This window comes from Sarcophilus harrisii, chromosome 2, assembly GCF_902635505.1.
Source record: "Sarcophilus harrisii chromosome 2, mSarHar1.11, whole genome shotgun sequence".
Taxonomy (NCBI): domain Eukaryota; kingdom Metazoa; phylum Chordata; class Mammalia; order Dasyuromorphia; family Dasyuridae; genus Sarcophilus; species Sarcophilus harrisii.
In genome coordinates this window covers 329356964-329417911 of record NC_045427.1, presented here as the reverse complement: position 1 = coordinate 329417911, position 60948 = coordinate 329356964, and the positions used below count along the sequence as shown (strand labels likewise).

Genomic DNA, 60948 nt, shown 5'->3' with positions numbered 1-60948 from the left:
TCTAAGATATAAATCACTTATAAAGATCCTGCATCCAAAATCTGCTGAATAGACTACAAAAATAAAACTAACAAAAAATTAGGACTCAAAAATTCTTTGCTCAATTAACACTAATAATAACTATTAATACTGATCAAAATTAGAAAAATAGTAATTTCCTATATCTTATACAATAAATAAATTTAGACAAAATATTTCAATACAGAAAATATAAATTTTATACATTCAAATACACTATTATATATAAAATATATCTCTAAAAACTTTCAGTGATTAGAGATATAACAAACTATATTACAATTTGCATTGTTAATTATATTTCAATGTAGAAATATGTAATGCCAATAGATTTCAAAAATAGTTTGAACAATTTCAATTCTGGAATAAAGATCAAGAATGTAAAAGACTCAACTAAAATGGAAGTCTGTGGTCACACATTAAACCTTTAGCACATTCTTTAATTAGGTCTAATTGGTATTACTCTAGCCTGCCATTTTCCCATAAGTAGCAATATCAGAGATTAAAGGGGAGATACTATATGTTCATCACCCAAGCATCCTGAGCATCTACTTCTTATTATTTTATAAGGAATTATGGATAGGAACTTCTTTTGAGCTGTTATTGAGTTATCACCTTTCATTTAACATAAAAATTTCACAGGAAGCATTTTTATGAAGCAATATGTTTATAGAACTGTAGGTTATTACAAAAATTATTTCTTAATGAACCCACATTACTCACCTAAATGCTACTTGTTATCATGTTGTTATACACAAAATTAACTAAACATCTTATACCATTCATTGTATCGGCTGTTTAAGGTAATAAGGATATCTCAGAAACATATGTAAAAAGGCAGGACAATTCAGTGTTTAATATCATTCATCCCAATATTTTTTCATGGCTAACATTAGCAATATTTATTAGGTTAAAAATAAAAACTTAAAGATTGTTTGTTACTTGAGAGAATTTATTCTCTCCAAAAATCAGTAACAAAAAGTAAAATATATAAGATTTCAGGGCACATGTGTTTCTTCACATTCCTGAATTCTTAGACAAATCGCTCATTTTCCTGAATATTTTGCATAATATTTTCAGTGAAGATTGAACAATGGAATAAATTCTTATTTTCTATTAGTTACTAGTTTTCTAGAAGAATAACCTTACTACAAACTTATTTGAAAGGTGGCCTGTTCTTAAAATTTTAAGTTAATCTGCCATTCTTATATCTAACATCCATCATTATTATATAATCCCTCCAAAAGTACTTTTTTTTTTTGCTGCCAAATACTGTTTTTTGAGGAGAATACCAGAATTAAAGCTATTAATAGCTTTTCCAAATGTTTTTTCTTTTCCAAAATGTTCAACATAGTTATATACTATATATAACAATAACAATTCAAAGATATTTGTCTGTTTCTTCAGTTTTAGCTCTTTGTTCTTGTCGATGATTAGCTGCAGTCCAAAATGTTATTTTTTTGAGAACTTGCTGAAGAAGCTTTGGAGGTAATAAAGTTATCTGACTTTCTAAGATGACAGCATTTTTACCAATGCAGTCGAGACATAACCTATAAAAAATTAGTCATAAGTCTTTAGACTCAGTTTTTAGGCAATCAACAAACATTTAAAACAACAAACATAGTGCCCACTACATGGTAGGCACTGTACTTGTCATTTGGGAAACAAATATAAAAGTGAGATAGTTATTTCTAGCAAAGAGCTTGCACAAATAAATAAATACAAAATATTTATGTAATAAATACAAAATGATTAATAGTCCATGGGGATGCTAGTATTTCTTCCTTCCCCTAAGTAGTTCAATACTTGGTGCAACTATAACAGTTTGCATTGATTTGCACATCTTGAGGAAAATACAAAAATTTTCCATGCTATTCACAGACTATTCAAAGAAGCATGTTGTTCTCCAGCAATAGAAAAATATACCAATTCACTCATTTAGGAAAACTTATGACATAGCTATGTACATATAAAATCAAGAAATAAAGATTCACTTACCTGAGAAGTGAATAAGGTTGAGTTTGAAATATTAATAAATCATTACAGTGACCCTAAACAAAACATAATATAAAATTATGTTAAAAGGCAAGTAGTGAGAGGCAGCCTGATATAAGAGAAAGAATACTTAACTTTGAAGTAACAAGTTAAGTACAAGGAAGTTCAAGAAAGTACAAGAAATTGAGTTTTTAAGCTGTTTCAGACATCCTGGGAAAAGTCATTAAACCTTTCAGAACCTTAGTTTTCCCAACCAACCACATGGACCAAACTTATTTTATGTGTTATCAACCAACAAGCATTTGTCAGTTGTTTTCTTATATCAAGCACTATGTTAGGAACTAAAGAAACAAATACAAAGCATGAAATGGGGAAGGGAATGGGAGAAACACATGATTTAGGTAGATCAGTATTTATAAAATAAATATAAAAAGAATAAATATGGGCTAGTTGAGGAGTAGAATAAATATGAGGTAGTGCACTGGTAACTACAAGATGACAAGATATTGGTAGACAACCTGTTTTCCAGATCTAGCTGGAAAAACAATCAAGCTTGTCATAACAATCCTTTGCTTTCTCACCCTCTGGATAATTTTAGCCACAGCAAAATCCCAGAATTATTTCATATAATTATTGTACTGTTTTGACCAGCACTGGATGTTCTCTGATCTCAAGTCAGACAAATACTTCCTGTATCCATGTTCTGATCATGAAGCCCTGCTTTGAATCAAACTTGTCTCATTTTTGCTGTTATCTCTCATTGTCGGGGTTACAGCTCAGCGTGTAGTCACTGGTATAAGTAGTGAGATTTGGCCCCAATAAAATGAGTTCCCCAACTAGGGATAGGGGCCTGGTACATATGTCTAGTTTGTTAGTTTGCCTCCTTGCTTGCAAGTCATTTCCTTCACTATGATTATGATTCTGCATCTCTAACCTCCTCTATTTAGCTCTGGCCATCTATAGGTTAGAGGCCAGTTTAGTTTAGTTGACAGAAAAGAATCTGGAAAAACTTCACATAGAAAGTAATGCCTGAGCAGTATCTGGAGGGAAGAGATGGGTTTGATTCTATGAGGCATTCTATGTACCTTTCAAAAATGGCTATCCCCTTACATCTAGCAACTAAAGAAGGGGCTATCTGGTCTTGAAGGCTTGACTTGAAAATGGGCCTTTGGCCAAGTAACTCTTTTCCATTTTTTTTTTTTTAATTTCCCTCCTGGAGCACTGGTTTTAAGTTTGAGAAATCAGGAGCATCTGGCTCTCAACTGGAGTTTTCTGGCAGAAGGAAAAAGTTTTTGCATTTCTATATGATCATCATCGCCAGATTTTTAAGTTGAACAACATGGAAGCAGAGCCAAAATGGAGTAAAGGCAGGGACCTGCCCGAGTTTTTCCCTAAACCCCTCCAAATATCTTTGAATAATGACTCTAACAAATTTTAGAGCATCAGAACCCACAAAAAGTGGAGTGGAACAATTTTCCAGCCAAGAACTATCCAGGAGGTCCCCAGAAAAGGTCTGTTGCACCAGGGTGAGTTAGCAGTGCAGCCCTGACCCCAGCTATTCAGGAACAGGCTTTGGGCCTCTGATTTAGTAGCAGCACTGAAGGTTTCCAGACCTCTTAGCCCACAGACATCAAAGATGACTGGGAAGATTGGCGAGAAGGGTTTGTCTCACTAGGGTGAGAGGGCCTTGGAAAACCAATGGGCCAGGAGCAGGCTTTAGGAGCTATTGAGTTAGCAGTGGTGGCTGAGGTTTCCAGAGATCTCAGCCTCTACAGTAAGGTAGTCAAACAGCTGGTCAGAAGAAAATCTCTTCACTAGCACTGAAACAGGCTTCTGTTGTTTTGCCCATACTCCTATCTGGGATGTAGTCCTGGCTCACAGTCCCAGGGCGAGAAGGAGCATTTAATAATACACTAGAACTTACAGCCAGAGTAGATCAGGGACCCTCCTCAAAGTTCCAGGGCAGAAAAAGGTTGTTTGTGGTCACTCATAGACTAGAGCAAAGATCAGGAATGTAGTATGCAAACTTCTTGGATCATATCACCTTAGAAGCATTGAAAACGTACAGGTCCTTAGAAGGATCTATGCACAAAATCCCTGAAGCTGTTCATTTGGTCCCAGTAAATCTCTCCATTTAATAAACTATTAAATTGTTCTCTAATCTCTGTCTTGCTCAGTTTCTCTGGCATTATAAAACTACACATCATCTTTCAAGAAATTATCAAGGAAAACTGATATTTTAGAATCAGAGGGTAAAATAGAAATGAAAAGAATCCATTGATCACTTCCTGAAAGAGCTCCCACAATGAAAAGTCTCAGGAATATTATAACCAAGTTCCAAAATTCCCAGGTTATGGTGAATATATTACAAGCACTCAGAAAGAAATAATTCAAAGATATTGGAGCCACAAGATTTAACAGCTTCTACATTAAAGAATCAGAGGCTTTGGAATATGATATTCTAGAAAGCAATGAAACTAGGAATACAACCAAGAATCGCCTATCCAGGAAACTGAGTATAAATCCTTCAGGGAAAAAGTTGGTATTCAGTAAAACAGGATTTTCAAGTATTTGTGATAAAAAATACTGAATGGAAAATTGATTTTCAAATACGGAACTCTGGAGAAGCATAAGGAGGTGATCAGAAAAGTGGTATCATTAAGGGACTTAATAAGATTTATCTGTTCACATTCCTAGATGGAAGTGATGCAAATTGTGTCCCCCTTGACTTTTGGGGGGGAAAACAGTGAACTCTGAAACTCCCCTGACAGAGACCCATCCTTCAAGGCAGTTAAGTGATTTCATTAAGATCAGCCCAGGATCACTCCCAGGAGCTTGAACTCCCCAATTATTGAGTGGTTTGAAACTCCCAAGATAAGTATTTTCTTTTCAATTGGAAATCTAGGCCTCGGGCAATGACAATATTAAAAAAATCTCATTCAATGGAAACCCTACCCCAGACTGCCAATAAAAAGACAATTTTGAATTCCAAATCTTTGCAGAAGTCTGAAGTAGGATTATGCTTTGCCAAGGGACCTCTTTTCTTGGAAAAGCTGCCTACCAGGACTCTTGTCTGCTGTGAAGACATTCTGGAAGAACCTCTTGCCACTGAGGAGTCTGTCTTCCTAACAAAGGTGGCTTGTCAGTGCCAATAAAAATTGCTTTTCTTGCCACATTCAGATTCTGGGTTTGTGAATTCTTTCACATTGGACCTGCACCTGAAGGAATCCCGAAACTCTAAAACTCCTCAAAGGACAAATTCTCCTTGAATCCTGCCTTTGTGGGGACCCCACCCGAGGACAAGCAGCTTCATTCTGTTGTCTGGGTGGGGCTGGTTGAGTTTGGAGATGGAGATACCAACCCTATTCAATTGAAGATTTTTTTTTTTTTTTTTTTTTTATTTAATAGCCTTTTATTTACAGGATATATACATGGGTAACTTTACAGCATTAACAATTGCCAAACCTCTTGTTCCAATTTTTCACCTCTGAAGATTTTCTATTCAATTATAACTCCACCCACCAACCTTATCTGGAGGGAGAGCAGGCCTTGGATTATAGCCAAAAATTTCCTTATAAAAAGGGCAATTTTAAACTCATTTCTTTGCAAAGGTCCTAACATGCCATGCCATGTCTGCCATGCTATACCAAGGAAACTTCTGCCCGCTGGAATAATATTCTCTTTCAGCGCCACCATCTCTTTATCCTCACCTTTTTCCTAATGAGACTTTATGCCTCTGTCAGGATTTCTCTAAACTTTACTTCCCAATCCTAAAATAAATCTATTTTATCAATCTAGGTTTTCAGGTTCATAAATTCCTTTACGAAGAATTTCTGTGCTGCCAGAAGTAGGTATCCCAAGGGGGTATAGGGGAGACTAACCTCTCCATTTGTTTCCCTGAACCCCGAACCTGCCACTAGACCTCATCATTTAACTCCCTGACCACCAGGAACACTAATCTAATCATTTGGTTCCCTGACAATCCTAAACCTAAACCTCATCAGGTCAGCCAGAGAGGATTTTCACAACCCAATTCTCTACCACGAGGATTCTATATCAGGAGGATGATATTTGTAACTCGTTACTTTCTCATTATTATGGCAGTTAGGAGTATATATAGACAGACACATATAGGCCACAGGTGTGAGTTGAATATGAAGGCATAATCTTTTTTTTTTTTTTAAATGATAAAATTAAGGGGTGACAGAAGAATGTATTTTGTAATATAGCTATAAATAGCTTGATTAATTCATCTTAAAACTTGTCATATCTTAACCATTTATCAATTGGGAAATGACTTTTTTTTTTATAAATTTGACTCAATTACCTATACTTTTGAGAAATGAGGCCTTTATCAAAGAAACTTGCTTCAAAATTCTTTTCACAATTACTACTGCTAATTTTATTTCCTGTTTATTCTATTCTCTCTCTCCTTTTACCTTGCCCCTCATCAAAAGAGTTTTGCTTCTGATCATTATTCCCTCCTTTCTATCATCCTCCTCTGTTCTCATATCCCCTTCTACTTGCCCAAGAAGGCAATACAGATTTTTATACCCAACTGAATGTATATGTTATTTCCTCTTTGAGCCAATTCTGATGAGAGTAAGGTTCAGTCACTCCCTCATTTCCCCTTCTTCCTCTCCACTGTAAAAGTTTTTTGTTTTTTTTTTGCATTTTTTATGGCAGATAATTTATTCCATTCCACTTCTCCTTTTCTAACATATGACATTCCTCTCACCCCTTAATCTTATTTTTTAAAATATTATCTCTGCATATTCAACTCACAACTGTGCCCTCTGGCTATATATACTCCTCCTAACTGCACTTTTGATTGGAGAAATGCAAATTAAAACAATTCTGAGGTATCACCTCATACATATTAGACTGATTAATAGGACAGAAAAGGAAAATGACAACTGTTGGAGGGAATATGAAAAAAATGAAAACTTAATGCACTGTTGGTGAAACTGTGAACTGATTCAATTATTCTGTGGAGCAATTTCTAAGTATGTCCAAAGGGCTCTAAAACCATGAAACCTTTTGACCTAGCAATACCACCACAAGGTCTGTATCCCAAAAGAGATTTTTTTTTTTAAGAACCTTCATATACAAAAATATTTGTGGCAGCTCTTTTCCCAAGAAGAAAAAAATTGGAAATTGAGAGGATAGCCATCAATTGGAAAATAGCTGAATAAGGTGTGGTATGTGATTGTGATAGAATACTACTATTCTGTGAGAAATGATAAGCAGGATGCTCTCAGAAAAATCTGAAAAATCCTCCATGAGCTCATGCAAAATGAAATGCACTGTGTACAAAATAATAATAACAATGTTGTGGGGTGATCATCTATGAATGACTTAGCTATTCTCAACAATACAATGACTCAAGATTACCCTGAAAGACTTATGATGAAAAATGCTATCCATCCCCAGAGAAAGAATTGATTGTGTCTGACTATCGACTGAAGCATACTTTTTTTTCACCCTTATTTTATTTTTCTTGGAGGGTTTTGTTTTTGTTTTTTTTTTGGAGGGAAGAGAGGATTTATATTTTCTTGAACAACAAAGAGCCAAGTACTCCACCAAAGGCCTCACTCCAAATTGACATCCATTCACTAATCAATTTTCTTTGGGTCCAAGCCATCAAACAATCTGAAATATTTCTCCAGCTTAACAACAAGGAAAGCTTGGGAAAATTTGTGTTTTATGATGATATAATAGAATTAATAGTCCTGCTTTTATTTTACATTATTTTATAGATAGGTTTATTTGAAATGCTTCCACAAAAGCTATTAGCTCTGAAAGACAGCAATTCATTAAAAGGAGCCATTATTTCATCTGAATTCTTACTAATTTTAGCAAGAGAATTATAATACTCCATTTTCAATGTCTCACTCTATAGCCTTTTAATTTTAATATTAAATAATCAAAAAAAAAATCTAAATGTACTTACTGTATCCATAAAAAGTAAATCATCTTTGCTCCCACCAAATACCATTACTTCATTTTCTTTTCCCAGACAGGCAGTATGCCATAACCTATGAGTGAAAATTATAAGGAATGAGTTACTAATAACAAATGGATATCACAATATCACAAAATAACAAAAGGCCATCTATTTCAATAAAGCAGAATGTTTACTTGAATTAATCTTTACTTTTGGCATGTCCTCAAAGGAGTTAACTAAAGTATTCCCTCCAGAGTTCATTTGCTCAAAGGATTTTAATTACAAGCCCCGGAAGTAGATAACTCACTAATGGCACCTTACTGTGATAGAAAGAACCCTGGACCTGAATTCAGGAAACCTGGTTCAAAACTCAGCTCTGTAACAGTAGGAAAGCTACACAGTCTCTATGAGTCTCCACTTCTACATTTGGTAAAAAGGGGAGAGAGAAAATATTTGGCTATTACCTCCTAAGAATGTTTATGAGGAAACTATATAATAAAAGTGTTTTTTAAATGGGTTACTATTATCATCTCAGCTCTGCCTCATCTTTTTGTCTCTTTTTTCATGACATGTATCTTAAAATTTTGAAAAGTGAACTCATTATCTTTGAGAAAAAAAAAGGCATACTTTTGAATTTCCCTTTCAATGGCACTATCTTTCTTCTGATTAATTTACAGACTTGATATCTTTTTGTCATTTCTAACAGTTTTCTTTTCCTGCCAGATACAATCAGTTTCTTTGCAGATTCTAATTTGCTCTCCTTCTATTCCATTCCAGCACTATAGTCTAAGACCTCTTTACAAATATGCACCACTACAACATCTTCCTAAGTCTTACCTTTATCCTCACAATATCCTTCTATTTTCTCATATTTCTAATAAAGAATAATAATCTTTAAATAAAGAATAAAATGATCCTCTTGAAATACTTTTGTGAAGCCATCTAGCTGCTCAAGAATCTTCAGCATTCCCTAGTATTCTGAGGAACTTTAGCTTTCAAAACGCAATGAATTATAACTTTTCCTCTAACCAAATTTATTTCTTGTTATTTCTCCACCATGAATCTTCCACTTTAGCTGAATTTATCTACTTGCTAATCCCAGCATAACTTATTCATTTTTCTTTCTGAAATGTCCAATAGTTTTCCTTTCACTTGTCCCATACTGCCTTAAAAATTTGCTCAAAAATTACCCTCAGAAAGCAGTCAGTACTTTACCTCAACGTGATTTCTTTGTTTACTCAGCTATTTGGTACTTAGCATTTTCGTACACTATCAATTTATATTTTTGATTTGAGGATCTATAAACATGTTCCTCTCTTGGCCCCATCAACCTTCCAGTCTCCCAGGTTTATTATCCCAGCATTTTCTTCAATTTGTCAATCTCCTTCACCCTACCTAGTCAAACAGTTGTCATATTTTGCTGATTCTACAGCTACAACATATTTTGAATCTCACCTTTCAACTCACAGCTAATATTTTAGTTTAAGTTTCTTACCTCTCACCCTCCAGCTCCCAAAGTGCTTTTAAGTTGAGACCTAACCCTATCACTCCCCAAATCAATCAATTCTAATAGCTTCCTATTGTTTGTAGGATAAAATATAAACTGCTTTTTTTTTTAAACCTTTTAAAGACCTTCAAAACCTGTTCTCAAACTGTCCTTTCATAAACAATAGATATTAGATTATACTCTGCAATACAGACAAACTGGACTTCTCTGTAATGCATACACATAACACTCCATCACCTATCTCCACGCCCTTGTTTTGGCCATATCCCATTGTGCAGAATATAGTTGCTTTCTACCTCCTAAGAGTCCTAAAGAAACCTTTAAGACACAGCTGAAGCACTCTTATACACGAAACTTTTCCTGATTTCTGCCTCTAAACCCCTAAATCCTAGTGTTCTCCTAAACTACTTTGTATTTAACATATACATACATACATAGATAATGTATATATGTATGTACTTCTCTCCCCTAGTCTTTCTCCTATTAGAATATACACTCCTTGTGATTGTTTTTTTCTTTATATTTGTATTCCTAGTGCCTAATACATAACAGAAGCCTAATATATGCTTGTTAGCTGGTTGGTTTATTTACTTTTGGAAGAAGAAAACAAATTTTTCTTGTATTTCACTATCGTATATATTTTTAAGTGCTTAATAAATGTTGCAGATAACAAAAGCAACCTCAAAAAAGACTAGTCTTATTTATTTTATTCAGTGTTTTAAATTAGATAATTCTTTCTACAAATCTATGTATAAAAGAGCAGAACATCTTATACCCTGAATGGGGGGTGGGTTTGAAGACTAATATATATCTCTAATTTCAAGGAATATACTTATGAATTAAAATGTGTTTTTTTTTTTTTTTTTTTTTACTTATTTCACATCACTCACCAAGAACCAATTTCATAGTTTTACAGCAACATTATATTTCAGCAAGTTCCAACTCTCAGGGGAAAAAAATGCATGCAAGATTTAAAAATGTATTCTCCAATTTTAAGGAATAATTAAAACTTGGATAAAGCCATTGAAAATGCATCTTGACAGCAGAGACCCTTTGAGAAGACTCTTATACTTTACTTAGAAATTAATCAAAATACTATTGCAACTCTCCTCAAAATAATCATATTATTTCTTATTTTTGTTACCATGTAATTTGAAAAGATTAATTTTTTTTAGCTTAGCTTTCATAATTATACAATACATACAATTTGTACCTCAGGCTAAATGATTTTTTCAAATACTAAAGCACAAGTTCAATGGCAAGTAAAATCACGGATCAGAATTAGGTCATAAGAGTTTACTTTGGGGAATATTCTGCCCAATTCTCCAATTCACAAATCAGTTCAGGTAAATCTTAAGTGAAAACTCATTATAAATTTTTTTTAAAAAATGATATATTTTGTTTTTACATTGTAATAATTTTCTCATCCTTCTATCCTCAACCATTACCACCACCTTAGCTATCCCAAAGCTTCTTAAGTACAAGGGAGAAAGATAAAATGGGGGAAGGGAGGGGGGAAAGCCCACTTATGAGTAGGGTATAATTCATATATCATCGAAAAGAAAACATATACCTTGGGCATAATCTTTGGGGCAGAACAATAATTCCTAAGGACCAACTCCAATATTTTATTGAGAATCTCTTAGAGACAAAAAGGAAAACCTCATAATTAGTAGTTGTATCAGCTACTATTCAGCTATTGTCTACTCAAACCAAGCATAAACTCTGGTTTAAGAGAATTATGGAGAGAAGGTAAAGCCACAAGGGGAGAATTGGGCAGATTATATTTTTAATTACTTGAAAAAAATTAGCACAAACTGAATTTAGACAAACTAAATTCTCTTTTTCATTAAAAAAATTTTTTTTCAGTAAATATTCACTGTTCTCCTTACACTAAACTGTATCCCACCTTTTCTCTTCCTCACCTCATACCTGAAGATAGATCTGCCTCTGTCTTATCTGCCTTAGGAAAATTCTGGCCTGGACTTGATCTTCGAAGAACACTGGAAAGCCTTTCCTGCCTTGATTTTGGTGACATTCTAGCTTGCAACCTGATGTTTTTTTCTACAGACTCTGATAGTTTATGTCCTCTCACAGCTGCTCTAACTTATCACCTAAACATTCTAATAAAGCATATTATTTACATGACATGTCAGCTGAATTAAAAGAAATCTTTTTACATAGCTCTTCTACCTAGGATTATATTGAAAATAGTTTTGTTGCTCTAGTTAATAATCTCTTAATAAGTTCTTAACAAATAGTAAAATATGATATCCCAGGAACAATTAACTTTAAAAAAATACATTTATACTACCAATACTACCAATCTTATACTTAGCACCATAAATTAAGGAATAAAAAATGACTGAATTTTCTAGACAAGTTAAAAGATACATTCTGAACAGTTATTACAAATTAAAAACAATGCAGGAATCACATTTCTATAGGCAATGAAAATATGAAAATCTCATTGTGCTTCTGCACTTGATGTATAATTAATGTTAAAGATTTTCAGGTCCTTTTGTTAAAGAGATTAGTAAACAATATAATAAATTAAAAATGCTAAAAATTATTATAATATTTATGTTACTTCAATAACCTACAGTAAAAAAAAAAAAGTTTCTGAAAGATATGACATGAAAAAAATCTAAACCAAAGTCCATTACTACTAACACAATAACAATTCTCAGGGCAGCTAGATGGCATAGTAGATAGAGCACCATCCTGGAATCAGGAGAACTTGAGTTCAAATCTGGCTTCAGACAATGAACACTTTCTACCTGGATGACCCTGGGCAAGTCACTTAACTCCAATTGCAAGAAGAAAAAAAAAAACAATTCTCATACCACACTTAATAGATTTAAGTTAACATAATTTACTATTAATTATACTAGAAAATCATAAAACAGAATATAGTCTCAAAATGCTTTTTTATAGTCTAACATTATTTCCAAGATTTTATAATTTCTAATATATACTTCAAATTTTCTATTCAAGCAATTTAGTAGGATTAAATGGGTTACACAATTAATCAGGAATTATATATATAATAATATGCTTTTCCAAATCTAAATTGACTTAAATACAAATTTCTCAATTGATTAGACTTCAAAACATTTCAAAAAGCAAATTTGTACTGCCACCACCCAAACCAATAAAAATTGCTTTAAGAATTGCACATGTTTAATCTATATTGGATTATTTGCTGTCTAGGGAAGGGGGAAGATGGGGAGGGAGGGAGAAAAATATAGAACATAAGATTTTACAGTGGTGAATGTTAAAAACTATCTTTGCATGTATTTTGAAAAATAAACTATTATGAAAATGCTTTAAACATTAAAATCAGCAATAATTTTCAACATCTTACTGTCTTTATCAAATATGATTATCCACTTAATCTCAAAGAATAATATACTTAAGTATGCAATAAATTAAATGTGGGTCAAATAGTCCTAATAATGGATTATAACTATCAAATGAATTCTCCATATAACATCAAATTAATTAAACATTCTGATATTTTTCTTTTATATTAACAAATATTCTGATTTTGTGCTATGCTTTAAAACTTTTCAAACATATTCCACTATGTGTTAACTTTTTAGACTTACCTGGGCCTTGTCTTAGGTAAATGTGTAAGCTGTCTCCAACCATTTGTTACAACATTGTGAATCCATCCATCACCTGTAATATCATGCATGACAATTAGAAATAAAGCTTAAGTTACTTACACAGTTTTTATTTTTCTCTCTATTTGCCTATCATCTTGTCAGAATATGCATATATGAATAAATATGATCTTAAGTGTAGATGAGAGAACTGAACAGGATTAAAACAGCAATGAGTCTTTACAATTTACAAAATATTAAAAATTCATTCTCCTTAATTCATAGGTCAGTGACTAGGAATGGAAACGCTGGTTTAGAACAATGGGTGATGTTTCACATAATTCTTGCTCCCAAAAAAGAGGGAGAGGGGTAAGAACAAAAAAAAAAGAAAACGCAAATTATCCTTGCTGAAATGTTGATTGAATTATTTATTATTCTCTAATTTTCCACAAGCTTTGACATATTAGTAAATAAAAAAAATAAAATGAAACAAAAAGGACATATTAGTTAATCACTATTCTATTTCCAAGAACAAGAAAGTACACATCACTAAAAAATAACATACCCTAATTTTGTATTAGCTTTCATTTTTTGAATTTAGTATTTCAGGATCTTTTTTTTTTTTCATTAGGATTCTTTTCTTTCATTAGGATATCAGTACTATATCATCATATATTCCCTTTCAAATTTCTCAAATTATGAACCTGACTGTGATTCTTTGTTACTTAAATTGCTTCTGAATGAATGAAGTACTTTTATTTGATAGGGAAGCTCTACGTTAGGCTATGAAATTTCTAGGTCTTTCAGGAAGCGATCAATGACATTCTACCTTCCCTTTGCCACCTGGCTCAAAAGATCCCCATAGTTTTATTATTTTTTAATATGTAGTGTCTAAGTCTTATCATGATTTTTAGGGAGCTCAATGATTTAGTATGTCTTAACTTTTCCAAGTTATTTTTGATATCAAATATTTTATATTTTCCAATTTCCCATTAGACTGTGAGCACCTTGAGAACATTTGCTGTTGGTTGTTTTTATTTACTTTTTTGATACCCTCAGAATTTAGCACATTTTCCAGCCCATAGGAGGTATTTAATAAATGCTTGCTGATTTAATGATTGACTGAAATAAGTTAATTTTCTTTGGTTTAATCAGTCTAGTTTTAGTTCCTGAATTAGAGCTTTGTACCTGGGCCAGTCTTTGCCTTTTGCTGTACTTATGGTAGTATGGTTGGCTCTGCTTGATCTTGACCCCAGGTACTGAAGGCTGTCTCTGAGTTGATGTCTACTTCCTAAGGCTAGGAATATCTCTGGATTTTTGAGGATATGAATAGTGCATCTTTAGAGACCTCAATGTCATCTCAGGATAGGTCCTAAAGGTCCTTAGAATCTTTGGGTGTTGGTGCTATTCCAGTCTAAAAGACTGCCACACTGAATGATCAGGCAGTCAGTAGGCATTTATTAAGAACCTTGTGACAGGGACTGTGTAAAGGCTCTGGTTAATTTTTTTTTTAATTTTTTATTAAAGCTTTTTATTTACAAAGCATATGCATGGGTAATTTTTCCAACATTGACCCTTGCATAGCCTTTTGTTGCAAATTTTCCCCTCCTTTCCCCCACCCCTTCCCCTAGCTGGCAGGTAGTCTAATATATGTTAAATATGTTGAAATACATGTTATATCTAACATATATATATACATATTTATAGTTATCTTGTTGTGCAGGAAAAATCAGATCAAGAAGAAAGAAAAAGAAAACCTGAGAAAGAAAACAAAATGCAAGCAAATAACAGAGAAAGTGAGAATGCTATGTTGTGTTCCACAATCTGTTCCCATGGTTCTCTCTCTGCATGTAGGTGGCTCTCTTTATCACTGAAGCAAGTGGAACTGGTTTGAATCATCTCAATGTTGAAGAGAAGGCTCTGGTTATTTTAAAAAAAAAAAAAGTCTCTGTCCTCAACAAATTTCTAATCTAATGGGGAACAACATATAAACAACTATATACAAAAAGCTATATACCTAATAAAAAGAAAATAATCAACAGAGGAAAAGCATTAGAATTAAGAGGAATTGGGAAAGCCTTCTTTGAGAAGGTAGGATTTTAATTGGGACCTGAAGGAAGTAAGGAAACCCAGGGAGGAAAAGATGAGGAGGAAGAACATTTGGGACTGCCAACGAAAATGTCTAGAGCCAAGAGATGGAATGTCTTTTTCAAGAACAGCAAGGAATCATGCCACAAGATCAAGGAGCATCTGTGGATAGTGAGAGAAGGAAGAAAGGGAGGAAGCATTGTATAAGGAATAAGACGACTGGAAAAGTAAGAAGAGAACAATAGAAAGTTCAGAGTTAAGGTAACACAGAAAAACTGCTTTAAAACTAATACTGAATGGAGATTCATAGTTTCATATACAATCATTTGTTCTTTCTATAAGGAAACATTCATGGTTCTTGGCAGTTGTCAAAATATAATAACAAAAAAATTTAAATTTAAAAAAAGACACAAGAAAAAAAGGCAATTCATAAGGGGACATGAACAGGATAATTTTATTATTGTGATGTTAAACTTATCTTATTTTTAAAAACTTTTAACAGAAGTTCATAGTTTCAAATACAATTATTTTTTCTTATACACTAAAGTGATCATGTTTATTAAATTACTAAGCTCCTAATAAAAACGAAAATGTTACAGATTTTTGAAGCATAAATAGAAAACTGGCTCATTAAAATCTTCTCCATTGAGTCTTCTGGAAAACATATTAAGTTTCTAATCCCCCATTCTGATTCCTATTACAATCAATCAGGAGTCACAATTTCCATTTTTGGAAGCAGAGAATAAAACACCTGAAGCCAAAATTTTTTTTCTGCATATAACAACTTGTCTATTACTACAAAATGCATTCTGTATCTAAAGCTTAATGGCCATCACATTATGTGGAGGAACAATAATTGGAAAGGTTAAAAAAAAAAAAATCAGGAAGCGATTATAAAGATAGCTAAAAAAAAAAAAAAAAAAAAAAAAAAAAAAAAAAAAAAAAAAAAAAAAAACTAATGACGGCCTAAAGTTAAAGGGGAAGTAATAAAATAGGAATTGGGGACCAAAGAGCATTTTTACTTACTTAAAGGAATATTCTCTGCACTTAATCCACCAAACAGAAAAAGCTGATCATCAGCAATTGGTGTCAAAGTATGCCAAGACCGATGTTTTGGTTTCTCTCCATTAGTATGAATCCTATATTGAAAGTTAAAAAATTAAGGATAGTGCTTTAATCATATTAACCAAAAAGAAAGTGTGTGAATACCTTATAATTTTTTAAAGTCACTATTTCTTTGAACATATGAAAATTTGCAAAATAATCTAGAATTCCTCTTACAAGTCAAATAAAACATTTCAAACTCATGTTGAGCTGTCTAGTTATATACCATTTTTGTCTTATTTTAGTATAATTATATTTTTCTAATTCTAATATTCTCTAATATTCATTGTTCTAAAATAATCTCACTATGACACAGTAACAATGCTGTCATTGTTACTACAATGCTGTCAACAGAAATGTGGGTTAGATCTTTCAGCAGTATTTCAACTCATTAGTAACTGGACATTTAAAAAATGCTTATAGTCTAAAAATTACATGACTTTTAAATACTATGTTCCCTTTTCCGTGATTCTCCTATTGTCACTGAAGAATCAAAAGTAACTGAGGGCCAATTTCTATTTCTTTGTTTCTTTTTCTTTTGGCCACAGTTAAACAATTTGTCATCTAGTAGCTACAAACCAACAGGGGATAGGTCTTCACTAGGTTCACCTTTGGAAGGCAGATTCAGCGAGCAACTTAATTAAGGGAAGAGAAAGCAATGTAGATAAATTCTAATCTAGGGATGATGAGAGGATAGAAAGCAAGCAATTAATCAACTACTTTAAGTGTAATTAGAATACAGATGCAATAATTCTTAAAATTTCTTATTAAAGTCCCATTTTAGTATTGCATTTTGACATGAGAGTGAACTTCTGTTCTTGACAGTGAAGCATTTTAGCAGAAATTATGGCAGATTCTTTCAAGTCAGGCAGTTTTCAAGGAGGGACCCAACAAGACAAATTATTGCCTTAGGACCCACCAAATTAAGTTCAGAGAAACTTATCCATAGAGTTGGCCAACAAGAATTTTTTTGGCCAGAATGACTTATCTACTAAATCATAGAAAGATCACTTGCTGTCTGAGTCAGTAAAAGGTGTTTCATATTGAAGAAATAACAGATCTAAAGTCAAGAAGTAATTGAAACAATTCAAATCTAATAAAAAAAATGATGCAGGTCCAAATAAGCATAAAATGACTAGAATAATAATCAATATAAGCACATTATAAACCTACCATGTTGCACATATGTATAAATATTAAAGAAAATACTGGTAATAAACTTTTAATATGAAAGCGATGCTCAAATCCACCCATTCATATTAAAGGATGGAGACAGAGAATACAAAAGAATGCATAATCCAAAGATCATACCGATACAGCTATCAATACAAACACAAATCTCACTCAAGTACACCAGCATATTTCTTTTTGTAATTTTCCCTGACAATCATTTTGGCCTATAATTTAGTTAGGGAGCTGGACATTAAGAGATAACCAAGAAGTGATAAAGGTACAAACACATTGGTAGAGGAATTTCTTCACTAGAAAGTTCCCTGTATCATTAAAATCACAAGCTGAATACACAGACACACAGACACACACACAAATGTATATGTAAAGATATATATATATATATATATGTATGTATGTATGTATACACACACACACACACACACATACATACTGATGGAACTAAAGCCAAATTAAATATAAAAATGATTTGGGGAGCATTCTTATATTCTTATATGCTTCATGTTTAATGAACAAGAGCAGTTAAATGTATCTCAACATTTTAAAAAATATTATTGGCTATACATAAAACCTAGCCTTTCCAAATACTATCTTTCCCTAATCTTTCCCAATTGACAGTTGGAGCCACAGACCTTTCCCCAAGCAGGGATCATCTCAATTTTGACCCAAAGTGAAACCTTAATAATAGTTTTGCTGTTCTATTCAATTTTGTTATCGATTTAAACAGAACAATAAATTCCAGTCATTCCCCTTTATTTACCAGTGGAATTCTATTGTTTTTCTCAGTGATAGAAATAAAAAATTTATTTTTATCACAATTATTTATTTATTATTATTTATCACAATTATTACAACTGTCATATTGCTATTTCAAACTTACCTTCCAGACCAAGTCCAAGTATCTAAGTTCAGACAGTGCAAATCATTCATCCTGGTTTGCTAAAATAAAATAAAGTTAAATTGGGTAGTGAACTAGACAATTAATTTTCTAAATATTACTAACACACATCCTCATATTATAAGGAAAGCACCTTACAAATTTTAGTGTGATATGTATTAGTATAGATATATATGTGTGAATAAAGATCTGTGATTTCTTTTTAGATTCTGTGAAAGAATCAAATGATTAGATATGGGATGTCATTAAATTCCACAACAATTGAATACATAAAATTGGAAATAGAGCTAACAGTAATATTTTTTAATTATTAAAGCTTTTTATTTTCAAAACATATACATGGATGATCTTTGCATAATCTTGTGTTCCAAATTTTCCCCTCCTTCCCCCAATCCCCTCCCCTAGATGGCAACTAATCCAATATGTTACACATAACATTAGGAATATTATATTGGGGCAGCTAGGTGGCTCAGTGGTTAGAGCACCAGCTCTGAAGTCAGGAGGACCCGAGTCTCTGGCCTCAGACAATTAACACTTAATCTGTGTGACCCTAGGCAAGTTACTTAACCCAATTGCCTCAGCAACAACAACAACAAAAAAAACTAACCAATACTCGTCCTCCAAAAATATAGCCCTTATTTCCAAGTACTGCGCATGTGTGAGCTGCTCGAGGCTGTGGTGGGATTCCATTCTATAAAGAATATAAATAGAACATCATAGTTGAAATCAACCATGAAAAAACACAAAACTTTGAAATGAATGTTACAAAATATGTAATTATATGACTACTTTACACATCATAAAAAATATTTATAAAAATCCTTCATGTAAATGGGTAATTAAAAATACATTTTAAAAAGCACATATTATATATAAAGGCCATTATTTAAGAATTACTATCTCTGTAGTCTATGTTTTCTCCTTATATATTAAATATTTATTTGTCTTCATCAATTATTTTGGCTTATGAATAGCAAAATCATAACTAATTTCATTAAAAAATATGAGGACTTTCAGAGCAAATAAGCAATGATAAAGAGCTACTCTAAGGAAAGGAAGCCTGAAAATAACTCTGCTTAATCAGATGATTTTTCTTTGATTAAAAGTACAATGTTACTACAAAAAGCTAATATCTTCATCCTTGTGAACCATTTATACATTGGTATGAATGAGTTTAACAGCTTTTATCCTAAGGACAGGTCTTGCCAAAAAATTTTCCTGCTTTACAATTTTGCCCAGCGCTAGAAAAGCAAACATACATTGTTCCAATTATACAGTGTACTGTATATTATTATACAGTTCCAATTATACAGTATACTGTTCCAGTTATACGTGACCTGACTATTTTAGCAACAACTATCTTTTTGGTTCTGAGATGGAAACCACTCCAGCAAGGGATACTTATTTTCCTACATTCATAATCACAAACATTCAATCCTACACAAATTTTAGGATTTTTTTTTTTTAATTCTGTTCAAGTAGCTGCAAGTTAAGAAATTCAGATGCTGCTTGCTATGAAACTGGTATGGCAATAATCAAAAGAAAAGTTGTAACAGAATAATGCCTCTATTTTTTAAGAGCTTTTTATTTACAAGATATATGCATGGGTAATTTTTCAGCATTGACAATTGCAAAACCTTTTGTTCCAACTTTTCCCCTCCTTCCCTCCATCCCCTCTACCAGACGGGAGGATGACCAATACATGTTAAATATGTTAAAGTATAAGTTAAATACAATATATGTATACATATCCATACAGATATTTTGCTGTACAAAAGGAATCAGACTTTGAAATAGTGTACAATTAGCCTGTGAAGGAAATCAAAAATGCAGGCAGACAAAAATAGAGGGATTGGGAATTCTATGTAGTGGTTCATAGTCATCTCCCAGAGTTCTTTCGCTGGGTGTAGCTGGTTCAATTCATTACTGCTCTATTGGAACTGATTTGGTTCATCTCATTGTTGAAGAGGGCCATGTCCATCAGAATTGATCATCATATAGTATTGTTGTTGAAGTATGTAATGATCTGGTCCTGCTCATTTCACTGAGCATTAGTTCATCTAAGTCTCTTCAGGCCTTTCTTTCTTTCTGGTCATTTCTTATAGAACAATAATATTCCATAACATTCATCTATCACAATTTATTCAACCATTCTCCAATTGATGGGCATCCAATTTCCAGTTTCTAGCCACCACAAAGAGACCTGCCACAAACATTCTTGCACATATAGGTCCCTTTACCTTCTTTAAAATCTCCTTCGGGTATAAGCCCAGTAGTAACACTGCTGGATCAAAGGATATGCAGAGTTTGATAACTTTTTAAGCATAGTTCCAAATCGTTCTCCCGAATGGCTGGATATAGTCACAATTCCACCAATAATGTATCAGTATCCCAGTTTTCCCACATCCCCTCCAACATTCCACATTCTTTCCCTGTCATTCTAGCCAATCTGACAGGTGTGTAGTGGTATCTCAGTTATCTTAATTTGCATTTCTCTGATTAACAATGACTTGGAGCATCTTTTCATATGTCTAGAAATAGTTTCAATTTCTTTATCTGATAATTGTCTGTTCATATCCTTTGACCATTTATCAATTGGAGAATGGCTTGATTTCTTATGAATTTGAGTCATTTCTTTGGAAATGAGGCCTTAATCAGAACCTTTCACTGAAAAAATGTTTTCCCAGTTTATTGCTTCCCTTCTAATCTTGTCTGCATTAGTTTTGTGTGTACAAAAACTTTTCAATATGATATAATCAAGATTTTCTATTTTGTGATCAATAATGATCTCTAGTTCTTCTTTGGTCATAAATTACTTCCTCTTCCACAGGTCTGAGAAGTAAACTATCCTATGTTCTTCTAATTTATTTATAATCTCATTCTATATGCCTAGGTCATGAATCCATTTTGACCTTATCTTGTGTACAGTGTTAAGTGTGGGTCAATGCCTAGTTTCTGCCATACTAATTTCCAATTTTCCCCGCAGTATTTGTCAAACAGTGAATTCTTATCCCAAAAGCTGGGGTCTTTGGGTTTGTCAAACATTAGATTATTAAAGATATTGACTGTTTTGTCCTTTGAACCTAACCTATTCCACTGATCAACTAGTCTGTTTTTTAGCGAATACCAAATGATTTTGGTAACCACTGCTTTATAATATATTTTAGATCTGGTACAGCTAGGCCACCTTCATTTGATTTTTTTTTTTCATTAGTTCCCTTGAAATTCTTGACCTTTTATTTTTCCACATAAACTTTGTTATTATTTTTTCTAAGTCATTAAAATAGTTTTTTGGGAGTCTGATTGGTATAGCACTAAATAAATAGATTAGTTTAGGTAGTATTGTCATCTTTATTATATTTGCTCAACAAAAAGCACTTAATATTTTAACAATTGGTTAGATCTGATTTTATTTGTGTGGAAAGTGTTTTGTAGTTTTGCTCATATACTTCCTGATTTTCCCTTGGAAGATAGATTCCTAAATATTTTATACTATCGGTAGTTACTTTAAATGAAATTTCTCTTTATAATTCTAACTATTGGATTTTGTTAGTGATATATAAAAATGCTGATGACTTATGTGGGTTTATTTTGTATCCTCCAACTTTGCTAAAGGTGTGAATTATTTCTAATAGATTTTTAGTAGAATCTTTGGGGTTCTCTAAGTATACCATCATATCATCAGCAAAGAGTGATAATTTGGTTTCCTCATTACCTACTCTAATTTCTTTAATCTCTTTCTCGACTCTTATTGTTAAAGCTAGCTTTTCTAATAAAATATTGAACAGTAATGGTGATAGTGAGCAATCTTATTTCACTCCTGATCTTATTGGAAATGGTTCCAGTTTATCCCCATTACATATGATGCTTACTGATGGTATTAAATAGATGTTACTGACTATTTTAAGGAAAAGTCCATTTATTTCTATACTCTCACTTGTTCTTAATAGGAATAGATGTCGGATTTTATCAAATGCCTTTTCTGCATTTATTGAGATGATCATATGGTTTTTGTTAATTTGGTTATTGATATGGTCAATTATACTAATAGTTTTCCTAATATTAAACCAGCCCTGCATTCCTGGTATACATCCTACTTAATCATAGTGTATTATGCTGGGGACGATTTTCTATAATCTTTTTGCTAATATCTTATTTAAGATTTTAGCATCAATATTTATTAGGGAGATTGGTATATAATTTTCTTTCTCTTCTTTTCAACCTACCTGGTTTAGGTATCAGTACCATGTCTGTGTCATAAAAGTAATTTGGTAGGACTCCTTCATTCTCTATTTTTTAAAATAGATTATACAGCATTAGGGCTAATTGTTCTTTAAATGTTTGGTAGAATTCACATGTAAATCCATCTAGTGCAGGGATTTTTTTCTTAGGGAGTTGATTAATAGCTTGTTCTATTTTTTTTTTTTTTCTGAAATGGAATTATTTAAGGAATTTACTTCCTCCTCTGTTAATCTAGGAAGCCTATATTTTTGGAGGTAGGCATCCATTTCACTTAGGTTATCAAATTTATTGGCATTTTCCTCTTTCCTTTTTCTAATCAGAATTACCAAAGATTTATCTATTTTATTGTTTTTTTTTTTTTCATAAAACCAACTCTTGGTTTTATTTAGGTTTTATTTATTAATTCAATAGTTTTTTTTTTTACTTTCAATATTATTAATTTCTCCTTTTAATTTTAGAATTTCAAGTTTAGTATTTGATTGGGGGTTTTTAATTTGGTCTTTTTCTAGCTTTTTAAGTTGCAAGCCCAATTCATTGATCTTCTCTTTCTCTATTTTATTCAAGTAAGCCTCTAAAGATATAAAATTTCCCCTTATCACCTCTTTGGCTACATCCCACAAATTTTGGTATGATGTCTCATCGTTGTCATTATCTTAAGTGAAATTATTAATTGTGTCTATAATAATTTGCCATTTCACCCAATCATTCTTTAAGATGATTTTTGTATGGGTTTCATGAACTGCTGAGAATAAAGTATACTCCTTTCTGTCATCATTCAGTTTTCTCCAAAGATCTATCATACCTAATTTTTCTAATATTCTATTTACCTCTTTAATTTCTTTCTTATTTGTTTTGTGGTTTGAGTTATCTAATTTTGAGAGTGCAAGGTTGAGATCTCCCACTAATACAGTTTTGTTGTCCATTTCTTCTTGCAACTCTCTAAACTTCTCCTTTCCTTCAGGAAAATATAGTTTCCTTCCTTATCTCTTTTAATTAGATCAATTTTTGCTTTTGCTTGATAAGGATGGCTACCCCTGCTTTTTTGACTGCACCTGAAGCATAATAGATTCAGCTCCAGCCTTTTACCTTAACTCTGTATGTATCTCCCTACTTTAAATGTGTTTCCTGTAAACAGCATATTGTAGGGTTCTGACTTTTGATCCAGTCTACTATCCATCTCCACTTTATGGGAGATTTCATCCCATTCACATTTACAGTTAAAATGACTAATTCTGTATTTCCTGCCATCTTATTATCCCCAGATTATGCTTTTCTTTTTCTTGCCTCCTCGACCCCCTTTCCCAGTATTAAACTTGTGGGCACCCCTTGCGTCACGCAGCTCTCCTTCTTTAGGATCCCTCCCCCACCCCCTTTGAATCCTTTCCCCTTTCTTGTACTGTTCCCTTATTACACTTTTCCTTTTCCCTTTTCCTTGCTCACTTTTTAATGAGGTGAGAGAAGTTTCTGTGTAAACCAAATATGTCAATTATTTTCTCTTTGAGGCAACTCTGATAAGAGTAAGATTCACACAATGTTCCTCTCCCTCTCTAGATTCCCTCAGATATGATAGGTTTACTTTGTCTCTTAATGGGATGTAGTTTCCCTCTTTTTATCTCCCCTTTCCCTTTTTCTGACACTATCCCCTTTCCATTTCTACTTTCCTTTTTTTATGTTATATCAGTAAAATCAAATATCCACAACAGAAATACAGTTCTCAAGTTCTTTTTACCTTTTTCTGCTTCTCTTGAGTGCTATGGTTGGAGATCAAATTTTTTTTATAGTTCTGGTATTTTCCTTAGAAACAAATGGAATTCATCTGTTTCATTAATGTCCATCTTCTTCCATGGAAGAAAATGCTCAGCTTAGCTGGATAGTTTATTTTGCCTTTCAGAATATCAGATCCCAGGCCCTTCAATCTTTTAATGTGGAAGCAGCTAGATTTTGAGTGATCCTTATTGTGGTACCTCAGTATTTGAATTGGTTTTTTTTTTCTGGCTGCTTGTAATATTTTTTCCTTAGTCTGATAGTTCTGAAATTTAGCCACAATATTCATTGGAATTTTTATTTTAGGGTCTTTTTCAGAAGGTGTTCGATGACTTCTTTCAATACCTATTTTCTCTTCTGATTCTATTACACCTGGGCAGTTCTCTTTGATGATTTCCTGTAAAATAGTATCTAGGCTCTTTTTTTGTCATAATTTTCCCGAACTCCAATAATCCTCAGATTATCTCTCCTAGATCTATTTTCCAGGTCTGTTGTTTTTCCAAGTAGATATTTTACATTTTTTTTTGTTTTTCATTTTTTTGGTTTTGCTTGACTGATTCTTGGTGTCTCAATGAATCATTCATTTCTATTTGTTCAGTTCTGATTTTTAATTAATTATTTTCTTAATTAGCTTTGTTTACTTCTTTTTGTATATGTCCAATTGAATTTTTAAATGAGTTGTTTTGCTCTACAGAATTTTTTTTTCTATTTTGATAATTTTTTTTTTTTTTAAACTGAGTTATTTTCTTTTTCCATTGCACAAATCCTACTTTCTTGGGTGTTCTCTATCTTTTCCAATTCACAAATCCTACTTTCCTGGCAGTTCTTTACCTTTTCCAATTCACAAATTCTGTTTCCCTGCACTCACTGGGAGTTCTTTACCTCTTCCAATTCACATTTCAGGAAGTTGTTACTCTCTTGCATAGTTTCTCTTTCCTTTCCCCATTTTTCTTCTAGCTCTCTTTTAAGATTTTTTTATAGTTTCTTCTAGGAAAGCCTTGTGTTATGGGGATCAGGTTACATCCCCCTTTGCAATTTTGTCTGGAGACTGTCTACTATTAGTCTCCTTGGGATTGAAAACCTGTTCTCTATCTGTATAGAAGCAATCAATGGTCCTTTTGATTTTTTTTTTTTTTTTTTTTACTAATTTTATAAAGCTTTTAGGGTCTGCTTTCAGGGCAAGGAGGTTACCAGCTTCCTCTGCAGACAGGGATAGGTATATATACAGTAGCTATCCTGCCAATGGGCTGCAAAGAACAGCTGGGAGTGCTCTGGGAAAAGCTCCACACTGGAAGTGACTCTGGCCTGCATGGGCTAGCTGCAGAAGTACCCTGCTAAGAGCCTTGCTGTATGGATTAGTGACTGCCCTGGAGCTAGAGACTGAGCAGCAAAAGTGTCACTACTCCTGCCAAAAGCCCACTGTGGGTATTAGCAGTTGCCCTTCCCCACTTGGCCCAGAAGTATCTCTGCCCAGGGGAACACAGTCTTGCCATGGAAGTTCTATTGCCCCAGGCCAATCCCCCCACTGGGCAGATTAGAGGCTGCCCCGGGCTGTGCCCCGCTGCTTTGCGGATTTGCGACTGTCCCAAGTAAGCCCGTGCTGTAGAATGCAGCTGCACAGCTGTGCTTGACCTGTGCTGGTTCCCTCACTTCCGGTTTTGGGTGGGTATAGCCTGTAAGGTTCTGGAGTTTTTTAGAGTACCCTCCCTACCTTTGGCTTTAATTTCTCTGCTGGTCTACTGCTTTGTAGCCAAAGCAGAACAGCCCAATCTATGGGGGAGTCCTCTCTATAAATCTTCCAACCATGGATACCATCCCCACCCATGGTCTGCTCTGGATGCTAGCTTCTCATTCTATCCCTGTTTCCTCTGGTCTACTCCCCCTGCTCAGGACAAACCTCCTCTGGCGATCTTCCATATTATCTTCAGCTGGTGCGTTGTTGCACTTCCAATCTTCATTAATTTTACCAGTCAAGTGCTATTTTTGAGGCTGAATTTAATAATTAGTAGTGAGGGTATGAGAGAGCTCAGAAAGTCACATGTGCCTTCTCCACCATCTTGGCTCCGCCCCTCTCTTCCCCCAAATAATGCCTCTATTAATAAAAAAAAGATGAGTTCTAATGCCATTGAAAAGTTATATTCTTTGTTCTAGAGATAAGAATAATGCAGGTGGCATAAAGGTCTACAGCTTCAGATGGGCAATAGTACAAAAGCACCATTAAACATTATTTAAAATCATAATAAATATACACCTGAAAATGATGAGACAAAGCATAGAAAGGAATTGCATTAAAGTTCATTGAGAAATTGTAACCTGTGTTTTAGATAGAGAAGGAAAGAATATGTGTCAAGAAATCTCCTGATCTACAGGTGCCAAGACCTAAAAGCCAGCAACAATAAACACAGATTCCTTTATCTTAAACAATTAGCAAAAAAAGCGGACTTAGTCTTCATACTGCTTCCCAGCTGTCCTTACTTCTCCAAATTTCTCCTTACCTACTCACTAATGCCTAAAACTGGAATTTAATTCATAATAAAAAAAAATAAGTCTTTCAATAAACACTATTTGAAGCAACATCCTGAAGGGAATTCATACTAAATAGAAAGTCTTTAATAATATTAAGACTGATGATAAATTTTCTCATATTGATAATAGAGAGTTGAGAGGTATAAAGAGTACTGCAAGTCTCACCCAAAATAAACCAACAATGTGGGAAAAGGCAAAATTTAAAAGCTGTTCTACCATCAATTGGGTAGGACAAATGGAAGGTGTGCTCAAAAGTATTTTGGTCATTTCTTTTACTACGAATATTTACAGATTGATTTTACATGATTTGTTGTTTTTTTTTAGTGAACTTTATTATATAAAAGAACATTGTTTCTAGAATACTATTAAATTTAAGTAAGCAAAGGGCAGGCAAAGATAATGGGACCTTGTTTAAAACATTTTTTCATTAAAAAAAAAAAATTAAACTCTGGGTGCTTTTCCACATTACTGACAAAGGTATTCAGGCAAACTAAATTTTCCATTAGAAAATGAGATCTGATGAATTGTTAGTACTAAATAGAAAAATAAATAATGAATATAAATAAAGCTAATGAATATAAAATTCAAAGTTCATTTTACTCACTTTTATTTCTGGTTGAAACCAAGTCTGTGTGTTTGTATCAAAAACATGGACATCATTATGCCAACCCCAAAATATCTGTCCTTCCTAAAACAAATAAAAAAGGAAATAATATTTTAATTCTTATAATAATTATATAATATTATGTGATAAGTATTATATTATAATAATTACATAATAATAATCTATGAATATGTGAAAGAAAAATATAATCAAATCATTATTATCATGGACACAAAGCCAATGACTATATAAAATTTAAAATTTAGAAAGGGTACTATATAATCTTCTTATTTAACTGTAAACTTCTTATTTCAGTTGCAAAAAGCTATGATGGCAACTGTATGGATCAAGTCTCCCCTAAGAAAGGGATATAGAAAATCTAAAATTTATCTGATACATTTGGCTGGAATAACAGGAAGAGACCTCAGAGGTCATCTACTATGAACTGTTTCTAATCAAGAATACCCTCTCCAATATGCTCAAATAATCATTCACCCCTTTCTTTAAAATCTACAGTTGTATAAAGCCCACTGCTTCCCAAAATCAACCATTCTATTTTTGGATATTTCTACACTTCAGGAAGTTTTGGAGTTTTTTGGTTTTTTTTTTAAACATCAAGACTAAATTTGCTTCTTTTCAACTTCTATCCATTATTCCTAGTAGACCAGCAGAACAAGTGTTCTTTCCACATGACAATCTCCCAAATATTTGTAGAATTAGTGAATTTATTTTTATATTATGGCTTTTTATTTACAAAACATATACATGGGTAATTTTTTCAACATTGACCCTTCAAAACCTTCTGTTCCAAATTTTCTCCTTCTTCCTCCCACCCCTCCCCCAGATGGCCGATGGTCCAATACATGTTAAATATGTCAAAATAGATGTAAAATCCAATATATGTATACATATTTATACAGTTATCTTGCTGCACAAGAAAAATCAGATCTAGAAAAAAAAAATCTGAAAAGGCAAACAAAAATGCAAGCAAATAATAACAGAAGGAGTGAAAATGCTATGTTGTGGTCCACACTCATTTCCCATACACTCTCTGGGTGTAGATGGCTCTCTTCATTAGTGAATAATTTGGGACTGATTTGAATCATCTCATTGTTGAAGAGGACCACATCCATCAGAATTGATCATCATACAATCTTGCTGTTGCTGTGTATAATGATCTCCTGGTTCTGCTCATTTCACTTAGCATCAATTCATGTAACTCTCCAGGCCTCTCTGAAATCATCCTGTTGGTCATTTCCTACAGAACAATGATATTCCATAACATTCATATACCATAATTTATTCAACCATTCTCCAACTGATGGGCATCCATTCAGTTTCCAGTTTTTAGCCACTACAAAAAGGGCTGCCACAAACATTTTTGGCACATATGGGTCCCTTTCCCTTCTTTAAGATCTCTTTGGGATATAAGCCCAGTAGAAACACTGCTGGATCAAAGGGTATGCACAGTTTGATAACTTTTTGAACATAGTTTCAAATTGCTCTCCAGAATGGTTGGATCTGTTCACAGTTCCACCAACAATGTATCAGTGTCCCAGTTTTCCCACATCCCCTCCAACATTCGTCATTATCTTTTCCTGTCATCTTAGCCAATCTGAGAGATGTGTAGTGGTATCTCAGAGCTGTCTTAATTTGGAGCATCTTTTCACATGACTAGAAATACTTTAAATTTCTTCGTCTGAAAATTGTCTGTTCATATCCTTTGACCATTTATCAATTGGAAAATGGCTAGATTTCTTATAATTTTGAGTCAATTCTGTATATATTTTGGAAACGAGGCCTTTATCAGAACCTTGGAATGGAAAAAATGTTTTCCCAGTTTACTGCTTCCCTTGTCTGCATTAGTTTTGTACAAAACCTTAATATAATCAAATTTATCTATTTTGTGATCTTCTTTGGTCATAAATTCCTTCTCCACAAGTCAGAGAGGTAAACTATCCTATGATCTTCTAACTTATTTATAATACATTCTTTATGTCTAGATCATGAACCCATTTTGACCTCATCTTGGTATGGTGTTAAGTGTGAGTCAATCCCTTGTTTCTGACATGCTAGTTTCCAATTTTCCCAGCAGTTTTTGTCAAATAGTAAATTCTTATCCCAATGGCTGGAGTCTTTAAATTTGTCAAACACTAAGATTGCTATATAAGATGACTATAGTCAATAGTTATTGACTTATTTTGACCTGTGAACCTAACCTATTCCAGTGATCAACTAGTCTATTAGCCTGTACCAAATGGTTTTGATGACCGCTACTTTATAATATAATTTTAGATCTGGTACAGCTAGAGCACCTTCATTTGATTTTTTTTTCCATTAGCTCCCTTGTAATTCTTGACTTTTTGTTCTTCCAGATGAACTTTGTTATTTTTTCTAGATGAATAGGGATTATTGAATTTAGAGCTAGAAGTGACTTTAGAGGTCATATAGTCCCAACTTCCTTATTTTGCAGAGGAGGAAACTCAGGCCCAGAGAAAGTAAGTGATTTGTCCAAGGCCACATAAGTAGTAAGTGTAACAGCTGGGATTTGAACCCAGTGCTCTGACTTCCAAATCCAGAACTCTTTCCACTACACCACACTGCCAGCTATCATGTGCCCTCCCTCCAGAATAAACATCCCCAGTTCCTTCAACTGATCCTCATAGGGCATGATCTTGAGGCCCTTCACCATCCTGGTCGCCCTCCTCTGGACGCTCTCCAGCTTATCAATGTCCTTCCTAAAACGTCTTTCCACAGCCTGGGTGCCTCAGACACACTAATATACTGTTGGTGGAGCTGTGAATTGGTCCAACCATTCTGAAAAACAATTTGGAATTATGCAAAAAAAGTCACTAAACTGTTCATACTCTGTGACCATATACTAAACATTCATAACTCCATTCTTTTTGGAAGCAAAAAAAAATGGAAACAAAGTGGGAATCCATCAACTGGGAAATGACTGAACAAACTGTTGTTGTATAAAAATGCAATGAAATATTATTGTTCTATAAGAAATGGTGAATACAGAGAATTTGGAGAAATAGTAAGATTTGTATGAACTGATATAGAATAAAGAAAACATAACCAGAACATACGCAATGACTACAATAATGTAAATGAAAACATTAAAAGGAAGTTAAGTCTAATTAACTGTAATTATCAACTTTGGTACCAAAGAAGAGATGAGGGGATCATGGGATTGGGGGAAAGGGAGAGGGGAGATAAGGAGTATGGTATCTTGCGTATATACTGTAGGCATAGTTTCTTTGTGGATCAGTTTTGTTTAAATGTTTCTTTCCGTTACAAAGGAGGAATTGGGGCAGGGGGCAGTATATCAGAAAATAACAACAAAAAAAAAGCATCAATAAAACTTAATTAAATGAGGTGCCCAGAATGCCCACAATACTCCAGATATAGTCTGATCATCACTGCACAGACAATATCACCCTAGTCCTACATACTATACCTCTTTTAATGCAACTTAATAATACATTTGTATTTTTAGCCATGCCATCCTACTGACTAAACACAAATTCTCTGTGTTGCAAAGCCCTTCCTTAAATTAATGTAGAGAAGTCTATTCCATTCTCTGAAAATTACAAACAAACCAAGCAAAAGTGAGTTATCTAAGGAAATGCTCTGAATTGAGAAACTTTTGGAAATATTCACTAAAAATTCTTCTAGATAAGGAAAAAAACTTAGTGATTCTACTGAAGAAGAAAAAATAGATTTAGAGTCAAACAATGAAGAATTAAAATCCTTTCAATTAAAAATTAAAATAATTTTAAAATCAATGAACCCCCAAAAATTGTCTTATAAATAATGTGATGTATTTGAGAATGATTCCTTTGCACCAGGAGGAGGGGACAATTAGTCTTCTATCTCTAAGCCCCTAACATACTAAGGAGGTGTCATTCTGGCTCATGAGTAAATCTAATGGCTAAAGAGACCTCAATCTATTTAATGCTTATTTATGGGTAGATTCTTTTAGTTAGAACACTGCTACCATCTCTCTACTTAGCAGCAATGACTTTGAATAACTTTTGAAAGAAGAAAAACTAAAGTATTTTGCTGGCAGGTGTAAATCAGCTATAGATCTAATTCTAGCTCTTAGCCAAAACTCCTATTGTCTACAATGTATATTGTTATTTCCCATGAATACAAAGAAGGCCCACTGTTTCTGATACATTAAGTCTCCACTTAAAACAAGCAAAAAATGGAGTAAACTCAGATTGGCTAAGATGACAGGAAAAGATAATGACAAATGTTGGAGAGGATGTGGCAAAACTGGGACAGTGATACATTTTTGGTGGAACTGTGAACAGATCCAACTATTCTGGAGAGCAATTTAGAACTATGCTCAAAAGGTTATCAAACGGCACATTCCCTTTGATTCAGCAGTATTTCTACTGGGCTTATATCCCAAAGAGATCTTAAAGGAGGAAAAGGGATCCACATGTGCCAAAAATGTTTGTGGCAACCCTTTTTGTAGTGGCTAAAAACTGGAAAATCAATGGATGTCCATCAATTGGAGAAAGGCTGAATAAATTATGGTATATGAATGTTATGGAATATTATTGTTCTGTAGGAAATGCCCAACAGGATGATTTCAGAGAAGCTTGGAGAGACTTACATGAATTGATGCTAAGTAAAATGAGCAGAACCAGGAAATCATTATATACGGCAACAACAAGACTATATGATGATCAATTCTGATGGATGTGACTCTCTTCAACAATGAAATGATTCAAACCATTTCCAATTGTTCAGTAATGAAGAGAGCCATCTACACAGAGAGGACTATGGGAAATGAGTGTGGACTACAACATAGCATTTTCACTCTTTCTGTTATTGTTTGCTTGCATTTTTTTCCTTCTCAGGTTTTTTTCTTTCTATCTAGATCTGATTTTTATTGTGTAGCAAGATAACTGTATAAATATGTATACATATACTGGATTTAACATATATTAATATATTTAACATGTATTGGACCACCTGCTATCTAGGGGAGAGGGTGGGGGGAAGAAGGGGAAAATTTGGAACAGAAGGTTTTGCAAGGGTCAATGTTGAAAAATTACTCATGCATATGTTTTGTAAATAAAAAACTATAATAATAAAAATTTTTTTTTTAATTTTTTTAAATGGAGTAAAGTTTCTTACCCAAGATGCATCATGAACATCAAAACAGTCTTGGAGTTCACTGTGTTTCCTACATCCATAACCACCAAAATATATTAACCTAAAAAGAGAAATATAACAATAGGATGATAGGTAGGAGTGAGATGGATGAAAATTAACCAATCTCCTCAAAAACAGAGGTTTTTAGTAACAAATGAAGATTATGGGAAATTAGTCTATTAAATATTAGCCTTTCTTTCTTCCTGAACTCTAGTCTTATGTCACACAAATGTCTGATAATAATTAGATATCCCCCAAAATTTTAAATTCAACAGATATAAAACTGAGATATCATCTTACCCTTCAAGTCATATCTCTCTTTCTGATTTCTTTTCTGTTCAGGATACTATTATCTTTCCAGTCACCCAGATTCACAATTTCAGATTTATCCTCAACTTTTTACTCTCCCTTACTTCACATGACACACAGTCATCAAGTCCTATCACTTCTACCTCCATATCTCTGACATCTCACACACTAGATCTAGTTTAGGACCTCATCATCTCTTACCAGAATTATTGCACTAGGAACAGATATGAACTTCTTTATTTGAAATATAAAGCCCCTTAGCACTTCACACTTCTCAGATTGGCCAAAATGACAGGAAAAGATGATAAATATTGGAGGGTATGTGGGAAAACTGGGACACTAATACATCAAAATTCAATTTAAATGTCACCTCCTACATGAGGCACATACTGAACAGTACCCCAACAGCAAATGCTTCACACCCAAAATATTTACTGTTTTGTATAGTCTTATCTGTGAACATATTCTCTCTCCTAAAATGACGTGAGCTCCCTGAGGTCAGGGATTGTTTATTTTTATGTTTATGTCTTTCATACTTAGCAAAGTCAAAGCTTATTACCAGACTGCATGAAATCTTATATGACTAAAATATACTATACAAAGTTAAGGCAGATTAAGCTTTGGAAATATGTAATTGGAACATCTTTGTGACATCTAAGAGGAAATCTTAGTTTTGTGTTTTTTTTAATAAACCTTCAGTGTCTAGAAAATCTCCATGCCCTCCTCTCCTACCATTTGGAACCAAAAGAAGGTTATTTTTATATTATATGATAAAACTTAAAGCTATGTGTCACTGGGGTCCCCACAAAAAAAATGTAGGCCTTTTCCCTTCTGTAATTGTCAAACATAACAGGATCAATATCTAGGAAAGTCACAACTATGTAGACTAGTTTTTCCTTAAAAAGGCAATCCTCAAGACTTAATTGGCCTGAGGTACTGAAGTTCAACTTATTAATGTATCTTCTTGTTCTCCCCAGGCATAAAATGCCCCATGGAAAATTAGTTCATTCTCCTCTTATAATGTACTGCCCGCTGAAATGCAAGTCAAAGACCTGATTAAGCTTATCTCCATTCGGAGATCTGACTTAAGAACTGAAGATATATTTGTGCTACATTATTCTTTCCATACAAGTTAATTAAATTTCCTTTAAAAAAATATTATAGATATACCAATTAAACTCCCAAGAAATTATTTTACAGATTTGGAAAAAGTAATAACAAAGTTTATCTGAAAGAACAAAAGGTCAAGAATTTCAAAGGAATTAATGAAAAAATGCCAATGAAGGTGGCCTAACTATGCCAGACTTAAAACTTTATTTATAAAGCAGCGGTCATCAAAACCATTTGGTCCTGGCTAAGAAACAAGGGTAGTCTATCAGTGGAATATGTTGGATTTACAGGACAAAATAGTCAATGACTATAGCAATCTAGTGTTTGACAAACCCAAAGACCCCAGCTTTTGGGATAAGAACTCACTATTTGACAAAAACTGCTGGGAAAATTAGAAACTAGTATGGCAGAAACCAGGCATTGACCCACACCTAACACCCTTTACCAAGACAAGGTCAAAATGATGGGTTTATGATTTTAGATATAAAAAGTGGTATTATAAAGCAAATTAGAAAAACATAGTATATAGTTTGCCTCTCAGATCTGTGGAGAAGAAAGGAATTTGTGACCAAAGAAGAACTAGAGATCATTATTGATCACAAAATTGATAATTTTGATTATATTAAGTTAAAAAGATTTTGTACAAACAAAACTTATGCAGACAAGATTAGAAGGGAAGCAATAAATTGGGAAAGGTCCTGATAAAAACCTCATTTCTAAAATATATAGAGAACTGACTCAAAATTATAAGAAATCACAGCCATTCTCCAACTGATGAATGGTCAAAGGATATGAACAGACAATTTTCACATGAAGAAATTGAAACTATTTGTAGTCATATAAAAAGGTGCTCCAAATCACTATTGAGCAGAGAAATATAAATTAAGACAGCTCTGAGACACTACTACACACCTCTTAGATTGGCTAAGATGACAGAAAAAAATAATGACGAATGTTGGAGGGGATGTGGGAAAACTGGGACACTGATACATTGTTGGTGGAACTGTGAACAGATCCAACCATTCTGGAGAGCAATTTGGAACTATGTTCAAAAAGTTACCAAACTGTGCATACCCCTGGATCCAGCAGTGTTTTTACTGGGCTTATATCCCAAAGAGATCTTAAAGGAGGGAAAGGGACCCACATCTGCCAAAAATGTTTGTGGCAGCCCCTTTTTAGTGGCTAGAAACTGGAAACTGAATGGATGCCCATCAATTGGAGAATGGTTGAATAGATTATGGTATATGAATGTTATGGAATATTATTGTTCTAGAAGAAATGCCCAACAGGATGATTTCAGAGAGGTCTGTAGAGACTTACTTGAATTGATGCTAAATGAAATGAGCAGAACCAGGAGATCATTATACACAGTAACAAGACTATATGATGATCAATACTTTTGGACATGGCTCTCTTCAACAATGAGATGATTCAAACTAGTTCCAATTGTTCAGCGATAAAGAGAGCCATCTAGACCCAGAGAGAGGACTATGTACCACAACATAGCATTTTCACTCTTTCTTTTATTGTTTGCTTGCATTTTGTTTTCTTTCTCAGGTTTTTTTTTCCTTCTTGATCCGATTTTTCTTGTACAGCAAGATAATAATCCATATATTGGATTTAACATATATTGTAACATATTTAACATGAATTGAACTATCTGCTATCTAAGGGAGGGGATGGAGGGAAGGAGGGAAAAATTTGGAACAGCTTTAGCAAGGGTCAATGTTGAAAAATTACCTATGCATATGGTTAGGAAATAAAAAGCTTTAGTTAAAAAAAAAAGATGGATTAAAAAAATAAAATCAAGAACAGCCCTAAAAAAAGCTGAATTACTAGCATAAGAAAAATTAAAGTTGTCTCTAGGGATTTAGAGATTTTTAGGGTTATTTAGAGATAGATATGCTCTAGGTCTTTAAGAATCATATTGTGACAGCAGAGGTGCTCTCAAAAACTCAGTCCCTATGGAGGAGTTTTTAAAAATTGCTTGGATTAGGACAGTAACCTATGATAAATGTAAAATATTATTTGTTGAATTTTTATGACTTCGTATTTTGAAGTGATTATAATCTCTAGGTCTGGTAGCCCTAATAAATCTAGATCCTTCCTAAAGGCTGTATAATTTTGGAATTAAAAACAATTCTGAATCAAATGCCCGAGTTCTTTATTAAGACTTTTTCTATATTTGCTTTAAATTTTTTTTTCAATCCTTAGAACTACTTGGCAAATATTACATACTCAAATATTTCTTAATTAATCAGAAATCTCTGATGCAGGGCACTGAATACTTGAAAGGACAATACTTGAACTTCTCCACGATCTTAGAGAACTTGTGAATCAACAACTCAGTATTCCATTTTTTTTTTTTTTTATAGTAACTTTTTATTGACAGAATCCATGCCTGGGTAATTTTTTTTTTACAACATTATCCCTTGCGCTCACTTCTGTTCCGATTTTTCCCTCCCACCCTCCACCCCCTTCCCTAGATGGCAAGCAGTGCTATATATGTTGAATATGTCCTAGTATATCCTAGATACAATGTATGTGTGCAGATCCAAACAGTTTTCTTGTTGCACAGGGAGAATTGGATTCAGAAGGTAGAAGTAACCCGGGAAGAAAAACAAAAATGCAAACAATTTACATTCATTTCCCAGTGTTTTTGTTTTTTTTTCCTTTGGGTGTAGCTGCTTCTGTCCATCATTGATCAATTGAAACTGAATTAGGTCTCTTTGTCAAAGAAATCCGCTTTAATCAAATTACATCTTCATACAGTATCGTTGTTGACATATATAATGATCTCTTGGTTCTGCTCATTTCACTTAGCATCAGTTCATGTAATTCTCTCCAAGCTTCTCTGTATTCATCTTGCTGGTCATTTCTTACAGAACATTAATATTCCATAACATTCATATACCACAATTTACCCAACCATTCTCCAATTGATGGGCAGCCACTCAGTTTCCAGCTTCTAGCCACTACAAACAGGGTTGCCACAAACATTTTGACACATACAGGTCCCTTTCCCTTCTTTAGTATCTCCTTGGGGTATAAGCCCAGTAGAAACACTGCTGGGTCAAAGGGTATGCACAGTTTGATAACTTTTTGGGCATAATTACAGATTGCTCTCCAGAATGGTTGGATTCGTTCACAGCTCCACCAACAATGTATCAGTGTCCCAGTTTTCCCACATCCCCTCCAACACTCATCATTATTTTTTCCTGTCATCTTAGCCAATCTGACCAACTCAGTATTCCTTAAAAAAAGAGACTGTCATCTTTGCCAAGAAAGATTTGTTCTAATATGGAAATATGTTTAAAATAATTGCACTTATTTAACTTATATCAGAATGTTTACTGTCTTGGGGAAGGGGAGGTAAAAGAATAAGGGAGAAAAATTTGGAACACAAAATTTTACAAAAATGAATATTAAAAAACTATTTTTACATATACTTGGGAAAAAATCAAATACTATTTTCAAAAATGAGAGAGATTCATTCTCCTCTTTCCTTTTTCCTGAACATGTGGCATGTAATGCTTTCTTCTCTAGGACTTCTCATAAGGGATAAGAAAGAGCTATTATTGACTACACCTATTAGATATAGTGACTTCAAATGTGTACTGCTTGGGCAAGACCAGGCTGTGGCTTCTGTCTGCCTTTTCTCAATTTAGGATTGGACTTTTTAGAAATGTTTAGTTTAGGAACTCCAGTGTCTCTCAATCACTTGGCAGCACCATGAGTGAGAGGTTCCCTTACAGTGACTACATTTCTTAGTGAATATATTGGCAAGAGGAGAAATGCAATCTCTGGTCTTGCAATACTAGAAAACAAAGACTTTTGATAGAGCTATTCATAAGTTGCAGAGATGCTATGTAGCCAGTGGAGAAATAACTTGTAGCTCACAGACAGGTAGACAGATAGATAACAGATAGATATGTGCCAGGTATTGTGCTAAGCTAAGCAATTCAAAAAGGGCAATCCCTACCCTTAAGATTATATTCTAATAGGGAAAGATTACACATAAAAATGAGCTGACGGGGTAAGGGAGTATAGATGGTGGTGAAGTCCAGAGAATCAACAGCAAAACAGTACAAGAATGAAATATGGCCATCCACAAAATGAAGGTCCTAGAATGAACTCACCATTGGGAAAAGTAAGATAGCATGGTGGAAGAATATTACAGGATGAGAAGGCCCCAAGTGCTAATGGAAATTCCAGGGTAAGAAGGCAGCTGAATAACAGTAACTAAATCTTGGAGAGTCAAAAATATAGATGCGAGGAAAATAAGGCTCATATTTGGAGAGTAACAGCAAGGCGATGCCAGAATACAGGGGACAGCAAAACCATGGAGATTCTTATATTAAAGGGAAGGATAACAGCAGCTCTTTCCCAAGTGAAGGGAAACAGTAGCAGTACACAGACAACCAACATTAGTGGTTACAAAACTGCTTCCAGCAAAGTGGGCTGTAATTGAGTCCTGGTGAAATGAAGCAAGATATGGGCCCTGATAGAAGAGAAAGTCATGAGGATACTGGCAGAAGTACATTTTGACCATTTAAATGACTATAATCAGAAATCAATAAGATAGTTTCATGCTATTGCCAATATAGAGCTTATAGTCAATGGACAACTACTTCCTAAGCTTTCCTCGGGAGACCAATTAATGAAAGATGTCTTGCTTATACAAACAAGATGTAAAAAATGTCATTGAATACTAGTTTTTACAAAAGTAGAGACAGACCTGTAGGATAATACCATTACAGATTTATATCTGAAAGGGATCTAATTAATCTAAGCAGTCACTCTGCCTCACACAAGAGCTTCTTATGGGCAGATACTTTGTATTTCTGCTACAAGATGCATAGTGAAAGGAAGTCAAGGTTAATGGGCTGACTGAGTAGTGATATAGAGCAAATTTTAGTAATCATTTAGGCCCTAGGACAGTTTGGATGCTTTCTTAGGTACCTCCTACAGATGACTCTGACCCCTGATGAAGACTGATGACTATGTCAACATCAAGGTCATTCTGATGTTTCTGGTGCAGTATTAGTTCACTATTACTCCTTTATATCAAAAAGTCTATCACAAAGTGTGACTTCACTCCGCCCACAAGGACTGCATTCCTTTATGGAAAGTTTACATTGATTGTGGTCTTTTTTGTTATTTTTTCTATTTTGACTCTTCCTCCAGTGTTGCCTACAACAGGCTTTTCAAATCCCTAAAATCAAGGTTGTTCAGAAATGCCCCTAAGGCCATTTGGTAGTGAAAGACTCCTGGGAAACCCTTAGGACCTTGTCATCAAATGTGAGAAATGGTGGGAGCATTAATTACTAAGGATTGAAAGTTCCTCTTATGTAGGCTAGGCAAGTCTTTCCCTAAAAACAATTCTCAGCACATCTTTGTATGGCGATAATAGGACCTGAAGCAAAGGTGCATCTCTGCTGAACAGCCTTTCCATACTATTAAGTAATGTTTCTTTCATAAAATGCTGTGTCTCATTTCATTCCAGTCCTGAGTTATAGGCTTTGCCTATAGTTCTAGAATACCAACATTTAGCTGAGCACTCTGGTACTCCTAGATAAAACACTGAAATAATTTGCAAAGACTCTTTCATCTATCTTATAGAAAGCTTAAAGAGAGAAAAAACACCCAAACCAACTGTACCTAATGCTTATTTTTGAAGGTTCTATTAAATAGCAAAAAATATGTTTAGTCTGAGTATTTTAACTGTGGTTTTTGTTTGCAGAGACAATAAAAGTTGGTAGCAGTATATAGAGAGAGTAAAATTAGATTTGGATTAGCTTTCTTATCTTTCACAAGTATAGACAGGACAAATGAAGATAAGATTCTTAGAATGGAATTTGGAGACAATTTAAAGCAGGAGTTCTTAATATGGGGCCCATGAACTTAAAATATTTTTATAACTATTTCAGTATAATTTATTTCCTTTGTAATACTAGATATTTCACTTTATGAATTTAAAAACATTATTCGGAGGTTTTAAAATAGGCTTCACCTGACTGCCAAACGAATCTATGACATAAAAAACGTTTCTTTAATTTAAAATAAGTAGGCATGATAAAAAAAAAAAAAATTTAGAAACCTTATATGCAGAACATTCCAGAATTTCTGAGTCCCCAAGAATACCATCCAAATATCACTATCTTAATAATGTTTTTCTTCTAAAACAAAATCTATAATTAGTTCTGGTCTGTGATAAACATATTATAAGCATGTATTTGTTAATGATTACTTTCAAACAATTAGATTTAAATAAAATATACTGTTTGAAATATCACTACACCAAATAATTTATAATGAAGTAGCTGCTACTATCACATTTATTTTCATGATTGTAAATTTTATTGTCTTCAATTATGTCCCATAAGTTTTAATATCAATTTTGATCCCAATCACAAGCCCAAAGATTCTTAGTTTGGGGGCTTTCTCTGCCATATGCTGAAATCCTTATTATAGAAATTCAATTAATAGTAAGTAGAGTTACACAAAACTTTTAAGCATTACCTGTCTTTATATACCCAGCAAGAAAGTTTGTCTCGCGGTGTAGGTGGCTGTCCTTTAAAGTCAATGATTTTTTCCCATTGGAATGTTCCATCTCTTGTTCGTAAATTAACAAAATAGAGCTTTTAAAAAAGGAAAACACTATTGTTATAATTCAATATACATCATATAGGATCTGCAATTAAAATAGCAAATGGTAATACAATTACATTTATACCCTTTTCAATAAAATAGAAAACTTTAAAAATAATAATAAAACTAATTAAAAAGAAACAAAATAGTCATCATAAATTAATGGCATCATAATAAACCATCATAAATAAATCATCAATAAATTAATGAATAAAAATAAGTAAAAATAAAAATCATGGCATAGAATCTTTTCCCCATGTTCTAATTATATGGGAGTAAAATCATAGTAAAAGAGTATTTTAAATGCTTATCTTTATGGACTTATAGTCACATAGTTAAGCATTTATTTTATCTTTAAGTTTAAAGTATCTGCAATTTTATGAGATGAAGTTTCTACATTTTATATTCTATGTATACTTCCTGAATTAAGCAATGTATTACTCGATTGCTATATCCTTTGTCATCATATCCTCCAAAAACATAGAGTTTTCCATTAATGCAGGCACCACAACTTCCTGACATGGATGTAGGGAGTTCTCCTTCCATAAGATGCATTGTCCTGTAACAAAACAACATAGAATTCCTTGACTTTACAGAAAGACACTCCATCAATCATTTTATTAAAATAAGTTAACAATTCTATTTTGTAAAATATTATAAATCTCCATAGAAAGATCATTAGACATATGCCAAATATACAATGTTTTCATATGTACAACCAGAACTGAGAATTAAGGGAATTAAAGACTACAGAGGCACTGAGGATAAGACAGACTTGGGAGAAGGAAAAAGTTCAATATTTATAAAAATTGAGACCTGAGAAAAAGAAAGAGAAGTTAAACATTTGCAATAACAGTACAGATACAATCTTGTAACTTTTAATCAAATTCTACAACAGCTGCAAGATTTGGCATACTGCATGATTTAAAACACATATAGCTTACCACAAACCATTGTCAATTTCATAGATCCAAATTTCATCATTAGGCAAATACACTTCATTGTCTTCAATAGACTAAAAACATAAGATATATAAAAGACACATTTGTCAATTAAATACGACACATATTACTAATGTTACTGGGCATGAAAACTGATGGGCAAAATACAAAATAGAATCAGATATAAAAATCATTTTAAACAGAAAATATTCAAGAAATAAAAGGGAAAAGGTAAGTGTTCTTTAAGGAATAGTGGATAGTAAACTGCTAATTTGGAATATCTAGACGTCTAATCAAATGGTCTCATGTAAGAAAAGCTTTTGTAAATCTGAGAAGAGATCTCAAAAGTGAAATTTGAGCCAGAGATGCTATTTAGAACTAGGAATCAAAGTCAGTATGAAGGGTAATGGTTAAAAAGAAAGTATGTACATTCTGACTTAAGGGAATTACTATGAAAAGAAAGACATGTAAAGAATATTACAGCCCAAGAGGATCATGCTTGATGAACTAATTCATTCAAACATTTATTATGGATGATATATAAAACAAACAATAATCTGAAAAAGTTTAAAATTTTTTCTAGAGGGCAACCAAGAACGCTCTAAATAAAAAGATAATATGAAACATGAAAAAAATCAGCAGTAAGAAGAATTCTAATGTTATTTAAGTTGCACATGTAAGAAAAGTTATAAGAAGTATCTTAAAATCTTCAAAAGTACTACTAAAAATTACCTTCAACAATGACCAAAAAAAAAAAAGTTTTTGCTGACAATCATAAAAATAGATGAACCTCAGAACATTTTTGTGCAGATTTCAAATACAGCTTCAGATTTTGTCTCTCATGAAATTATCAAGAGGATGAAAAGTTTTAAAAGAGTCTTAAAAATCCTTTTTTAACTAAAAAAATTGTGCTCATTTAAACTTGTCTAAAATCTAGCTACTAATTCTTTCCTGTTACATTTCACTAGGGGAATATCGCCCAACAAAAGTCCAACAGCAGTCACTAGAATGTTAATTTAAGACTTAATTTGCCCTAGGCTTTCTTTTTTATTATGGTAACTTTTAATGAAAGCATTCCACACATTCATCACTATTAACAACTAGGTTTTCCCTAAATAAGTCCAAATATGACATTTAAGAGATCTCTGGAAATTTTTTGATCATTCCACGTATTGTCGTTTCATCTTTAATCATTTTCCTCATTTAAGGACTTTCACTTATCTACCTCTGACTTTAGCTCCACTGATATATCAAAAACTTTATTTTTCAAATTATGAAAATCTATATTTTGACCCATTATCTTGATTAACTTTTCCATTAAGCCAAAATTTAATTTTCGGTGGTTGCAAGAAAACTTTTCAAGAAAATGTTGGCTTATTACATTTCTATTCTCTTTCCCCTCCCCAATGGAATCAGTTCTTTCCAAGATTTTTTTAATGTAGTGCCTACCCACACTGCCCCATTTATAAATAAAGCAGCAATATTTTATATGTCTAAGTTGCAATTCTAATAAAACAACTATCATTTTAACACCTCATAGATATCTCAAGACAACTTTTCATAATTGGTGTTTTTTGAGAAAAGTTTTCTATTTTAAACATATTTTGGTCCTTGAGATTCCATTAAGTCAAAAAGCTTAAAAGTTCAGCTTCACTTTGGAATAAGTTAATATCAATGACAGGAACATGTGCCTACATCATTATAGGCACTTCAGTACTAATTGGCTGACCATGAATAAAACCACTTAGGTATGTTTAAATTATTAGATGAAGTTCTGAGAATGGAAAGGATACTTTAAATGGGCAATCAACATCATGATGGTCACTAATATAATACTGAGCCTCATTATTACAGTAAGAACCCTCAGGTTCACCTTCACCCAAATCTTAAATTTCTAGAAATTTGTTATCGTTTTTCACTAAATAAAATAGATCTTAATCCTGATGGCAGATCTGAATAATCTACAGTATGTTCATGTGTTAAGGAAAAAGAGCAATATGTTGAGAATGGGGGTTTTTCCTTCTTTCCAACTCAATGGAACCAGAAATAGCATGTACCAAGAACCATGCATCCTGCCAGTTAATATTCTAACAAGAGTAATAAAGCTCAAGTGAGACTAAAGTCTTACCCTGACAACTATTTTACAACAAAGATAAGAGTTCATATGCTCTCAGGAATAAAGTTTCACCTCTAAGATTTGTTAGCTCACTGGATATAAGACCAACATCTACAAAACACTTGAGAAAAGAAGATAAGAAAAAATAATGATGTTTACCAAAGAATGCCTGGCATATAACTATCAAGTAAGAAAAGATCCAATGAAAAGAGCCCTGCCTCTTTTAAGTCACTCAATCTAAATGGACCTTAGTTTCCTCATATATAACATGAAGAAGTTGCAAAAAATCACTAAACTGTTAATGCCTATCTATTAGGGAATGATTAATAAATTATGATATATGAATATAATGGAATACTTCTGTGCTATAAGAACTGATAAAAGTAATGATTTCAGAGAATCCTGGAAACTGTATGAACAGATAAAAATAATGGTCAGAACAATGACATCAACATTGTAATGATAACTTTGAAAGACATAAGAATCATGCAATGACCAACCATGAGTCTAGAGGAATAAAAGTTAAAAAAAAAAAAAAAATTACCCAGAATGAGAGCTTGTAATATGAGGTTCCTTTAAGTTCTAGATAACCTGAAATTTTAAACATATTCTGCTAAAATTTAGAATTTTGATGCATGAGTAAATATGCATCATTTTTTTAGTTTGCCCTAACACATAGCATACAAACTGAGCCTTCAAAGAAGATGCAAGAACATGTCATCTGGTTGAATTCTCATTATACACTGACATCCTTGCCCTACTTCACAAATGAATCTCACTTTTTTATATGCAAATTCGCACACACATCCCTCAACAAAGTAAGTGGTGAAGAGATTCTGGTTGCATTTTTTAAATTCAGCATCAAAAAATAAATATATATCCTTGGGAAACTTCCATGGGATAAATTCTATGTTGAATAGTATTTTGAACAAAGTGAAAAATCATTGATTTTGATTTCCTAAGGTATTTTAAGAAATCATAAGATTTAGATATATACATAATAAGACTAATCTTCTAATGCTTATGTCCCTTATTTCTTTGTCAGTTGATAAAGAAAAATAGTGTTTTGAACTAGTAGCAAGATATTTAAAAGTGGTACAAAAATTGAGCTAAGAATTTTTAAATTGTAAAATGTCTTTTGTGGAGCAGCAGTTGATTTTAGAAAAAATGATTACTTGCTCCAAAATTGAAATATCTCTGATTTAGGAATAGCTGTTTTATGCAGTAATTTAAAATATTAAAGACACCATGACATATACATTAACTTTTAGTTTGAATTATTTACTTTGAGTATTTTCCAATTAGTGTTTGTATCCACAATACTAAATACATAAAGATATGTATATTTATGCATAATATTTTCCAAAAAAATGTTAGAAAATCTTTATCAAAACAAAACTCTTCTTGAGGGTCATGACTGACAGAAGTTATAATCAATTCAGTAGAGGTGTAGATTTTGCAAAGTATACTGAATTATATAAACTTTTCCCCCACAGTTGTGCTAGCAGTAAAACTTCAGTTATGTATAAAGGATCATAGAGTGAGGAATACTCATGTTTCATTTAAGTTTCTGAATTACCCACACTTAACAATGGGGCTCACAATGTTTTGTATTGATTGGTTGATGGATAACCCACATAGTTTGTTTTGTACAGTATCTTTCCCTTACCTTTAGAGGGCACTGCAGTTTTGAAGCACGGTTCACCTAGAGAACTAGCTTAGTCCTGTGTTGTTCCCTGTTTAAAGAATACCTTTGAGAGGAGATATTCAGGGACAGAGGTGAATCTAATTTAGTCCAAGACACCTACAGCCTTCCTATGACTTATTCTAGAAAAAAAAAAAACAAAAAACGAAGTAACTGGAGCAACTCAAGAATCCCAGGAATCCTTTAAGCCATGATGATCTTGGGATAGTTATTCTCAAACTCTGGTCTCAGGACCCCTTTTCACTCTTAAAAATTATTAGGGATTCCCAAATGTTTTTGTTTACATGTTATATTTATCAGTATTTACTATATTAAAAATTAAGACATCTTAGTTATGAAAATAGTTTTGACCACAAGGACCTCCTAAAAGGGTCTCAGAAGTTCCCCAGAATATAGTTTGAAAATTGCTGACCTACATCAATTCTAGGCAACTCATGTAGCTCCAGTGGCACTGAAATAATTCTTGTTGACATTCTTAACTTTCTTCCTATCTACGTTTCTTTTTTCCCTCATTACTTTTTTGTTTCTTTCCTCTCCTGCTTATAACCAATTAAAAACATCTATAGGTCTTAAGAAACTAAGTCCTATAAACACTATAGATTCATGACTTGAACTCAGGTTTCTCTGATAGGACCTGTGTTCCCAAATTGGGCTTGTATAGTAGGTGACTTCTGAACTCAATCAGCCCACATGAAGGAAATAGTAACTGACATTCAACCTTTCAGGTGAGATCCAAACCTTTTATCATTTAAGGAACAGTGTAGGGATACAGAAATCTTTTATTATTAGGTTGGGGGATTGATATGTACTACCAATGCAATTTCAAATGAAAACTTCTTTCTCCATTTGATTTCTAAAGCATCAAAAATCAAATGTCAAAATAAGGTTAGCTTTCCCTTCATTCAGAATGATGAAACTCCACAGCCTTCAAAATATTTCTTAATAAAGGTCTGGCTATCTTTAGGAATGGACTCCTTCCCCTTGGAGAACTGTTGCAGAAACTTGGTCGAACAGCAGTGCTAACACACAGATGTTACCCAAAGATCCCAGGATTCCAGGGCTTTTAGTTTGGGAAACAATTTGCTTTTGCCAAAAAAGCCAAGATACAGAGAAGAGAGAGACAAGCAGAGGACTGTGACCTGTACTGATTCCTCAATGCTTCTTCTGCCAAGTCAGCATGGAATAGAGGCACTAGGTGCTACTCCTCTGACAAAATGAAGGAAAAGCAAATGGATCTAAGACCTGTAGCAAAGTAGAGCATGGAGGAAGGTGGGGAGAGATGCAACTGAGCATAATAGAAGACTGTTTGGTGACAGTACTAGAATCCAGGCCACAAGATTGTTATCTTCCCTGGTAGGAGAGGAAGGCAGGAAATTCACACACCCTTCCTTCACAGCAGCTATTACAACCAGAAAAGAGAAGCTTGTTTCTTTAAAAGCTTATTTCTATTATCAAAATTATGTCAAAATTTGCTATTTGAGTGGATGAACATAGTAAATTACTAGTTAAAAACCTTTTAAATATACAATTATGGATAGAGAGAAACCAAATCAAACAGAGGACACTTGTCTCAATTTAAACTGAGGTAGAGGATTATTAGCCAATAAGAGAATTCCTGTAATATCAGTAGATATCCATTACCCAGCCTGCTTTGAACCTGAAGAGCTTTAGTAAAGAAATAAGCCAGAAGTAGTGTTTATCATGGTAATCACATTTCTCAGAGCGGTAAGCCAAAATTCTACCTGGCTACAGGAAAAACATGTTTTGTAAAGGAGAGAATATCAAATCATGTTTGAAATAAATTTTGATTTGGCCACCTGCCATCTTAATACTCTCTACAGATGTAATCTTTCACAAATATTTAATTTTAAATGGATAACTATATAATGTGTTTCCATGGAACAGAAAGACTGATATCAGATTACAGATTTGTCATAGATTGTATGTTAACTTTTAACATGAATTCTATACAATAAAACAGAGTTCTCTTGGGATTCTCAAAAAGATAAAATGAAAATACTAACAAGAAAAACACATGGCATAAAACCATTTAGTAATACACTAGAAATTAAGTGTGGTCTAGCAATTTTCTAAAATCTTCGATTTTAATCACATCTCTAATAGGTTGTGAGACTCGGCAACAATAGTACAATACTGTGGTCCTGCTGGAGTACTTTAAGGCCGAGTCAATTTTTGATGCAGAGAAGTTACTGGTGCTGGAAGAGGTAGCTGAGAGGAGAACCAACACTGTATAAAGAGAAAGAAAGGAGGGAAAATTGAGGGTTAGGGAAGGTTAATGGGAATGGTGGGGGAATAGTGGCAAGACTACCACAAATGGTGGAGATAAAGTAATAAAAGGAATGGAGTATGGCACAGTGTAACGCACTCTGCCCTGGGAGTCTAGGGACATGGGTTCTAGTCCTGATTTTTACGAGTTACTTAGCTGAGTGCCCTTGAGCACGTTATTTCACCTTTCTGAGCCTCAGTTTTCTCATCTGTAAAATGTTAAAGTGGTCCCTTCAGAGGTCCCTTCCAGGCCTACACTTTAAGTGACTTGGTGTGCCTAACTCATCTGGGGAGGTCGGTGCAGAGGGCCTCGTGTCAGAGGAGAAGCAAGCAACTCGGTTTTTCCAGGGGAAAGACCCTCCATGGTGCATCCAAACTTGAGGACGAATAGACGGGGTTTAAGGAGCCTGTGAACCCAGGCCACTTCCAGGGCGGTAGACTTGAGAAAAGAAAGGACTACGGAGTACGTAAAATACTCAGGGGTCGCCCTACCAAAACGTCAGTGGGTCCGAGCGTATCACACCCCCGGGCCAGACCCTGACCAAGGTGCTCATCTCCGCCAGAGACGGCCGAGAGGGCTCTCCCCCCGCCCTGCAGGAGCGGGCCGGGAGTGCGCCGCCACGCCCCTCCAGCCCGGGGAACCTGGCGTGCCCTTCCCAGCCCCGCCCACCGATCTTAGGGAGGGTCCTACGCTCTCCCCACGCCCCGCTTTCCAGTCCCCCCCCCCCCCCCAGCTCGGGGCTAGTCTGAGCCTCCCCCACCCCCCCTCTCCAATCTGAGCTCTGGGCCGGCCCTGTGCCCCCTCCCTTTCAGTCCCCGCCCCTCCTACCTGCCTCGGGCTGGCCCGGGGCAGTCTCCCCACCCCGCCCACCGAGTCTCCTGGGAGGTCAGGGCTCCTGGTACCCTCGACCCCTTACCACATATCCTCCCCAGACATAGAGGAAGTTCCCGTCCACCACAGCGCAGTGTCCACTTCGCTCCTCGGCCACGCAGTACCGTTCGGTCGCGGCCATCGCCGCCGCCATGCCTGCCAGGACCTGACCTAGCGGATAGCGCTAAGCCCCTCACACCCCTTTCACTCGGAGCGACCTGGTTGGAGGCTCCCTTCTCCACACAGGGAAAGACGGAAAGCGGAAAGGGTCTAACCTGGGGAGGCGGAAGTGATACGTTCCGCTTCCCCCCCAGCTCCCGCGAAGGGACGGGCAGCGTTCGAAGTAACTGCACTGTGACCCCGGGAGCGGCCACGGCGCTGGCAAGGCTTAGCGCCTCCGGAAAATGGAACGCAACGGCCACCGTCCTGCCTCCACCTCAGCCTTCAAGGTCGGCTGCTGCTGCTGCTTGTTAATCTTTAGCTGTCTTGTCTGTAGCTCTCCTCCCCTCCCCCCCCCCCCCCCCCCCCACCTAAAATTTCAGCCTCTATGAAAACCTTTTCCCTATCCCTCTTAATCTCATGTCTTCCCTCTGTTGACTAGCTTCAGTTCGACTCGTACGTATGTTCTTTGCATGGGCTTGTTAATACTGCCTTTTGCCTTCCCATGCATATACTCCCAGCGCTTACTTGTGGTTGCCAGTTAAATGCTCGGGACTGACTGACTTGTCAGTCTCCTACCCACAACTTGTGGGGTCTCCATTTTGCATTTGAAGAAACTATAGTTTATCCAGGAAGTGTAGCAGGCAACCTTTCTAGTGTATCAGGCAGAATTGAACTGTAGACGTTCTGCTTACCTGTTACCTAGCTATTAAAAAGAAGACTCTTGCTTACATATTCTGATTCATTCAAGATAGAAATTAAATAAGACACTTGAAGTGTAATGTTAGAGAAACTGAGGCAGGATAGAAATTAGAGGGTTTTTAATATTTTATTTGGATTTCTGATGTTATGCCACAGTTCCCTTCTAATGTCCTAATCCAGTTTCCCTAATTGTCCTATTTAGTTACTCTGCCTCAGGTTATAACCTTTCCCTCTTAATGTTTAATGAGATAAAGGTTTCATATCTTTAGGCTATAATCATTCCTTCTTAATGTTTGACAGGATAAGGGTTTATCCATTTTAGACATCATTAGAATATCAGTAGCCTCTCCAGTAACTCCTTCCATTGTGTCATCCTAGGCCCCTCCCCCTCAATTAGCTTACCCCCACCCAGGTACCTCCCCCATTATGTCATTGTTCTTGTTATCCTATAAAAACCTTGCTGTCCTGATACTCGGGGCTGGATTCTTTGAGAGGATAGTCTCCTTCAGCCCTGGGACCAACCATGGATCCATTTGGTCCCAGTAAATCTCTCCATTAAATAAATTATTAAATTGTTCTCTAATCTCTATCTTGCTCAGTTTCTCCGGCATTACACTGAGAGGGCTGATGTCCAAAGCATCCAGTAGCTAATGTGTTCTTCCCATGAAGTACATATGCATGTGACTCCAAGCTACCAGAGGATAGACCGAGGCAGGGGCGGAGTCAGAGCACTGAGAGCAGGAAAGACTATCAATCTGGTTCTGACCCGTGGAGGGAGGCACCTGACATTCTGATAAGTGGGGAATTTCTGGGTTCATGATGTCTAAGATAGAAGGTCTTTCTCCTTAATCTGGATAATGATGTTAAAATTAAGAGAGGGGATGTTGCAACCATGCAGAACAATTAAGGGAAATTGAGGTAGAATAATCAAAGGAAACTGTGGCACAACAGTAGAACATGTTACATTCAGCAAATGGGAGTCTACTCAGCAATAGCTTGGAAATGATATTCTTCTTCTTGTCCTTCGTTTTCAAAGAGGACCAAAATGACATTGTTAGAATCCAATTACAGTATGTCAACTGGCCAATCAGACCAATACAAACTGGAAATGTTCTGCCACAGATCGGACACAAATAGTCTATATGCAGTGAAAATATAGTTTCCCATTTATATCTCAGAAATTGGCAAACAGCAATCAGGACCTGAATTATTATTTTGTTGATTGTCAGGGCAAAGCTAAGAATGATTTTGACATGTATAAATGCAACAAAACCTTATTTAAAATTAAAAAAAAAAAAAGAAAGAAAATATAGCTTCCCATACATCTCCATATGAGATGTGCCTACTCAAATAAATCAGCCCCTAGAAAAGAATCAAGATGGCAAAATTGAGAGGAGCATTGGACTCTCACTAGAGACTGCTTTAGATTAAATTCTGATTGAAAAAACCAAGAAATCACAGTGAGTCATTTTTCCAATTGAGGGCAATTTAGGGAAACACAGGTGTCTGCAGACACAGAGGACAGGAACTGGCAAGAGCACAAAGCATCTGTGGTGGGGAGCATTCCAGTGCCCAGAGACTAAGAGAGGACTGAGACAAAAACACTCTTAGAAATAGATCCCAGGGTTTCCTTGAGCAGAAACTAGGTACAAGTGCCATCTGACCACTCTTTCTCCTATCACTCAGGCCCAAATGACTAACCCAGGATGGAGAGGAATGGTTTGGAACTTTGGCCCTAACTGAACATAAAACAAGTACTAGGAAGAAAATGATAGCTGTGTGGCTCTGACCCATGAACCAGAAAACAGTATTATGTACAAAAGAGGAACCTGCAATTCAGTCAACTCTAAATCCATAGAACATCCCAGTGGACCAATAGTGACTGAATCAAGCAGCAGTCTGATGAAACTCACAACAAAAAAGCTGGTATGACCACATCTAGGTCAGGAACCCTCAGAAATCAGACCAGAAGGACAATGAACAGACACTCCCCTGAAATCTCACTATCTTAGTAGCCAATACTAGTCCCTAGATTGAACTTGGAAAAAATAGAAGATGAGAAAGTCAAGCCAGACATCCTTTTATCTGCAGAAGTGGACAGAACCTAACACTAACAAAATTCATAGTCAAGAAGTAAATTATCAAAAAGGAAAAATGAGGAGGAAAATCCCACCATGAAGACCTATTATAGTAAAAGAAGTACAAGACAAAAAGACAATGACTTGAAAAAATCCATATGTAAAGTCTCAAAAAAAATACATCTTGGACACAAGTCCAACAAGAATTTCTAGAAGAGTTAAAGCAAGTGTAAATGAAAGAGCTTTTAAAAAATAGAATTTTAAAAAGAAAAGAACAGTAGAGGAAAGAATGAGAAAAAGGACAAGTGGAAGAAACATGAAAGAATAGGATGGAAGAAGAGATATAAAGCCTCATCAAAGAAAATGATTCCTTGAAAATTGTGTTGCTGAATCACATTCAACTCTTTGTGACCCTGTGAATCATACTATCCATGGAATTTTCTTGGCAAAGTTATTTTCTTCTCCAATAAATTATAGCAAATGGAAGCTAATTAGCTTGTCCAGGATCACACAGCAGTATTTATCCGAGACTGGATTTGAACTCAGACTTGACTCTAGGTCCAGCACTCTATTGACTGGGCTTCCTAACTGCTTTGAGAAAGAGAATTAGCAAAATGGAAGCTAATGACTCAATGAAATATCAAGAAACAAAACCATCTGGGGAAAGACTGGGAGAAAATGTGATATGTCGTGGGGAGAAAAACTGACCAGAAAACAAATGAAGGAGAAATATTTTAATAATCATTGGACGATATATCTGAAACTGTAACCATAAAAGATTTTAAATATCACATTTCAAGAAATCACAAAAGAAAACTCCACAGACATCTCAGAACCAGAGAACAAAGGAGAAACTGAAAGAACCTATCAATTATCTTCTGAAAGAAACCCACAAATGAAAACTCCCAGAAATACTATATCCAAAATAAAAAACTCCCAGTTGAAGGAAAAAATAATGCAAGTACCCAGAAGGAAAGAATTTGAGTACAGAGGAAGTACAGTTAGAATCACACAAGATTAAGCAGCTATGAGTATAAAAGGAATGGAAAGCCTAGAGAATATGATATTGTAAAAGGATGAAACAACCAAGAATAAATTAACCAGAAAACTAAGTATAATCTTAGAATGGAAAAAAAAAATTAATCTTTAAAGAAATAAAGGACTTCTAAGCATCCCTGATGAACAGATAGATTTGAGTTGAAAATTTGACATACAAACACAGGAATGAAGAGAAACCTAAAAAATTAAGCAATCACAAGGGACTGAACATTATTAAATTATTTACATTTTTATATGAAAAGATGACACATATAACCCCTTGACTTTATGTTCACTGGAGGTTAGAGAGGGAATCTAATTGAACAAGTTATATTTGGATGTTCTCAAAAGAGGAGGACACTGAAATAAAAGGGAAGGGAGAAGAACAAGGAAAATTATCTCACATAAATAGGATGTAATAAGAAGACTTTGCACAACAAGGAGCGAACAATTGGGGTAGAATATACACATTTGAAACTCACTGTTACCTGAACTAGTTAAAGGAAAAAAAAAAACATAACACACAGTTGGGTACAGAAATATATCTTACTTTACAGGCAAATAGGAAGGAAATGGGTTAAAAGGAAAAAAGAGTGGGAGAGGAAAATAAGTGTAGATTTTCTAGACATTGACCCACACTTAACATCGTACACCAAGATAAGGTCAAAATGGGTTAATGACTTAGGCATAAAGGATGAGATTATAAATAAATTAGAGGAACACAGGATAGGTTATCTCTCAGACTTGTGGAAGAGGAAGGAATTTATGACCAAAGAAGAACTAGAGGTCATTACTGATCACAAAATAGAAAATTTTGATATCAAATTGAAAAGTTTTTGTACAAACAAAACTAATGTAGACAAGATTAGAAGGGAAGCGATAAACTGGGAAAACATTTTTCTAGTCAAGGGTTCTGATAAAGGCCTCATTTCCAAAATATGTAGAGAATTGACTCTATAAGAAATCAAGCCATTTTCCAATTGATAAATGGTCAAAGGATATGAACAGACAATTCTCAGATGAAGAAATTGAAACTATTTCTAGCCACATAAAAATTTGCTCCTAGTCATTATTAATCAGAAAAATGCAAATTAAGACAACATTGAGATACATTACACATCTGTCAGATTGGCTAGAATGACAGAGAAAGATAATGCAGAATGTTGGAGGGGATGTGAGAAAACAGGGACACTGATAGATTGTTGGTGGAATTGTGAATACATCCAGCCATTCTGGAGAGCAATTTGGAACTATGCTCAAAAAGTTATCAAACTGTGCATACCCTTTGATCCAGCAGTGTTACTGGGCTTATATCCCAAAGAAATCTTAAAAGAAGGGAAAGGGACCTGTATGTGCAAGAATGTTTGTGGCAGGTCTCTTTGTAGTGGCCAGAAACTGGAAACTGAGTAGATGCCCATCAATTGGAGAATGGTTGAATAAATTGTGGTATATGAATATTATGGAATATTATTGTTCGGTAAGAAGTGACCAGCAGGAGGATTTCAGAAAGGCCTGGAGAGACTTACATAAACTGATTGTGAGTGAAATGAGCAGGACCAGGAGATCATTATATACTTTAACAACAATACTATATGATGACCAATTCTGATGGACCTGGCCATCTTCAACAATGAGATGAACTAAAATAATTCCAATGGAGCAGTAATGAACTGAACCAGTTACACCCAGCGAAAGAACTCTAGGAGATGACCAAGAACCATTACATAGAATTCCCAATACCTGTATTTTTGTCCGCCTACATTTTTTATTTTCTTCACAAGCTAATTGTACAATATTTCAGAATCCAATTCTTTTTGTATAGCAAAATAACGGTTTGGACATGTATACTTATTTTGTATTTAATTTATACTTTAAAATATTTAAATGTATTGGTTTCATCCTGCCATCTAGGGGAGTGGGTGGGAGGAAGGAGGGGAAAAATTGGAACAAAAGGTTTGGCAATTGTCAATGCTGTAAAATTATCCATGCATACAACTTGTAAATAAAAAGCTATTAAAAAATAAAGTATAGGAAGGGAAAAAAAAGTATAGCTTTTCACTATAAGAGAGACATTGATCAGAAGCAACACAGATTCTTAAGTAGGAGACATGAGAAAAATGGGATAAATATAAGAGACTAGGATGGATAGAAATATAAAGTATCCATACCTGTGATTCTGAATGGAATGAATTTATCCATAAAATGGAGTAGGATAGCAAAATGGATTAGAAACTGAAGTCCAACAAAAAGTTCCCAAGAAATGAACTTGAAACAGAGATACACACAGAGTTAAAAATAAAGGGCCAGAATAGAATCTATAATTTCAGACAAAAGTAAAAATTTACCTAATTAAAAGAAATAAGTGAAATTACATTTTGCTAAAAGGTCTCATGGACAATGAATTAATATCAGTACTAAACATATTGCCAAATGGCGAGGCATCTAAATTCTTAAGGAAAAGGTTAAATAAAGTGCAGAAAAAACCCAAGCAAATTATAATAGTAGGGGACTTCAATTTATCTCCTCCTAGATCTAGATTCATTAAAACAAAAAAATAAATGAAAAAGAAAATAAGGACCTAAATAGAATTTTAGAAAAGTTAACTATGCTAGACTTCTAGAGAATATTGACTTGGAATAAAAAGAAGCATGCCTTTTTCTCAACTGCACATTACACATTTGCAAAAATCAACCATGTATAAGAGCATAAAACTTACAATCCTCAAAGAAAAGTATTTTTACCAATCATAATGCATAAAAATATATTTAAAGAAAGGATCCTGAAACTCTAACTTTTTGTTTTTTGTTTTTTTTTGTTTTTTGTTTTTTTTTTAATTTAATAGCCTTTTATTTACAGGATATATACATGGGTAACTTTAGCATTAACAATTGTCCAATCTCTTGTTCCATTTTCATTTCCTCTCCTCTAAATGAGAGGATGACCAGTAGATATATTGTTAAATAATAATATATTATTTAACATCTACTGGTCATCCTGCCATTTAGGGGAGGGGGTGGGGGGGGGTAAGAGGTGAAAAATTGGAACAAATTGGAAAAATTGGAACAAGAGGTTTGGCAATTGTTAATGCTGTAAAGTTACCCATGTATATATCCTGTAAATAAAAGGCTATTAAATAAAAAAAAAAAAAAAAAAAAAAAGATGTTAAATATATTAAAATATAACTTAGATACACAATAAGTATACATGACCAAAACATTATTTTGCTGTACAAAAAGAATCAGACTCTGAATTATTGTACAATTAGCTTGTGAAGGAAATCAAAGATGCAGGTGTGCATAAATATAGGGATTGGGAATTCAATGTAATGGTTTTTAGTCATCTCCCAGAGTTCTTTTTCTGGGTATAGCTAGTTCAGTTCATTACTGCTCCATTAGAAATGATTTGGTTGATCTCGTTGCTGAGGATGGCCTGATCGAAACTCTAACTTTTTGAAGGAGAAAATCTTCAACTCTGCTTCAGTGAGGGACCCTGCTCAAGGAAACTAGACAATTTCATTCTGTTATCTAGCAAAAGAATTCCAATCCTATTGAATTAAAGGAACTCATTGAATTCTATTCAAATTCCGGCTCAAGCTGAAACCCAGCTAGTAGATGAGCGGACTTGGGACTCCACACACTAGCCTCCTTCAGCTTGTAGCCAAATCTATTATAAAAGAGCCGAACTAAAATTCTCTCTTTGCAGAGGTTCTAAACATGCCATGCTATACCATGCTATGCCAAATAGGCCTCTGCTCACTGGAATAATATTCTTTTCCAGTGTTATCTTCTCTTTACCCTCATCTATTTCCCTAAGGAGACTTTATGCCTCTCTGTCAGGATTTCTAATCTTACTTCCCAATCCCTATAATAAACCTCTTTTAATCAATGTAGATTTTCGGGCTTGTAAATTCCTTTGCAAAGAATCTCTGCACTGCTAGAAGGGGTTTCACCAAAACTCCCTATCCTTGCCCCAAATCCAAAGGGCAAAACCTCTCCGTTTGGTTCCCTGAATCCCAAACCTGCCACTAGACCATATCATTTAACTCTCTGACTACCAGAAACCTTAATCTCATTTTGGTTCCCTAAATCTAGACCTTACCATTTGGTTCCCTATGAAAGGGAACCCCCAAACCTAAACCTCATCATATTCATTAAAGGCCTTTGAAGCAAAGATTGAAAAGTTAATTAGATATTAAATAACAGCCTTACAGAATGAGTGAATCAAAGAATGAATTATAGAAACAACCAAAAACAAAAATAACACTTGGAAGACATATCAAAATGGGTGAGATGTAGTTAAACCAGTAATTAAGAGAAAATTTCTAACTTTATAAGTTTCAATGTAAACTGTGTTCCCTTTAATCTTTGGGGGGCCCTGATGTAAATTGCCCTTTTTTGGGGGAAGGGTCAGAAAGGAATCTTTGAGAAAAGGGTGCTCCTGATTCTGGGAGGAGCCACACCCATTCTTAAGGAAAACTTCCCAGATAAGTAATCTCAATCAATTATAAACTGAAGGTCTGTGAATCCATCTCTGCCAATTCCTAATCAGAAGTTTGCCTGGTAAGAAACCTGTTTTCTTAGTGTAAATAAGCCCATTCTTGCCACAAAACTCTTGCCTAGGTTCATTCGGGTTTGCGAATTCTTTGGATCCCATTGCTGTTGGGCAATGTCTCACCCCTCAATTCTCACACCTTATCATGTAAGCTCTTTCAGCAGTAAGAGAGAAACAGCTCAGTGAACTGGGAATGCAACTAAAACAACTGGAAAACCAACAAATTAAATTTAAAAACTCCAATTAAACACCAAAATAGAAACCTTGAAAATCAAATGAAAGATGAACAAAATTGAAAGTAAAAAATAATTGATTAATAAATTAGATTTTTTTTAGAAACAACAAAACAGATAAGCTGTTAACTGATTTTGATGTTGCTGATATCAACATCAGATGCTGGTAGCCACCAAAAGTTGGGGTTTGGTCATGTGAAGAATTTATAGTGGTCATTCTCTTTGGCAAAAGGTAGGCTTATTTAGGGGAAGAGATTATAGATAAAATGATGGGGTACAATAAACACCAGGAATGATAAATATGAAATAGAGTTGGGAGAGCATATAAAGATAAGTTCCTTAGAGGAATTCACAATTACCTAGGACAAAGGTTGTATGAAGTTGGGCCAACACGTCCTTAGTTTACAGGCTAAATCCTGAAGACGATCTAGTACCCCAAAAGAGTTAGCTATATGGAGAAGTGAGATTGAATGTATAATGGGGTTAATGAAGACACATGGCATAAGAGAAGGGGAGAGACACCCCAAATCAAGAACGTTTTGGCGGATTGACCCAAAGGAGGGCAGTAGCAAAGCCATGGCCCATTAGCTGTTTTATAAGGAAATTTTAACTTCAGGGACATGCCTGGGATCTCTGACAGAATGTGGCAAAGTAAGCTGCCTACCACAACCTCCACAAAAAATGGGACCACAGAGCTAAAATGATCTCAATCAGAGCCTTCTCCCCGCCTGCCCCAAAGAATCATTTTTATCAGTGCTTCAATTTCTTTGTGCCAACCACACCTACCATTTAGGACTGATGAGGTTCAGTGCAGGGCAGAGAGTTGTGGGAACCCCCTTCTGGTTGGTACAGGTCCTTTGTAAATGAATTTACAAACCCAAGAAGTTTACTGGCACTGAGAAGTCAGCTTTTCTGCTTGGTGGCTGACTTCCTTAGTGGCAAGGTCCTAATTCCCAAATAAAGGTCTAGCAAAGAAATCCTGCCAAAAAAGGTAAAACGGGATAAGGTCCTATTTGGGAAATGTGTGAGAGAGACAAAGAGAGGTTAATGCTGAGAAAGAGAATGTCTTTTTTGGTGGGCAGAGAGTCCCTGGAAGGTAGCTATGCCAAGGGAGGTCCCTTGGCCTGGCATGATTCTTGTTTTTGGCCCCCTGCCAGGAATTGAGCTGAAGGAAGTTTGTTATGTGGGTAGTTATTGGTGGGGGCTGGGAGCAGTTTAAGTTGAAATCAGAATAGAGAGTATTCCAATTGAATGAGTGTCCCTGGACTAATCTCCAACTCTGTAGAGTTGGATATCTAGATCTCCAGCTTGGGGCTAAGTAGGAGTGATCCTAGATTCAACTAGTCCCATCCAGATATAAAAATGAAATCACTGTATCTTGATTCCCTGGAGCAGGTCTCTCAGGAGAGCTCAGAGGGAGTTTTTTAAACCATCCCCCCAAAGTCCTAGAGAGAAAGTGAGTCCTAGAGAGTTTCTGGACTCCTCTCTTCAGGACCTCATCAATTTGATTTATAAAAAAATTGGAAACAGTGAATTCACAATCAACAAAAGTAATTGTTAGCTATTTAGTCCAACTATATGCCAATTAAAATGAATATCTTAATGAAATAGATGAATATTTACAAAAATATTACCCAGGTTAACAGAACAGGAAGTAGAATACTTAACTAACCCTATCTTAGAATAAAAATTATATATGGATAAATAAACAAAAGAAAAAAAATCCCAGGACCAAGTAGATTGACAAGTGAATTCTACCAAACATTTAAAGAACCAATTAATTCCAACACTATATTTTGAAAAAGAAATTCAGGTAAAGAAGGGATCATACCAAATTCCTTCTGATAGGGGTGAACCCTGAAACTGTGTCCCCTTTAATCTGTAAAAGAAGGGTGCTTAGGGTCTCAATCTCTCCCCTAGGAAAAGCATACCTTCCCAGACTACAACCTCCCCAAGTTAAGTGATTTTATTCAATTAGAGGTCTAGGTCTGATAATCCTGTTGAGTGGCTGGAAACTCCCAAGATAAGTACTCTCTTTTCAACTGGAAATCTAGGCCCGGGGCATTGATTGAAGTTCGAGCCTCAGACTGATAATAAAGACAATTCTGAAATCCAAATCTTTGCAGAAGTCTGAAACAGGATTATTCTTGCCAAGGAAATTCTCTTGGCAAAGGTACCTGCCAGGACTCTTGTCCACTGTGAAGATATTCTCTTCTCAGTGTTAACCCTTGTTATTTCCCTGACAGGACCTTGCCCACTAAGAAGTCTATCTTCCTAATAGGCTGGCTTCTTAGTGAACAATAAAGTCCTTTTGCCATACAGACTTTTCAGATTTGTCAATTCTTTTGCACTGGACTTGCACCGACCAGAGGGAATTCCCACCCCAGTTGTCACATCTTTTCACTACCACTAGCCTCATCATTTGCACCTCATCACTTCTATCACAAATTTGATCTTGATAGCTAAGCCAGAGAGTCAAAAACAAAAAAAAAAAAGAAAACTATAGACCAATTTCCTTAATGAATATGAGTGCAAACAAAAATAAAATTTTAGCAAGGAGACTACAGCTTTCGCAAAGATCATATGTGATGACTAAGCTTATAACAGGATGTAGGATTGATTCAATATTAGGAAACCAATAAGCATAATTAACCATATTAATAAAAAAGCCCATAAAATAATATGATTGTTCCAATAAATGCACAAAAGCTTCTGACAAAACACAGTCACCATTCTTTCCTCTTTTTTAAAAAAATACTAAGTATTAAATTAAATTAATGTATCTATCTATAACCAAAAGCAAGCATTATCTTTAGCTGGGAATAAATTACAGGATTTTCCAATAAGATGGAGTGAAGCATGGATGTCTTATCACCATTACTTTTGAATGTTGTGCTAGAGATGCTAGCTATAGCAATAAGAAAAAAATTAAAGTGATAAGCATTGGCAAGTAGAGAAGGAAATTATCACTCTTTTTGAAGATAATATGATAGTTTACTTAGAATCAACTAAAAAAGTAATACTTGGTATATAACTCATTATCTTTAATACATCAGATTGGCTAAGATGACAAAACAAGAAAATGGCAAATGCAATAGGAGCTATGTGAAAACAGATACATTAATGCACTACTGTTGAAACTGAATTGGAGCAAGTATTCTGCAAAGAATTTGGAACTACATCCAAAATTTATAAAACTACATATCCTTTGAACCAACAATACCACTACTAGGTCTTGACTTCAAAGAGATCAAAAGAATAGATACCATATGAATAAAAATATTTACACCGGATTTTTTTGTATGTTGACAAAGAAGTGAAAATTAAAAGAAAGTCTATTAATTTAGAGAATGACTGAACAAGTCATGGTATATGAATATGATGAAATACTTTTATACTGTAAGAACTTATGAAGGGATGATTTCAGAAAAACCTGGGAACTGATTTTTTATGAACTGATGCAAAGGGAAATGAGCAGAATCAGAATAATTTTTGCTTAGTCATTCCATAATTGGTAAACATCACTGC

General features: G+C 34.5%; 1 protein-coding gene and 1 long non-coding RNA gene across 3 annotated transcripts; one reads left to right on the top strand and one right to left on the bottom strand.

Moving 5' to 3' along the window:
- Positions 1-229: 229 nt before the first annotated feature.
- Positions 230-48951, bottom strand: KLHDC1 (kelch domain containing 1). 2 transcript variants are annotated; one of them, XM_031952822.1, is made up of 14 exons: positions 48706-48792; positions 45467-47749; positions 41685-41755; positions 41182-41299; positions 40612-40730; positions 32653-32731; positions 27493-27576; positions 18964-19047; positions 18339-18397; positions 16190-16302; positions 13079-13151; positions 7967-8051; positions 2017-2069; positions 233-1568 (listed from the first exon to the last, which is right to left on the bottom strand). In XM_031952822.1, the coding sequence occupies exons 4-14, from the start codon at positions 41293-41295 to the stop codon at positions 1400-1402; spliced, it is 1032 nt and encodes a 343-aa protein (XP_031808682.1). In that variant the 5' UTR covers positions 41296-41299; positions 41685-41755; positions 45467-47749; positions 48706-48792; the 3' UTR covers positions 233-1399. The 2 variants fall into 2 exon arrangements, with proteins under 2 accessions (XP_031808683.1, XP_031808682.1); XM_031952823.1 differs by lacking the exon at positions 45467-47749 and having other exon boundaries at positions 230-1568; positions 48706-48951.
- Positions 48952-48998: 47 nt separating this feature from the next.
- LOC111720665 lies at positions 48999-53166 on the top strand. The gene is made up of 2 exons (XR_002770258.2): positions 48999-49108; positions 51207-53166. It is a non-coding gene; the product is annotated as an uncharacterized LOC111720665 (long non-coding RNA).
- The last annotated feature ends 7782 nt before the right edge of the window (positions 53167-60948 follow it).

Coding starts and splice junctions, on each gene's coding strand:
- KLHDC1 (XM_031952823.1), bottom strand. CDS start 48,813: ATGGCGGCGGCGATGGCCGCGACCGAACGGTACTGCGTGGCCGAGGAG. Junction 41,300..41,684: donor GAAATTGACAATGGTTTGTG/GTAAGCTATATG, acceptor GTTTTGTTACAG/GACAATGCATCTTATGGAAG. Junction 40,731..41,181: donor ACAAAGGATATAGCAATCGA/GTAATACATTGC, acceptor CTTTTTTAAAAG/CTCTATTTTGTTAATTTACG.